The 72,089-nt window shown below is 42.8% G+C and overlaps 1 protein-coding gene across 1 annotated transcript; it reads right to left on the bottom strand.

Moving 5' to 3' along the window:
• Nucleotides 1-12,861: 12,861 nt before the first annotated feature.
• On the bottom strand, nt 12,862-71,435 carry mamdc2a (MAM domain containing 2a). The gene is made up of 14 exons (XM_083913096.1): nt 71,301-71,435; nt 71,027-71,152; nt 44,761-45,011; nt 37,511-37,595; nt 37,251-37,382; nt 34,461-34,717; nt 29,373-29,466; nt 27,288-27,434; nt 23,627-23,892; nt 23,435-23,531; nt 20,422-20,568; nt 19,411-19,670; nt 17,776-17,860; nt 12,862-15,719 (listed from the first exon to the last, which is right to left on the bottom strand). Exons 1-14 carry the CDS (start codon nt 71,326-71,328, stop codon nt 15,658-15,660), a joined length of 2,037 nt encoding a protein of 678 aa, XP_083769222.1. The 5' UTR covers nt 71,329-71,435; the 3' UTR covers nt 12,862-15,657.
• Between the last annotated feature and the right edge of the window lie 654 nt (nt 71,436-72,089).

The following is a 72,089-nucleotide window of genomic DNA, read 5'->3' as shown; positions in this document are numbered from 1 at the left end:
GAGCAGCCAACATTCAAATAAGTTTAAAAGTGCTTGTGAGCAGTGGCAGCCAGTCGCGCCAGCGTTCACTCATCCAGCTCTCAGCGCCATGACCGGATGAGATATTGGATCACACCGTGTTGGTGGAACCTAACAGCACCTATTCTTGTCTTGCTATAGATGCCTTCATCCGGCCAGACGACTCCTCGTTTAACATTACCAGCCGTGACAGCAATGCTGGTATTGTTTTCAGTGTGTGTGTGTGTGTGTGTGTGTGTGTGTGTGTGTGTGTGTGTGTGTGTGTGGTCCAGTGGCGGCTGCTGGTCTTTCAAGGAGGGGGAGCTAATTTTTCCGGCCTACATCATAGATGTGTTTGTTTATTTATATGTTAATTCTACCCCTCGTTCCTTTTCAAGAAAATGATCTGTGACCTTGTCGTACCAACTAGGCGTCTTTTCCAGGGACTTGACCAGTGTCCTCTCAATGGCCAGCAGAGCTAGGTTGCTTAAACAGCCTTGGCCCAGCTGGAGCTGCTGCGCCAGGCTACTGTGAAGTGTGACCACCTGTGAGTGTGAGTGACGGGGGGAGAAGCTCCGCAGCTGCCGCTGCGCGTTGGGGAAAGAAACCGCAGAGTGACAGAACAGAGTCACCAAACACAACACTAGTCGTTTTTAACAAAGACAAAGTCTCTGGGGATACGCAGCTGCCGCTGCGCGTTGGGGAAAGAAACCGCATAGTGACAGAACAGAGTCACCAAACACAACACAAGTCGTTTTTAACAAAGACAAAGTCTCTGGGGATCGGTAAAGTCTCCGGATCAGTTCAGAACAACGGAATTCAAAACTTGGAAAATGCTCAGCTGGATGTTTATTCTCCAAGATCGCTGGTTGGCTCATTTAGCTGTCAATCAAAAAAGGATTCCGCCTCAAACAGCTCATCCAATCATCATGCAGAAGACGAGCGTCCGGGCCAGCCCACTGTCCCATAGACCCCCAGAGACGCTGAGGGTCCGATGGGCGGGACAAAGCCCAGCATTTATCCAATGAGCATCTAGTTTGGCTGCAGTGGAACAACCCGCTCTACGCTTCCCCATTGAAGTGAGTAGAAGCTCAGCGTCCGACTGTGTAAAGCTCTGTGGAGCTGTGGGGATGAATGAGAGGGAAGTTGCTCCGGTTACCTGTGATAAGTAACTGATTCTGAACAAAAGATGAAGGCATTCTAGCGAGCGCGTATTTAGTCAATGAAATGTACACACAGCAGTACATATTTCACCACTTTTTTTTGTTACATTTTAGGGGAAGCGGAGCTTCCCTTGCAGTCTTAGAGCAATCACCACTGATGAAAGAAGTTAGTTATAAATTAATGGCTGAATCCCATGATATCTTGTCATATAGATGGGTTGTTGTGGTGTTTCCATTTGCTATGAATGCCTGAATTTGTACTTTAAAATGATGTGGTTATATTATATATAATAATGGATTAATGATACATATAAATTTAGTCCAAGTGATGTTCCTTAGTTTATATATAACAGCTGTTAGCCACCTGCAAAGCTTAGAACCAGACATTTTGAAAAACAAGTGTTTTTAAAATTTGCCATTTCCCCCCCTAATAATTCAAACCATTCCAAAAACATATAGTTTATTATTTCCACAGAAATTTTGAATGAAAATACACATTGAACCCGATGATATGGTGTATCTGCCCACACTGAAAAAAAATAACTTGCCTTTAAGCGTAACATTTGTGAAGAAATCAAGTAAATGTTACTTAACTCTTATAAGTTATATTTATCTAAATGAATTAAGTTAAGTTTTCATAGAAAGGATATTGTTGTTAATAAGTAGATTTCAGTATTTTCATTTAAATGACTTAATAGTATGAATGCTAACTAACACACTCCTGTCTTTTTCTCCCGTATCTCAGTAACAGAAGATCGTAGAGAGATGGAAGTTGATTTCTTGAACATGTTTTCACGTATGGGCTTTCCAACGGTGCCACCCCTGAGTGTCTTCGACCTTCTGTTCCAGAGATGCGTCACAGTTATCACAAATATGAGAAGAAAGGTTACATTTACTACAAATTACTCTATGATCAAAAGATTTTCAGAGTCAAATTGAATTAGTATTTCAAAGTTAATGTGCAGTGACTATAAATCATTTCAATTGTATTTGTAGATATATAATAAAATGTACTCTTCCTATTCAGGGAATTTATTACATGAATAAAATGTGTAAATATTAAAACATTTTCTTAAGATACACGGTGGTGTAGTGGTTAGCACTGTCGCCTCACAGCAAGAAGGTTCCAGGTTCGCATCCCGGCCTGGGCCTTTCTGTGTGGAGTTTGCATGTTCTCCCTGTGTATGCGTGGGTTTTCTCCGGGTTCTCCGGTTTCCTCCCACATTCCAAAGACATGCACGTGTTAGGTTAATTGGTGTCTCTAAAAAAGGTAGGTGTGAATGGTTGTCTGTCTCTGTCCGTCTCTATGTGCCCTGCGATAGACTGGCGTCCTGTCCAGGGTGTACCCCGCCTCACGCCCGATGTCCGCTGGGATTGGCTCCAGCCCCCCCGCGACCCCGACCCCGGGATAAGCGGTTGAAGATGAATTTCTTAAGATATTCTAGTTCCCACTGAATTTTAATTTTACTGACTATCTCTCTTATTATCAATTACTTATAATAGCATTATGGACTACATAGAAATACTATCATACAGTCTGTTGTGTATTGTATTGTTTAAATCGTCCCCATCATTTGCAGACGGCTTGTTGCTCACCTGAACCCCCTCCTCATCCTCATCCTCATCCTCCAAGGCCCTCCATGGTGCTAATCTCTTCATAAAGTTGGGAGCTATATTGGTGATTTGAGTAGTGGCAGCACTTGAGACAAATTCTCAGCAAGTTCCAGATGAAGAGTTATTGAGCGACCCGGTACGCCTTGAGCCATGGAGAGGTTGACCCCTCCATCCTGTCAATGATTAACCTCAAGGGATTGTAGACCAGATCGCCGGGTGCAATCAATCGTTTCACGCATCTGTCACACACTGACCACTTCCACTAATGATGACTAGCTAATTAGTTGCTTCTCACTGCAAGGGCATCAACTCTTCAATAATGTATTTAGCCTTTTTTTATTCTGAGAAGTATAATGACTGTGTCCTGTGGTTCATGTCTACCCTTCACCCTGCTGTTGTTTCCACTCCGCTCTCTTTATTCCAGCAATCAGGACAACTGAATCTGAGGGGGAGAAATGTTTTCGATTTCAGCCAGCATTACTGTCTTAAAAGGCTGCAGAGGGCTCTGTTTTAAAACTAGAGTGGAGATACATGGGGTTACTTTTGCTTCTTTATTTTGATATCTATCAGGATAAGTTTGAAAGATAAATTCAATTCAATTCAATTCAATTCAATTTTATTTATAGTGTCAAATCATAACAAAAGTTATCTCAGGACACTTTACAGAGTAGGTAAAGACCACACTCAATGACTTATTTATGATTTACATAGACCCAACAATTCCTCTGTAGAGTACAGTGGCAACGAAAACCTTCCCTATAACAGGCAGGAACGTCAGACAGACCCAGCTCTGTGGAGGACGGCCATCTGTCTTGACCGGTTGGGGAGGAAGAAAAGGAGAGAGAAAGAGAGAAAAGACACACAGATGGACAGGGAGAGACAGACAGACACACTTCCAGAGATGCAAGCAAAGCCTAACAGTAACTATAATATTTATAGTAATGTGAATATGACGTATATGTTAAGGCAGTTAATACAACAGAATAGTAGAAACAAGCACAGCTAAAGTGACAGAATATGAAAATGATAATAATTATGGTGGCAAACATGATCAATGATGAGTAGTGGCAATAGCAGCTACAATACAGCTACAAATTTTATAGTTTATTAAACTAGTGATAGTATATATGAGTAACAGTGACAATAGCAGCAGGAAGCGTCATGTAGGACCACGGCAGCAAGCACCACCACGATCAGCAGAGACCTGCGAGACGACAAAGCACAAACAGCTCCGGGGAAGAAGCTGAATCAGTAACATGCATTGATGGGACATGAATGATTCAGACAGAGAGGAGAGAAGCTCAGAGTATCAGGAAAAGTATTATCCCCCGGCAGACTAGGCCTATAGCAGCATCATTAAGCAGAATAAAGTCTCATCGTAAGCCCTAGCTGTAAGCTTTATCAAAAAGGAAAGTTTTAAGTTTACTCTTAAATAAGGGGACAGTGTCTGCCTCCCGAATAACATTTGGGAGTTGGTTCCACAGGAGAGGAGCTTGGTAGCTGAAGGCTCTGCCTCCCATTCTACTTTTGGAGACTCTAGGAACGACGAGTAGCCCTGCATTCTCAGAGCGCAGTGATCTAGTCGGGTAATACGGTACTATGAGCTCTTTAAGATACGACGGAGCCTGACCAATAAGAGCTTTGTACGTAAGGAGAAGGATTTTAAATTCTATTCTAGATTTTACAGGTAGCCAGTGCAGAGAAGCTAATACAGGAGAAATATGTTCTCTTCTATTTGTTTTAGTTAGTACACGAGCTGCAGCATTTTGGACTAACTGGAGACTCTTAACAGACTTATTGGAGCAGCCTGATAATAAGGAATTGCAATAGTCCAGCCTAGAAGTAACAAATGCATGAACAAGTTTCTCTGCATCTTTCTGAGACACAATGTTCCTAATTTTTGCAATATTACGCAGGTGAAAATATGCAGTCCTTGTCGTTAGTTTTATGTGAGAATTGAAGGACATATCCTGATCAAAAATAACACCCAGATTCCTTACTGTGGTGCTGGAGGACAACACAACATCATCCAGAGTAACAATGTCTTTAGCTATTGAGTTTCGGAGGCCTTTGGGGCCAAGTACAATAATTTCAGTTTTGTCTGAGTTTAACATCAGGAAATTGCAGGTCATCCAGCTTTTTATTTCCTTAATGCACATTTGAAGTTTATCTAACTGATGGGTTTCTTCTGGTTTGATCGACAAATATAATTGTGTATCATCAGCATAACAATGAAAGTGTATGGAGTGCTTCCTTATAATAATTCCTAAGGGAAGCATATATAAGGTGAAAAGAATCGGTCCAAGGACAGAACCCTGTGGGACTCCGTGACTAACTTTAGTGTGCATGGAGGATTTGTCATTAACATGTACAAACTGAGATCTATCTGATAGATATGACTTAAACCAGCTCAGTGCGGTTCCTTTAATGCCGATCAGATGCTCTAGTCTGTGTAGCAGGATGTGATGGTCAATAGTGTCGAAGGCAGCACTAAGATCTAGTAAGACAAGTACAGAGACAAGTCCTTTGTCTGAAGCTATTAGAAGGTCGTTAGTAATTTTCACCAGTGCTGTCTCAGTGCTATGATTTGCTCTAAATCCTGACTGGAAATCCTCAAATAACTCATTATTATGTAAAAAGTCGCACAACTGATTGGCAACTAATTTCTCGAGGATCTTAGAGAGAAAAGGAAGGTTAGATATAGGTCTATAGTTGGCTAGTACCTCAGGATCAAGACTGGGCTTTTTAAGAAGAGGTTTAATTACAGCTACTTTAAAAGACTGTGGTACATAACCTGCTGACAAAGACATGTTAATCATATCTAATACAGGAGTGCTAATTAAAGGTAACACTTCTTTAAGTAACCTAGTTGGAATAGAGTCTAGAAGACAAGTAGAAGGTTTTGATGCTGAAATAGTAGATGTTAATTTGTTAAGGTCGACTGTAGAAAAGCAGTTCAAGAATATTTCAGGTCGTACAGTTTGTAAGGTTCCTGGGTTTGATGAACAAATAGTGCCAAGCGAGTTGATTTTGTCTCTAATAGTTATAATTTTGTCATTAAAGAAGGTCATGAAGTCGTTACTACTGAGGGTTATAGGAATACATGGCTCAATAGAGCTGTGGCTCTCTGTCAGCCTGGCTACAGTGCTAAAAAGAAATCTAGGATTGTTCTTATTCTCCTCTATTAAAGATGAGTAATAGGCTGCTCTGGCATTACGGAGGTCCTTCCTATAGGTTTTAAGACTTTCTTGCCAAACTAAGTGAGATTCCTCCAGTTTAGTGGAGCGCCATTTACTTTCCAACTTTCGCGATATTTGTTTTAATTCACGGGTTTGTGAGTTATACCACGGAGCTAACTTCCTCTGTTTTATTATCTTCTTTTTTAAAGGAGCAACAGAGTCAAGTGTTGTTCTTAGAGAGCCTGCAACACTTTCAACAAGGTGATCAATTTCAGAGAAACTAACGTTAGTGCAGGAATCTTGAATATTAGGATAAGGCATTAAAGTAAATGCAGATGGAATCGCTTCCTTAAATTTAGTTATAGCACTATCAGATAAACATCTGGTGTAGACACTTTTACCCAGTGGTGAGTAGTCCTGTAATATGAATTCAAAAGTTATTAAATAATGGTCTGATAAAATAGGATTCTGTGGAAAGACTATTAAGTCATCAATTTCCACACCATAAACCAAAACAAGGTCGAGGGTGTGATTAAAACAGTGAGTAGGTTTATGTACACTCTGACTAAAACCAATCGAATCTAATAGAGAGATAAACGCGATACTGAGACTATTATTATCGCTGTCCACATGAATATTAAAATCACCTACAATTATTACTTTGTCGGATTTAAGGACTAAATTTGACAGAAACTCTGAGAATTCGGACAGAAATTCAGAGTAGGGACCGGGAGCACGGTACACTATAACAAATATAATTGACTGCACAGTTTTCCAGGTTGAATGTGAAAGACTAAGAACAAGACTTTCAAATGAATTATAATTTAGTTTAGGTTTAGGGTTTATTAATAGGCCTGAATTATAAATAGCTGCAACGCCTCCTCCTCGACCACTGCCTCGAGAAATATGAGTATTAATATGACTGGGAGGAGTGGATTCATTTAGGCTAACATATTCTTCGGGACGCAGCCAGGTTTCGGTCAGACAGAGTAAATCAATATGGTTGTCTGATATCAGATCGTTTACTAATACAGCTTTAGATGAGAGAGATCTAATGTTTAAAAGTCCACATTTTATTTTCTGATATTGTTGCATTGTCGCAGATTTTGCGTTGATTTGTATCAAGTTTTTCTTTATAGCTCCTCTTCTGTTCATTTTTGATCTGTTTAATTTAAATAATCGTGGGGCAGACAGTGTTTGTATACTAAACTGAGCTGGAAAATGCTCCACAGGGAGCGCAGAGAGGTGTGTAAGACTGCCACTCTGCTTCCTGGGTACCTGCGATAAGGGCAGCGCAGAGAGGTGTATTAAACTGCGACTCTGCTTCCTGATCCCAACACTGGGTTGTCATGGTTTTAGACCGCTAACAACTGCGTCCAGGTTCTTAGATATGAGAGCGGCACCCTCCAAAGTAGGATGAATACCATCTCTCCTAATAAGACCAGGTTTTCCCCAGAAAGACTGCCAATTATCTACGAAGCCCACATTATTTACCGGGCACCATCCAGACAGCCAGCGACGGAATGATGACATGCGGCTATACATGTCATCGCAAGTCAAGTTGGGCAGGGGACCAGAGAAAATTACGGAGTCCGACATAGTTTTTGCATAAGAACACACCGACTGCACATTAATTTTAGTGACCTCCGATTGACGTAATCGGGTGTCATTACCGCCGACGTGAATAACAATCCTACCATATTTACGTCTATCCCTAGCCAGAAGTTTCAAATAGGATTCAATGTCGCCCGCTCTGGCCCCTGGGATGCATTTTACTTTTGTCCCTGGTGTCACTAAGTTCACGTTTCTCAAAATGGAGCTGCCAATAACCAGTGTTGTTTCCTCAGCAGGCGTGTCACTGAGTGGAGAAAACTTGTTTGAAACGTGAACGTGCGGATGGTTAACCATGGGCTTCGATTTAGAACTATGCTTTCCTCTCACAGTCACCCAGGAGGACCCTGGCTGCTCAGGGATTGCCGGGGGAGGGCTAGCAGGAGCTAACGCTACACTATGTGGCTTCGCACCGGCTAAAGTTGTAGGTGGCTGGCTAGCTACTGTAGCGTAAGACTGAGCTTCCATGGTGCGGAGCCGTGCCTCTAACTCACTGAGCCTCGCCTCCAGCGCTACAAATACACTACACTTATTACATTTACCATTATCACTAAAGGAGGCAGAAGAGTAGCTAAACATACGACACTCCGAGCAAGAGAGAGCAGGAGAGAGAGCGGGGGAAGCCATCACCAGCCGTGAAGCTAACTGCTAAGCTAAAGTGGCTAACAGCGTGTAACGATTAATTAGCCAGAAAGCGGCTGAAAGAATGAGAGCTGTGAGTGCTTGAGTAGAACTAGTGGATGTTTAAATGTTAAGCGGTAGTTAGCCGCTGTGGTGAATAAATCATCAACATTGTAATCTAAAAAGTGTTGTTGCAAGTTAAATACATTTATGATTAAAAATGTATCAATGTGAATCCAATAGTTCTGTTCACAAATCCTAAAGTTTTACTTTTGAATCCAAAATTTGAAGTTCAAATGTAGGTTGAGTTGGAAAGCTATCGCTCTGAGCAAGACTGGCCAATAAAGAGGTCATACTTTTTTCAGTGCAGGTCGCACCCACAGGATTCAACTTAACAGCGAGAAAAACTTTTGGATTGAAATGATTACATTTTTAATCACAAATCTATTTAACTTGCAATAAAACATTTTTTGATTGCAATGTTGCTCTCAAATCTATTCCATTTGACTGCATAATAAAAAAATAACCCCAAAAAGACATTGGTAGAATTTAAAACTAGATAATCGAAGGAATCCATCGGTAGCAACCATGCCATGCTAGCTTGGAAGTGTGGTAAACAACCCTCCGAAGTTAGGCTAAATGTTGGCGAGGGAAAAACTGGCACGTCTATTTTCAAAGGGGTCCTTGACCTCTGACCTCAGGATATGTGTATGAAAACGGGTTCTGTGTGTATCCACTGTTCTCCTCTTCAAAGAGATGTCCACTTTATGATAAACCAGACAGTTTGGAGATAAAACCATGCAGTTTTTCTACTGAATTAGAAATGTGTTATTTTGGCCTATTCTAAATTCTATATGTATTGTAATATTTTTGCATACTGGGGTCCATAAACAGCCTTGAATGTCATAAACTTTGAAGACTGGAATGACTCCAAATTACAGCATTGATTGTTCAGTGTTGTTGCTCAAGGTCTGGGTGTCTTGTGGTATTTTTTAGGACTGTAATGCCCATGCATGAGCACACTTGAAATGTATATTTTGTTACACCTGACTTATACCTTATCAATTTCACTTGTAATTGAAGGGGAAAATATAACAACAACAACAACAATAATAATAATAATAATAATAATAACAATAACAATAAATACGATGAACTCAAGTTCATAAATATTGCAGAAATGAGTGACTGATTGTGATTGTGGTCTTTGACTGCCCTCCAGTGGCTCTGTGTTATTTAACCTACAGGCCATCAACGACATTATGCATGAACAAAAGAAGGGTGAAATGATGAGGGAATATTTATTATGCTGACACGTACACGTAGCTATAACCTGCATAAATTGCTGCTGCCCCTCTCTCTGTGAAATATGTACAGGTTTTTCCACATCACAATATTACCTGGCCCCAGATTTGTGTTGAAATGTGATCATTCGGTTATTACTGATATATTAATAATTATGCTGCATTATGTGTTATGTGTAGTTTAGGCCAGTGGTTCCCAACCTTCTTGGTCTGAGGTACCCCCACAGCCATGTCAGATGAACTCTCCTACCCCTTTATTGATTCCAAATGTATGTTCCAAATATATAAAAGTGGGCATTGTTAATTTTCTCATACAACTGAACTTTCAATATAAGGTTGGTTTGGTCAGCACTAACACGACTACTCTACAGGGGAATTGTGTCTATGTAAATCATAAATAAGTCATAGAGTGTGGTTTTTACCTACTCTGTAAAGTGTCCTGAGATAACTTTTGTTATGATTTGGCACTATAAATAAAATTGAATTGAATTGAATTAAATTGAATCAGGCTCCATGAATGTTTCAGCCATTTATCCATTACTGTTGCTTTTATTTAACTAAGTCAACCATTTAGATAGCTATTTTAACTGATAAACTAGTACTTTTAGTGAACTGTTTTAATGGTTTATCTGTTACTTTTAGCTATTTTTAACTGTTTCAGTACTATAAACTATTTTAAAAGATAAATCACTACTTTTAGCTGAGTAGTCTATTAGCCAATCATTTGAACTGTCATTAATTTTGGTTATGTATATTACCATTTATTCATTACTATTAGCTACCTGTTCTGTGCTTGCTTGGTAACTATTTTCACACACTCAGGTGTCACAGTTGACTTTATATTAATAATAATTAATTGTAGATATATTCTTTTGATCAAATCATATTTTTCATTTTTGAGCTACTCTACAATCTTACCTCCAGGGGTCCGTTTCACAAAGCAGCTTTAGTGCAAACTCTGAGTCTGTTAACCCTGAAATGAGGGAAACTCTGAGTTTTCCGTTTCACAAAGGGAGGTAACTCAAACCAGAGACAGAGGGGTAACTCTAGCCTGTTTCACAAAGAGAGGTAACTTAACCTCTCGGTCAGTTTCTCTCTGTCTCCGCCCTCTTTCAGCCACACACGGTATTTGATTACCTCATTCATTCAGTCAGCAGGCGAGTTTTGCCGTAGTATAGTTCTGTCGTCTGTTTTTTCAGAAAATTATTGCAAAAATCAGTCATTATAAGTTATATTAGGTGGCGACTATTTCCACTACCATGGCAGACACACAGATGGACAGAGAGAGACAGACAGACACACTTCCAGAGATGCAAGCAAAGCCTAACAGTAAGTATAATAATATTTATAGTAATGTGAATATAACGCATATGTTAAGACAGTTAATACAACAGAATAGTAGAAACAAGCACAGCTAAGGTGACAGAATATGAAAATGATAATAATTATGGTGGCAAACATGATCAATGATGAGTAGTGGCAATAGCAGCTACGATACAGCTACAAATTTTATAGTTTATTAAACTAGTGATAGTATATATGAGTAACAGTGATAATAGCAGCAGAAAGCGTCATGTAGGACCACGGCAGCAGGCACCACCACAATCAGCAGAGACCTGCGAGACGACAATACATATACATATACACATACACAACCTCATCCGTCCTTACATTACCAACATTAACAACCAAAGTCATGCTCTCATATCCCAGCAGATATTGTGTGTTGCGCTGCGTTTTTTTGCAAAAGGGAGTTTTTTTATACCACGTATAAAACAGCCACTTAGGGTAATATTTACTTTACAATGTAAAACATGCTCAAAATGAGGCGTCACCATGAGATTGTGCTGAGGTTTTACCTGTTTAAACATTTTTTTGTTTCATCTTAAGCTGCTGCCGAGTGCGCTTCCCCCCCGTGGGAATGCACCTAAATTAAATAAATTAATAGGCTACCACTTAAGCAGTTTCCCCTGTGATATTATTGTGATTGCAACAGGACTATATTTAAACTTACGCACAGACCCGAGCAGCAATGTTCTCCCGCACCGTCTCCCTCTCTTTAGCTGCTGCAGCGGTGTTACACTTTCGGCGAAAAACATGCTCAAACTCTCCGTATGAGCGCATTAATATTTCCAATTCCAGTGGTAGCGTAGCCCTTCTCTTCCCCGTTACCATGGTGACTCATCGAATCAGGGCTCCATTAATGCTGTCTTTTTATACTTGTGGTGCATGTGCTTAACTCCAGGTCAAACTACTCTGAGTTGATAAAACTAACTAAAATCTGCTCTTCTGGAACTGAAAACTCAGAGTTTCCTATCTCAGAGTAGATCAACTCAGAGTTCAGGGTTAGACTCAGAGTTTGTTGAACCTGCTTCGTGAAACAGACCTCTGGTAACTACAGACGTACCCCCTGGAGTATAGTGGGCTACCCCTGTTTGGGAATCACTGTTTTAAGCAGTTAGTCTTTGGTCTGGTCCGCCATATGTTCCCCTCCGGCTTAAAGAGAAATCACACATCAAATAAGCCCTCGGGACAATCATTTTCGTCCATGACCTATTATCGGAGATAGTCGCTAACAGCCAGACGTCTGTTTTAACCACTAACACTGCTCAAAACAACACCAAACCTCTGCAGCAGCATGAGAAGAGTCCCTACACAGAAAACAAAGCACCAACAACGTAGTTAGTGAACCCAGAGTTTAGTAAAATATTGTTTTAAAGACTTACCTACTGGCCCCTGTACCAGCTCCTCTCATAGTAAAGTCCATTGCAGTGGATTACCAAAGTCAATCCCAAAGGAAGGAGCCCATTGGTGCTTTGTTTTCTGTGTAGGGACTCTTCTCATGCTACTGCAGAGGTTTGCCGTTATTTTGAGCAGTGTTAGTGGTTAAAAAAGACGGTTTAATGCCTTCACCGTACTGCCCCGAGCTAATCACTGTTAGCCACATTCAGCTGTTAGTGATTTCTCCGTAAATCGTTCATACATCCAAATAAACTGTCTCAATGGCTTATTTGATGTATGTAAGTGTCAAAAAAGACCATGAAATGATTTTATGCCGTAATTACACTTTAAGCTTGTTAGGTCACTTTAGTCTGCTCAGTTGGCCTTTTTTCATGGGCACAGAACATTGTTGCTAAGTTAGTGTGACTGTGACTCCTCATGCCTGCCAGCCAGTGTGAGCAATATATAGGGCCTACATTATAAATGCTGACATGACAGATCAGTCCCAGTTAACATTTTCAAATTCAAAGGATTTTCTATTTGTTCCTTAAATAGTGATTTTTTCGGTGAAATATGAGTCATAGACATGTATTCCTAAATCTTTATTGAATATCAAACATAATTTCAATACTACTGCAGTAGCTTGTGGAAAATGACTCATTTTTCTTTACATACGGTATATCCTGTAGGTAACCAACAGATCATGATGAAAAATGACAAGAATTTAAGATAACTGAAAATAAAGGGCTTTAAAACATGATGTGTCTGACTGCAGTAACAACAGTAACAAGTATCATGTATTACACACATGATAGTGTAGTCCAGAGGATGGATTCAACCAAATATAGAAGGCACATACAGAAGGTTAGTTGCTAGCACTGGCAGTCAAAGTTTAGGTTAATAAACTGAATGCACATTATTTGTGGGAGACCTTCTCAGAAATACAGGGTCTAGAGGTCAGGACAATAACAGCTCAACAGTGGAGTACAGAAGGACATCTACGTAAATGCACAGCAGAACACTCAGAGGTTTGTAGCACGTATGGTTGAAAAGTCTGGAGGAGCTGTATGATGCTAATGAGTCAGCATGGGTCAAACCTCTAGGGAAGGTTTCCAGCACCTTACCCAAGCCATACCTTGATACTGATGTACAGATGACACAGGTTTTACCAAAAATTTGACCAATATCTGTAAGTGCCTAGATTGTTGAATGAAGCTGGACTTTGATCCTTTGTCACAGTGGAACTAACATAAAAATAATTGTGTGAAGTCTCATGAAAAATACCGAGACCATAGTTATATTCTTCCATGAGATATGTGAGAAATATCAGCACTATTGGTATTCAAACTCTAAACTCATCCGCAGCGCAGTGCCTAAGTCTTCCTGACAAAAGGCACGTTTCCTGAATTCCCCTTCTCTTGGACCTCAATCTATTTGAAATTTCTTTTTTTTCATTTTAATCAACATATACTGTATATACAGAACAGAAGTACATAAGCAAACATCGGTGCATTAGTGGAAGGCCACATAAAAGGATTATTGACTATTCTTCATGATTTCATGGTGTGTTATGTGGATGTGTGCTTTGTTTCCACATGGCAGCAGTCGAGGCCAGTGCCACTATGCACCAAGTGTTCAGTTCAGTGTTCAGCCGGGTTAGGCTGAGCCATGACCCCCCTGAACAGAAAACTTGATTATCGGATTCTAGAGTAAGGGGAGGGAGGCGATACGGCTGTATCATAGCTGCATTATGGGCATTCTGTGGTTTGGTCTGGTTTTATCCGTCACTCACAAGTAGGGGTTTCATGATTTCTATTATGAATCTATTATAAATCGAAATTTCGATAATCAAAATAGCTTATTTTAAGCTTAATTTAAAGTTTTAAGTTTACTGAAACTAAACTTGTAACTTTCCTCTTTGATAAAGCTTATAGTTAGGGCTTACTAACCCTTAGCTATGTTGTTATTAGCATTCAATTTCTCTTAGAGCCTGCATGTGCGGGGCCTAAGCTGATTGTGTTCTGCTTAATTCTGCAGCTATAGTCCCAGTCTGCCAGGGGGATAATCCTGTTCCTGATCCTCTGAGCTTCTCTCCTCTCTGTCTGTATCATTCATGTCTCATCAATGCGTGTTACTAATTCAACTTCTTCCCCAGAGTTTTTTGTGCTTTGTCGTCTCTCAGGTCTCTGCTGATCGTGGTGATGCCTGCTGCCGTGGTCCTGCATGACGCTTCCTGCTGCTATTATCACTGTGACTCGTATAAACTATCATTAGTTTTTGTGTATCACAGCTGTTATTATCGCTACTCATCATTGAGCATATTTACCACCATAATTATTATCATTGTCATATTCTATCACCTTAGCTCTGCTTGTTTCTACTATTCTACTGTATTAACTGCCATAACATATAAGTCATAGTCACATTGCTATAGATATTATTATAGTTACTGTTACTTTTGTGGTTGCTTGCATCTCTCTGTCTGTCTTTGTCTCTCTCTGTCTGTCTTCGTGTCTGTCTTTGTCTCTCTCTGTCCATCTGTCTGTCTTTTCTCTCTTTCTCTCTCCTTTTCTTCCTCCCCAACCGGTGCAGACAGATGTCCGTCCTCCATAGAGCTGGGTCTGTCCCACGTTCCTGCCTGTTAAAGGGAAGGTTTTCATTGCCACTGTGGGCACAAGATTGCTGCTGCTGCTCATGGGGGAATTGTTGGGTCTCTGTAAATCATAAATAAGTCATAGAGTGTGGTCTTTACCTGCTCCATATGTAAAGCGTCCTGAGATAACCTTTGTTATGAATTGAATTGAATTAAATTGAATTGAATTAAATTATTAGTTTCAACTGAAAAGCAACTGGGCATACACTTAATTTATGTGTTGGTTTATATCTATAGAGCCAGATCACACCTGCATCAAAAAAGTCATGATTCCTGAACAACAAATTGTCGGTGTGCATTGTTTAATATGTGCACTATATAGCTCTGAATGAAAATGGCAGATAAGTAGTGCTTTGTAAGTGAAATAGTTATATTTTCATTGGCATATTTGGCAAATATCTGAATGGTTTCTGTGCATAGTGTCAACAGGCCTCGACACTGGATTGTAGTTGTGTGTTAGAGTGTCATGACAACAAAGTGTGACTGTTATGTCATTAGATAAGGTTGTCACAAGGAGAAATCCCGACCATTTCCCAGTGTGTGAGCCAATTCCATTATCTTGAACTGTAATCAGAGAAACATTGAGAATTAAAGCATAGACATTGAAATGACTGTAATGGGACATGAAGGAAGTCAGCTGTACAGTGTGATGAAGGTACTGGCTGCCACATAAGCATTGCTCTACAACTCTGTAAATTGTCTCGCTGGATTGTTCACATTCACACTTCTGAAAAGCCACCCAGCCAAACTCTAAAAACTATCAAGCATTTATACAGAAAGACTTCCCACCCGTCTCAGTTCTCAATCTCATTGAAATACTCTGAGAAGCCTGAGTATGGAGTGATATCGCCAGGATCTGAAGAGGAGGACAAGACAACACAGATATTATAGTTCCACTCATTAAACAATGTATATACAGTAGTTTTGCATAAAGCTGCAATGTGTAAACTATGGCCACATGCACCAACAAACTAGGGGGCAGCGTTTCACCTTGCAAGAATTGTGATTTCAGTGACACTGTTCTAGATTGTGTACAGTTAGACACTTGCAATGTCCTTAAAGAAGGCCACTCGTTAACTCTGCATTTTAAGAGACTGTCACAATGGATGGGTCCCTAACTCCATCCCCGCCTTGATTACTCGATTACCACCAAACACAGCAAAGATAGCCGATGAAAATGATGACCTTGCTGCACGAAAATATCCCCAACTTCGCTTTGGAGGCCGCATCGCCCATGTAGTTAGATTCTCCGGCAACCATTGCGACAGCCTCTTAAACACAGAATCTCAGTTCAGGTGTACTCTAGGTCATAGTTTTAGTTGTGAAGCTGCTAACTGCTGTACACACGCATCTATCAAGTGAACTGGATACAACACTGGAGCCATCTATTCTTATGAAAGTTGCTTAGTGGTGCATGAAGCCAAAAAAGTTCAAGTGCCACATATAAAATTGGATCATTGGTTCAACTTCTGCACTGTTTGGCCCACATAGGAAGTGCACTAGAGAGTTCCACCAGCCGAGCAAGCTCCTTTCAGTTAAACATGAATGGGGATTAAATGATTCAATTGTGTGGCTCTTCTATGTATCTATATTAATGTTTACAGAGTGTCTATTTACACTTTACAAAATAGCCTTTGCCCCGTGATCTGACTATTTACACCTGAGCCCTCATCCACCGCCTCAAAGAGTGACAAAGTGTGCTACAACAGTAGTTAGCTGTGGTGCTTGGGTTAAAGTGAAATTCCGGCATTAAATCATCCCATGGTCTTTTTCGACACTTTCGGAGCAGTACGGTGAAGGCATTAAAACGTCTTTTTTAACCACTAATACTGCTGAAAATAACAGCAAACCTCTGCAGCAGCACGAGAAGAGTCCCTACACAGAAAATAAAGCACCAATGGGCTCCTTCCTTTTGGATTGACTTTGGTAATCCACTTGAATGGACTTTACGATGAGAGGAGCTGGTACAGGGGCCAGTAGGTAAGTCTTTAAATCACTCTTTTAATAAACTCCGGGTTCACTAACTACGTTGTTGGTGCTTTGTTTTCTGTGTAAGGACTTTTAACATGTTGCTGCAGAGGTTTGGTGTTATTTTGAGCAGTATTAGTGGTTAAATAAGAAGTTTTATTGCCCTCACTGTACAGCCCTGAAATTATCAGTGTTAGCTACGTCCGGCTGTTATCGACTCTAGAGGATTTCTCTGTTAATAGTCTATACACAGAAAAAAATGTCTTGATGGCTTTTTTGATGTGTGCAAGTGTCGAAAAAGACCAAGGGATGATTTTATGCCAGAATTACAATTTAAGCATTGGACTTTCACCCAGGAGACCATGGTTCCAATAGAGCTTGGGATATGACTTTGATATTTTTGCAGTTTGGTTAGGTTTATTCAACCACACTACTTGGTTAGGGTGAGGCAAAAAAGATGGGCAAAAATAGTATTACGGACACTACGGTACAAATAGAATACATTGATATTTGTACCAGTGTGAACAGAGCGAGAGAGTGAGAACTGCCTTTGCCTCATGTTTATCCACTAAATTACAGGCGTCTCTTTTGTAAGTCAATGGGGTAAAAGCCTTTTTGGGCCCCATGACATCACATGATGGACACAGAAGCTGTAATTCCACCCTTTGGCCTCTATGTCAAATTGACTTCAGTGTATCTGCTTCTGTGAGCTCTAGTTCATCATCCTCTCATGTTGGCAGATTGGATGCTACAGTGACTCACAGGCCGGGGCAGCACAATACATAGACATATTTGACATAACATCATAGCTTACATCTTCACACTCTGTTGATGTTAGTTCATTTTTTAACATTTTTAAAATGAAAAATCTGGCCATATTTTACACATTGCACCTATAAACAGTGTGAAAAAGGTAGGGTTTTTAGACTGTGTATTATACTAACCTTCACATGGTCCCCTTTTAAAATCTATGTCATCAATAGCCATATCACTTCGTAGTGATGGACCTCGGATGGCTTCAAATATAATCTGCAGGAAACACAAACTGTGAAACAGTGTGATGTCTACTGGCCATAGAACAGTGTGATGGGCTGATTTATTTAGACTTTAATTTGTATTTAAATTCTGACACATTATTATCAATATTAAATAATTAATCTAATGGCATTCATAGAAGCGTGGCTTCATTTGGAACAGATACAGTTGAATTTGGTGTTGTTCCACCGAGCAGTATAAAGCAATGAAATGAACCATGTCAGAGGGACTAGGTTATGTTGGCACACTTTGGTCTCAGTAAACACAATACCGATCAAAACCAAGCTAAATAGTTCCATATCTTACAACATGACAGTGCATTGTTTGTTCATGTCAATCCACACCGGATTATCCCACAGATTAAATTAGATAAAAGCTGTAACTATGTGACTCAAATTCATTCACATTTAATTATTTTGATTTTCTACTTTTGCAAGAGGTCTAAAATGGTTCTTAAAGGTGCTACATACAGCATCCATGCATCCATTAATGCATTATCATTTCTTACTTAAAAGTTGAATATGGAGAATGAGTAGAACACCGCCAGAAAGTGCCTCAAGATCGTAGTCGCAACTACAAAAAATAATTCCAGCATTGGGGTTGCCAGGTTTGTGTGTCAATTGAGGAGACAGGCGACCAGAGTCTGTTTGAGTCTGTTCGAACCCATCCCCTCCAGCAAATCACACCATAAAAACAAGTATTGCAGAGGAGTTTGACTGACAGTTAGCGTTAGCCGTTAGCCTTAGCCGTCACAGCTTAGTAAAGATGAAAGTGATGTTAGCGATCAAGGAGAAACATAGCCATGTGGGCGTGCGTTTTAATGGCGTTTCTCTCCTTTCTCTCAGTCCATGGAGTGAATGCTTGGCCTATATTGACTCTGGTTGTTGCCCATCTCCGCTCACTCAGCTGCTGTGACAAATAACGCCCCCTTCACTGAGGCTCCGAAGCAGCTGCAGGATTGGCAAACTCCATTTCACCCAGTGCCAGCCTACAGTAGCTGCACCCAACAACAGACAACCCTGGCAACCAGCAACGCCCAACGCTATTGGCTGCTACCATGGAAACACAACGGGACAGAAAGTCATTGTCAAACCCAAACAATACTTTCATTTTGTACCCCTCAAAAAGCCCCGTGGGTGTATTTTTATTATATATAGCATTTCTTTTAAATATTTTTTTCGGCAGTTTTTCAAGCCTTTACTAGATAGGACAGACGGGAAATGGGGTGAGAGGGGGGGGGCATGAAGCAAAGGGCATCAGGTCAGAGTCAAACCCGCTGCCTCGAGAACCTTCAGCCTCATAACACGAGGGGACTGCTCTAATCACTCAGCCACCGGCCACCTTGAAAAATTTAGCTTTTAATAAAGATTTTACATATTCAACCATTAATTACTTTATGCAAAATATTTTGCAATAGCTTGTTGTACCATGCAGTCTTCATTGGGTAGATTAATTCAATGATGAGCAGAGACGATGGAAGCTTGTCTCCATTTGGTATTTATAGGTGTTTTCTCACTCCCTTTGTATAATGCACATAGCCGTACCTGGTGTCGCACATCACAGTGGTAGTCCAACCTCGCCCTCATCCAGCTGACACTCTGTTCACCCCGGCGCCTCCACAGCAGTGTGTCCCTCTCTCTGTTGCTGTGGCGCAGAAGCACGCTTAGTATGCCGGTGCCAGATCCATACATGTGGTAGTAGAAGATCAAACACTGAGGGGACGAGGAGCCCCGCAGATCCGAGGTCAGCAGTCTAGCTTTGTGACCTGGACGCATGAGTGACGCCTCGATGTACATGAAGTAACCTGGAGGAAACACATGATAACACACTTAAAGGACAGGACTTGTGGGACTTTATTGATATCCATACATACAATACCCAAAGAAGAACAGAGCACAAAGCACGTATTAACATCAGACAGCCAACTACTCGTTCTTTAAGTGTAATTCCAGCGTAAAATCATCCCGTGATCTTTTTCAACACTGGCACGGAGAAATCTCGGAGAGTGGCTAACAGCTGGACGTGGCTAACACTGATTAGCTCGGGCAGTCCGGTGAAGGCATTAAAATGTACTTTTTAACCACTAATACTGCTCAAAATAACACCAAACCTCTGCAGCAGCATGAGAAGAGTCCCCTCACAGAAAACAAAGCATCAACAATGTAGTTAACGTAGAGGTTTGGTGTTATTTTGAGCAGTATTAGTGGTTAAAAAAATCTGTTTAAATGCCTTCACCGTACTAACCCAAGCTAATCAGTGTTAGCCACGTCCGGTTGTTAGTGACTGTTAGCGACTATATCTCATTTAATAGTTGTTAATAGTGTCCACGTGTCAAAAAAGACCATGGGATGAATTTACGCTGGAATTTCACTTTAAGCAAAATTATATGAATAGAATTTTGTCAAAGTCTGATTTCCAGAGATTCAAATCTTAAACAGTGGGATGATAAAAGAATCATTTTCGTGTTACATCACACACAAGGTTCCATCCAGCCATCATCTGGGAGTAAGACCTCTAAATGAATGAATAAAGCAATGAATGAGGGAGTGACTCACCCACCCCAGTAGTGTGGTCTCCTCTGGGTCCTGTGTAGGAGGTGGGGGTGTGTCCTCTGACTCGCAGCCAGTCGGCTTTGTCTTCTTTCTTGTCCTGGATGAAGCCACAGACTCCACTTTCAAAGTTACACTGGCCTGGGAGGGAGCCTGTGGAGCGAACACAGTGAAGGAGGTGATCAAAGACATCAGAGGGTAGAGTTACTAAGAAAAGGACTCAGCTCAGTGTGAGCTGCAGTTTTCATGAAAACGCCCGGATCATTCTGTGAGTGAAGGAGAGCCCAGAAGGCACAGGTCAGTGATAGGGTCAGCTGACTAACAGATGTACAGTGCTTGGATAAAGCCTGACATCCAGCATATCTCTGTTAGTGATAGACCGATATATCGGTCGGCCAATATTTGCGTTTTTTAAGTGTATCGGTATCAGCCGTTGCGGGCTACTGCATTCACTGATTTTTTTCCCAGCATTATTTACAGACAGGTATCCACAGGCAGCTCCGTGTTGCTGGAGACGCCTTTTTAAGTTCAATAAATATTCCTTTTTTTAAACTTTGACTCGTAACATTTGTTATCATCATTGTGTCATTTTTATGATGTAAATTGAGGGAGCAAAAGAAGTATCTGCTCCAAATATCGGCTCAAGAAAATCGGCAGCCCGTATTAGTCATCGGCTAAGGCTGATGAAAGAAAAAACGGCATCGGCATTGGCCCTAAAAAATTCATGTAGGTCGTTCCCTAATCTATGTCCGGCCCCTTATTTTAAGCACCTTCGCTGCCCCCGGGGCATTGTGCTGCCAGCCAACCCAGAGAGTTTTTTCCTCTATCCCAGAATGACGAACCGGTGAAGCCACTGTGGAGAAAGGTGGGGCTATGAAAGACTAGTGGCAGGATCACCATACTCGGAGAAGACACTATAACGTAGTGATCTTGATTCTAAAACATAGGCCCAGTCCATACAAAAATAGTTATTTTCTCCTTTCTCCGTTCTCCAAAAAAAAAACATTCCGGAAACAAAATCTCAGTCCAAATAAAACACAAAAACACAGCTGTAGAGAGCATGCCAAACCAACAGGCGGCCGACATGGCATTAGGGTTATATTGGGGTAAAACTGAAAGACAGTAGACGGATTTCGAGGAGAAAATACTGGTATACCATTGGAGTTGAGATTTATTATCTATTTATTTACTGTAGGATTATTTCAATTTGTTATTATACTTACGTATGTTGTTTCTCATAAGCTGTTTGTCAAAACAAACAGTTGAGTGTTTGGCACAAGGCCGTAATCATCTATCAAATAATTTGCGGTGGTTAAAGTGAAATTCCGGTGTTAAATCATACCAGGCTCTTTTTATGCAAAAACACTTATCAAAGAAGCCATCGAGACAACTTTTTTCGTGCACGGACAACTAATGAAGAATTCCGGGACAGACGCTAACAGCCAAATGCGGCTAACACAGATTAGCTCAGGGCGGCGAGTTCTTCCTTGGTTTGGCAAATAAGAACTTAAGCTGTGGTTCACTCCGAGAGAGACCTGAGAAAACATCCTGAACCAACACTTTGAGTCATACGTGTTACATGAGCATGAATGGTTGAGTGTCTCTTTAGCACCGTTCACACTGCAGGTCTTAAAGCAAAATTCTGATTTATTGCTCAAATCAGATTTATTGTTTGTCTGTTCACATTACGTCTTTAAATGTCGCCTGTCTATGGATTGCTTTGTGAACAGCTCACGCTCCTGAAGTGACCCGCATGTGCAGCTGATCATTGATGACATCACGCCACAACAGTGTTTACGGAAGAGAACATGGCAACGACAACTGGTATTGTAACGTCAGGACTTTATGGCTTAATGATATAAACAGTGTGGGGCTTCAAACCCTCCCTCTCCCTCCACCGGCCGCCTGCTTCACTGCTGTCCTCCATGTTTTTTTTAAATCTGTTCCTGGCTCCTGTGGCACAGGTTTTTTTTCAATCAACTTTATTTGTTTTTCATTTACAAAACAGTTCAGCGCGGGTCAGAATGACGTCAAAGTCACATTAAATGTGACCTGGCTGTTCAGGTTAAAAAATCTGATACGTATCTGATTCAGTAGCACATTTAAAAGTGGCCTAATTCTGATTGGAAAATGTCAGATTTAATGTGACTTATTTGTGCTTTGTCGTCTCTCAGGTCTCTGCTGATCGTGGTGGTGCCTGCTGCTGTGGTCCTGCATGATGCTTCCTGCGGCTATTATTACTATTACTCATGTATACTATCACTAGTCTTATAAATTGTAAAATTCACAGACATAAAAACACCATCAGTGGTATGTCTCGCTGTATCTCCGCTGTTATTACCACTACTCATCATTGATCATATTTACCACCATAATTATAATCATTGTCATATTCTATCACCTTAGCTATGCTTGTTTCTATTATTTTACTATATTAAACTGTCATAACATATAAGTCATATTCACATTACTACAGATATTATTATAGTTACTGTTACTTTTGTGGTTGGTTGCATCTCTGGGACTGTCTCTCTGTCTGTCTGTGTGTCTATAAACTGTGTGCATCTATGATCATAAGCTCAATATCCGACTCTGTGATTCACTCTTTGATCATATTGACTGTAAAACTCTGAAAGTCATGGACACCATTGCACCTGAAGTGGTGGAAACCGGTGGGAACCTAACATATGGCTGTGCCGTGTATGACTAAGTGTGGTAAATCATAGCCAAATGATTACACAGATAGTCAGTGGTAGTGTCTTTTAATGTGAAGCAGCATCAGCAAATGGTTAACATATGCAGTTTCTTAATACAAGGTGTATTAAGATACTACTTATTCTAACCAAACATGTCCTATTGCTGCTGCTGCTTCACATTAAAAGACCTCAACTGACGGGCAGGATCCTCCCATTGGTTCTGCCTCATTAAGAGAATTGGCAGATCTGGCAATATATTTTCTTGTTTTGCATTGTCGGTCATCAACGATAGTTTTCAGTGTATGTCTTGGTGAGTCTTTTACCTGCTGTCATTTGACAGTCCCCCAGGCTGACAGTGATGTCATCGATGGCTGCCAGGCCACATTCCCAGAAGTTCTTACATATGCTGACAAACACTACCTGGGGAACAGAGGAAAGGACTGAAAGCTGCTATCTAACCATTTATCAACGTATCATCCATCCTCCACATAGATCAGCCATCTAATGCTTCATACCTTGGAAAGCATGGGCTTCATGTAGGTGATCTCCACCTCAGTCCATACAGCCCTGGAAGTGTCAGCCAGGCTCCACACCTTCTCCTGGGCGACATTGTTCTCGTCATAAATATATAGAACCAGAGCATTGCCTATTTTCCTAAATCCATGAAGCAGGTAGTAGAACCTCAGGCAGTATTTGTGGTTCCCAGGTAAAAAGGGACCATGAAGCCGACCCACATAGCCGGGCCTCGAAGTGAAACGAGTGTTTGCCATGAGGAAACAGCCTACGAAAGATCAGACAAAGAACATAATTACGAACAAAGTTTAACCACAATGTGTTTAACTATTTTCACCAAATTCACTGTTTTGTCACATATAGTATAGCGAATGGATGGAGACATTTTTAGTCTGCAACCAGTGTTTATCGATGTGTAAAGATTATAAGTTGATGAGGCATTTTAAGACAAATCATGCTAACTTCAACAGCTTTTTTCCACTGTACTGTAAAAAATACGCAAATTTTTGTCAGTCCAGGTCTGATGAATAAACTAATGTTTCATATGTAATTGTCAGCTTGGTAAAGTAACTAGTTACTGAAGTAATCAGATAAATGTAGTGCAGTAAAAAGAAGAATATTTCCACTGATTTGTAGTGGAGCAGAAGTATAAAGTAGCATGTAAATAAAATACTCAAGTAAAGGAGAAGAACCTCACACTTTACTTTAGTCCAATAATTGAGTGAAAACCTCTGGTTCACGGGATTGTTTTTGACAAGCTTGTTGCACTTGGAGTTGGCCTATTGCTACTATTTACATTTATAAAATAAAGACAATATATGCACCCCTATGACGCTGCATTGTTTTTACAATATCCATTAATGTGATGCTCATATTTTTCCGGCCCCTCATCCCCAGGTTCTATGTTCCCCAGGTTCTATGTTCCCTGGGTTCTATGTTCCCCGGGTCCTATGTACCCCGCTTTGTATGTGACCGGGGAATATTGGATATTTAAGAAAAGGGTCCTATGTTCCCTGCTTTTCACAGAAAGGGTCCTATGTTTCCCAGTCTATTATTTTTTACACTATCAGTGCCAAATTCCCTGGCAAATAGGCCTATGTAGACCCTAACACTACCCCAATAACCCTATCCGTAACTTCTAACCCTAACAAAATGCTGAATGAAATCAGCGAAGGCGCAGGCTAATGCGACTGGGGAACATAGGGATGACCCTCTACCAAATACCCCATAAAAATTACAAAGTCCAGCCTGCTTTGTATTTAATGGTGTATATTTAAATGTTCTCATTTTTGAAACACAGTACAGAAAGAACCTCTTACTGGAGGCTCACAAGGTTATAGGGGGCTAAGGTTACAGCTTGTTAAGGTCCTGCCTAACAATCATCTGCTTTTATGTTACAGAGTGATCCCACACTGGAGCCGCTGAGGTGTGTGTTCAGCACAAACAATGCAATCCCAGGTCCATGGTAAACCGAATATCAAACACAGCAGGGATGTATATATAACTGTGTACCTTAATAAAGTTTACTGTATCGTTGCTATTTTTTTATTTTTTTGGCGCAGATGTGAAGCAAAATAAATCAGAATCAGAACTACTTTAACAATCCCAGAGGGAAATTATTTTTGCTACGAAACTCACTTATACATTAATACGAACAACAAATATGATACAGCCGAAAACATATATTATATAAAACTTTTAGGAAATATATACAAGATAAAAAATACCAGACTAATGTGCAATAGAACAGATTTAAACCACAGAGAGGAGATGACAGACTCTCCTAGGGATGCATTGCAAAGTTTAATGAACACATGCAGGAAAGATTTCCTGTGGCGCTCTGTGGTGCATCTGGTTGCGAGGAGTCTTCTGCTGAAGGTGCTCCTCTGCTGGGTCAGTGTGTCGTAGAGAGGGTGGGAGACATTGTCCAGGATAGACCGGAGTCTGGACAGCATCCTCCTCTCTGCCACGGTCGTCAGGGTGTCCAGCTCCTCCCCCATGACATCACAGGCCCTCCTGACCAGTTTGTTCAGTGTGTTGGTGTCTGCGACCTTCAGACCACTGCCCCAGCATGTGACAGCCAAGAAGATCGCACTGGCCACCACATACTCATAAAACATCCTCAGCATCGTCCGGCAGATGTAAAAGGACCTCAGCCTCCTCAGGAAGAAGAGTCCACTTTCGCCCATTTTGTAGACAGCCTCTGTGTTTCTAGTCCAGTTCAACTTATTATTGAAGTACACCCCCAGGTACTTATACTCCTCTACAGTGTCCACGGGGACCCCCTGGATGGAGACAGGGGTCACCGGTGTTCTCACCTTCCTCAGATCCACTACGAGCTCCTTTGTTTAGTCAAGTTGAGCTCCAGATGATTCAGCTCACTCAAAGTATTGCAGAGTCATCAGAAAACTTCTGAAGGATGCAGGACTCAATGCAATAGTTGAAGTCTGAGGTGAAGAGGGTGAAGGGAAAGGGAGAGAGGACAGTCCCCTGTGGGGCTCCAGTGTTGCAGACACACAGTTCTGTAGGCGTACATACTGTAGTCTGCCCATCAGGTAATCCACAATCCAGGACACAATGGGGGCCTCCACCTACATGGCACCCATCTTCTAACCCAGTAGAGCCAGACGGATGGTGTTGAATGCACTGGAGAAGTCAAAGAACATGACTCTCACAGTGCTCGCAGGCTTGTCCAGATGACTGTAGTCTCTGTTCAGCAGGTAGGTGATGCAGTCCTCAACTCCCAGGCAAGGCTGGTAGGCGAACTGTAGTGGATCAGTGAAGGGCCTGACAATAGGCCTTAGCTGCTCAAAGACGAGTCTCTTCATAGTCTTCATGATGTGGAACGTCAGGGCCACCGGTCTATAGTCCTGAGGGCCACTGGGACGTGGTGTCTTTGGCACAGGCACGAGGCAGGACGTCTTCCACAGCACAGGGACTCTCTGGAGGTGCAGGCTCAGGCTGAAGACTTGACTGTAGAGGTGTCCATTGGGGGAGGGCTGAGGTCGTCAGGTTGTGGAGGACATGATGTAGAGCGGGGGGGAGGGGTAGAATAGGCAGGTGAAACACATGAGACTGCACTCAAGGTACTCTAGCTGGCTCCGCATTAGCGCTGTCAGTTTATCCATTTTGTTGTACCGAGACCGTACATTACCCATAACAACAGAGGGGAGACACAGCTTACATCTTCTCCTCTCCATAAGCCCGTCCTGTTTTGACCCTCCTCTATTGCCCCAACGTTGTTTCCCACCTCTGCGTCCACTGTGTGTTTTTATCCAGAGTTCAGGTGCAATATCAGCTGTTCTCCGGAGTAAACAAAGGAAGCGTGTCCCGGGGGAAACGGCATTGATAACAACAACACGAAGGGAACAGGAGAAATAGCAAAAATAACCTCATTGTAGAGGGCAGAACCTTACATAAGTTAGGGGGAAGAAACAGAATGAACAAAAGGAGAATAGAAGTTAAGAAAGTTGAAAAAAAGCGAACTCAAAGACCGGAGCAGCAACAGGCAGTGTGCATGCGCAAAACATAGATATATAAATATATATATATATACATATACATATATACGTATACATACATAGATATGTACATATATATGGACTCTAGATTGTGACAAAGTTTGGATTGTTCATCATGCATGTGTTGTGAAGCGTGACCCACCTGCTCCTGTGGTATGGTCTCCTATCCTGTAGGCATTAGGCTTGACTGAAACTCTGCTCCACACCTTACTCTCTGATGTCTCTTGATAGTACAGACACAGGCCATCCTCAAAGTCACAGTTGGCTATTGAAGGGTCAACTGTCGGCTCTGGAACACAAACACATCCAATATGAACCTGTCTTGATAACAGTTAGAGTGTCTGTTATAACACCATGGAAAAAGACCAAATTACATTGTACAGTACTTTCATAATAGTGGCTTTGCTTGAGAACAGCACTGAATACAGTATACAATACCTACCAAAAGAACTCATTTTCATTCATATTTGCTTACATGCTGTTGTAGAGTTTTACAGACTGATCCGACATGAGGAGAATCTCCTGAACAGCTTTAAACCGGCTCATTCACAGTGTTTTGCAGCTGACTGGAGTTTTATCTGTGTGTAATGAACCTTGTTTTGTTGCAGTTGTTAATGTGAAAACATTCAATCACATGGGGGCAGCAGTAGCTCAGTCAGTGGGGACTCTTAGGAACCGGAGGGTGGCCGGTTCAAGTTCAGCATGAGCCACGTGGACAGGTAGCTTGAGAGGTGCCAGTTCACTTACTGGGCTCTGCTGAGGTGCCATTAAGCAAGGCATGGAACCTAACGTAACCTGACTACTCTGACATCTCTCCAACTGCATGTCTCTGGGTCCTATGTGTGCATTTTTTTTGCCATTACATTGAATTGCCTGCCTGAGGGAATATTAACATTCACAATGTTTTTAGATATATGCATTACATTGCATTGCATATATGCATTAACGCTATGGTTTTTATTACATGAACTATCTGAATTTGATTGTTTTATCTATTTATTTTGAGCACTTTTAGTATAGCACTTAATTTATCGCCTTTTTAACCTTTTATGATGGCAGTGTATATGTGATTTTTATATCACACTGGCAATCAATTCATTATGCACATTATAAGATCCTTTTTAATATTTTTAATATATGTATATTTTTAATATTCTAAATGTTAGTAAAGTAGAATTATATAATTTATGTATTATTTATTACGTACGATTATACAAAATGAAAGGTCATGATAACGCACAGCAGGATTTTTATTTTCACCCAGGGGAGATGGGAGGAACTAACTACTATTAAATGAATACACTCCTGCTGAACACCCTGTCCAGTGTCTCCTTTAATCTCTCTTTAGAATGCTGTCAAAATGCTGAAAAATGTTTTACCACACTTGTCCCCCTTGAGCCCATGCCCCTTGTGGCGCCCATCCAGGGCGCTACGTTTTAACCCAACTCCCTAAACAGTTAACCCTGACTCTGGTGCCTGACCCTAACCCCCCACTGTCTCATTCTCTGTTATAGCTTCTTATTTTTTTCCTCTCAACTTTTCTCCCCCCTGTTCCTTTCTCCCCTGCTTTTTTTGCCCTTTTCGCTCTTCTCCGTCCTTCATTTTCCTTCATTACACTTCTCTTCATTAACCCCTTTGGGATGACTCCCGCAAGGAAACTAGATTTCTAGCAGCTTTCATACCTTATTACAAAATAATAAGGTATGAAACAAAAATACATTATAAGAAGAACAATAAACAACTCTTAGCTAAATAAACAAGCAAAGTAAAAGCTGATTTTGTAGAGATAAGAATACAAATAAAATAAAATTCACGGAAAATGAAATCAACAAGTTACGTGTAGAGAACTGTATAGTGGATGAATATAGATAAATATAGATCAAATATATAGGACTGTATATAGCGTTGTGTTTTATACAGTTGATGATATTACTGACATTTGCGGAATTTAGCGGTTAAATTCAATTATTATTATTATTATCATTAAGTTGTTACACGAAAAAGAAAAAGAGTGTCCAGGTATGTATGAGTAGTGGGTGGAGTCGTTGAAAAGCTTTGAGACTCAACTTTCTAACTCTAATATTAATAGCAAACTTGTTAGTATACTCCTCCACTTGTGGCCACAAGTAAAATTTTATACTTTGAGTCAGAATATTTACCAGCCAGCCTTACTGAACCAGGATTGAGATACAGAACAGTCTGTGATTGTCTAACCCCCTAGAATCACCTGTGTCAGTGTGGCAGAATTCAGGAGAAAATGAGATGTCATCTATGGCCACATATCCACCTCGGGCACTGTTGAAAGCCACCTCGAACACCACCTGGTAACATACACAGACATAAACAGCAACCACTAACAAATGGGTCACAAGCAATGTATGACTTAGACCCTAAGGCGCACATTGCTCTTGACCTGTTTACCCGTCTCAGTCTTAGACCTATCCATTAAGACATGTTGTGAAAGTATGACATATATAGACGATAGATAACAGCTGTAGAAGCCAGACAGTGACATCAGTTTAGGGTATATTGAGGAACATGGGTTAGTCAGCGGAGTTCTGCTTGATGGAAAAGATCTGTAAACTCTTGGCTGGACTGAACAGAGGAACTGACCCAGTTAGTAAAGTTACGCAAGGTTCTTTCCACAGCGACAGCAGCAGGCTGTGGGAGGTGTTCTGGCTGAATGCATAAGGAAACCGTGGAGTCATAGAGAAGAATACACATTAAGATGTGCAGAGGAAAGCCAGAGGAGAGTTTATGTGAGTGTGTCCACTCAGCTACACATAACGAAAGAATGAGACAGTGAAGTATTGTGTTATTTTCTTCTTTCATGATACTAGGAAAATTGTGATCTTTCTGTAGAGTAAGGAGAAAAAGAAAGAAAGGTTCACAGCAACATCTGCCTGTACAGCAGTGAACAGCTGAAAAATGCACTGGAGTAATAACAGAAACGTTTTTGAAACAGGTTGATTAGAAAGAAATGTAGGTAGCAGAAATCATCTCTCACCAACCCACTAAGCAAAAACATACCTCTAAAAGCTGAGAATAAAAACTAGCTCATTCACAGTTGCAGTTTAAAGCTGCTGATATGAAAGAGTGTTGCCAGCAAAAGGGTAAACCTATAGCTATGGTCGAATAATGAATTAATTTGATATATATATTTTATTCATATTGAAATTGCAATTTGACAAAGTGAAAATCTTTTCTTTTTTTAAAGATTTTTTTGGGCAGTTTTTCAAGCCTTTATTATGTAGGACAGACAGGAAATGGGGTGAGAGAGAGAGGGGGAGACATGCTGTAAAGGGCCACAGGTCGGAGTCGAACCCCCGGCCGCTGCCTCGAGAACTTTCGGCCTCTTTATATTGGGCGACTGCTCTAACCAATCAGCCCCAAATATCTTTCTTTAAAGGGTCTTAAGCGTGAGGGGTGAAAGTATTAGCTAATAACAGAAAAAATCATAGATTTCTAAGTTATAATAGCTGCCAACATAACTTGCCCGGGGTTAAGGTGCTAACCACAACTGCTAACCCTCACCACCTCATCCAGGATAAAAAAATTGATCCTAAAACTGCATTTCAAAGACCCATATTAGCCGGAATTTACAGGCACATTTGAAGAATAATCCGGTCTTTAAGACTGACAAAACACCCTTTCAAAATACTATTTACCGTCGAACCCTCCGTCGAACAAAACAAACAACAGTGGACAAACCTGTAAACATTTCACAGTCGCTTCTTTCTGTCTTTCTTCTTTCCGTTTTCATCCATGCTAAAGTGGTAAAATGAAATTCCATTGTTATTTTTTACTCAAATCTATTAAAACAACAGGGAGCACAGCACTGCAGCGCTGTAGAAATACGAGGCTTAGACTGGCTTGTTCCAAGGATGAACAATTAGTTGCATGTGTGATAATACCACAATATAATAAAATGCAATTTTAACTGTGCCATTACATGGGTCACGTGATACGCAAGCGAGTGAAGCATTGGGTTTCAACAACAAGCATCAGTTACACTGCACTTAACCTAACCAATGACCTCAAGCAGAACAGTCGGAAACTGATACAGCGGAGACTTTAGTCTTGCAGAGGAACAGCACGTCGGTTGTATGGATCTACTCTGGTTTTCAAAAGGATGGTGCGCAGTGTTGGGCGGGGCTGTTATGGAGGGCTATTATGCAGAACATGCTGTGCTACCATTGCTACTTCGCGGGACAACACTACAAACCTGTATCAGGCAAGACAAATCCCCCCAGACAAGGATCATTGACGGAAATGTTTGAAAGTGTCATACCATATGAAGGCAATTCAAAACAGACAGGGGCGGGTGTGTGAGTATGTATATGTTTGAGAGAGAGAGAGAGAGAGAGAGAGGGGAACGTGTGTGTGTGTGTGTGGATCAGTAAGATTGGCCTAAATTTGGTTTGTTTGGAAGTTTAAGCTTCCATTTAATCCTGGTTTAAGCTTTGATATTCTGCTATGTGGATATTAATGTAAGTCTGTTCTAGTATCATTACAATTCTTTGATTGCATGCATAGAAAATAAACTGTACATTTTTAAGTTCTGTATAAACTTATATACATATAAACTGACGTGGGGCAAGTCGCAAGGGTGAGATTTTACCGTATCAGCCAAACGAGCATTGGAGTAGTGACGTTAGGAGAGCCAGCCACTAAATGAGTCACATTTAACAACTTATGCTTCATCCACACACCACTGTGTAGTGTGTGTCACCATGCAAGTGACAACTTGCTTGCTTGCTTGTTTTTCGTGACTGGTGATTTTGGGGCATGGCGGAATTCGCAAGGTAACTAACCAACCAGCTGTTGGGTGCTGGCTTGCTGGTTCTGTCATGTTTTTATGCTGCATTGGCTACAGAAAATGACCTGAACTCACTGGAGGGAGCCCGAGCCTGGAGCACTGCAGTGGGACACTATGGGAGACGGTCTAGCACTGCCCAACGATCCCTCCTCCTCACTCACTACTACTCTGGAGAATGTCTCACGAACTGCATCAGCTCTCCTCCCAGCAGGTGGCGACACTTTATGGCCCCAATGCCGTGTGTTCACCATGACAACTAACAACAATCTCCATTTTGTTTAGCCAAATTACCAAGCAACTCAATTAACCTGACATGAACTTACAGATAAAAGGCACAATTTCAGGTGCCGGGTCCATATTCCACCAGAAGGATCCAAAAGAAAAAAGCGTTAGCGAGTGGCTAACAGAATTACAGCTACCGCTGTCTAAAAATGCGTCTAGATCAGGTCAGATTTACATGCGTTGCTTCTGCTTGTTTGGTAGACTAGAGGAGGAGTTCGCCGTTGGCGTCACACATAAACTTGCCTCAAAACCAACGCTGATTGGACGTTCGCTTAGCAAGCAAATTTTCTCCGTCAAACATTACCAGACTGATCTGTGAGTAAAATACAATGGAGCTTGCAAAGTCAAGATGGTCTCACAAGGCGACGGCTCAATGCCCTTTCAGTCCAATTTCAATTTCTTTGGTTGCCATTCATACCCCTCCCTCTCTCCTGTTTCCCCTCTGTCAAATAAAGGTGTAAATGCCACATAAAGAAGATGGACAATGGATCTTGTGTCCTGCAGATAAGCATTAGGGTTGAGTTCATTGTATGGTGGCAGGCAAAGCCAGGAACCTTGGCGTGCTGACCCCCAGCATCGCTGACTGGTTCTAGCGATGTGAAACTTCTCTCAGGTGGGGAGAGAACCAGAGCTAGATGGAGCGATCACCAGCGAGCGGTGAATGGGATCAGATGGCGTGGGAGGCCACCTGACAGACCAGGTAAACCCAAATGTGTAGTGAGGGTGAACTGGGAACATTTGGCTGTTGCCCCATGTCCACAAGTTCTTTAACTGCAACTGCAATCCGGAGGACGTTGGAGACATGGTAAGGCATGTTGAAAAAGCTTCCATTGCGGGAGCGGCTGCTAGTTGTGGTCAGAAGGTCATTGGTCCCTTTCATAAGCAACCTAAGAACCTGCTGGTGGACCCTGGAGGGGAAGGATTTAGTCAAGCTAAAGAAGTAGGCATTTTGGGCTATGTTGGCCCAGGGATTTCCAGAAGCAGCAGATAAATACCGGGAGGTCAGGAGGGTTGTGGCTTTGGTGTTCAAAAACCTGGGTGTGGGAGGGGTTCTGTGAGGCTTTGGAGAAGGACTTTCAGTTGGCCTCAAGAAGAGAAGCATTTTTTCATGGTGGAAAAACACTCTAGCAGAGTGTAGTGTCTGACCAACTTGCAGCACAAAAACCCTCAAACAGTACAGGTTTCATCCAACAGTACTGCATTACTTCTATAGTTATTGAATCAAAAAGTTGTCATGCTGAATCCATACAAGAGAAAAGCAGGATTCAAAACCATGTGAGGGTGGTGTAATTGGTTGAATGCTTCTTTAGATGTGGAATCATTAGCAATTCTTTATAGTGGAGTCTTTCATCTTCAGCAGTCAGATAAACTCCTCCACCGTCGAAAGGCCAACACAGACAGGCTGAGGATGAGTTTTTCTCCATAGCCCTGAAGGATAATGTATGGAGGCTGCCAAGGGTCAGGACAACGATCCCGGCTGAAGACAGCAAAATCAGTATTCTTGTCCGCCCCTCTCACGCTACCCACGTCCTTCAAACCCACTGGCTTCTACTGTTACAGTTTCTGTTATAAATGTGAGGTGTCTAAGCCCAAGGTGAGATCACCCTGATGACATTATCAGGGTTATTTTCAGATTCTACAAAGCTCCTCCAGAGCCACATAATCCATTAAACTGTAAATACATTGATTCAACTATTTCACAATAGACATTTTGACCTGTAAATTAAAAAAAATGCATAATGCAGTTTGTTTCTTGTCTAATTGTCAGCTTGCTCTTGTTTCTTGATACAGTGATGTCCCAGTGTTCCAGACCTATCCAGATATTATTATATTATATATAAATATTATTATAGTATCACAACCGACAGAGAAGATCTAATAAGCTAAGCGGTTCGAGTCCCTGTCCCTCCTGGGCACCAAACTCCCAACTGCTCAGGGTGCTGGTCACTGGCAGCCCCCTCGCTCTAACATCTCTACATTAATTGCATGTACTTTGGGCCAGTGTGTGTGTAACATGAATAATAATAATAGAGTGAAAAAATTTAATGTCCCCGTTGCGGGACTAATAAAGGAATTCTTCTTCTTGCAGACCCCATGCAGCCATTTTCCATAGCTGACCACACCTTTTTAAATTGACGTGTTTTCATTAATTTCCAGTCATCATAGGTAGCTGACCTACTCATTATACTTGGGAACTCTAGCTCCAGTACTGACCTCCATTGGGTGTGGGGCCTTGATATCAACGCTGACAAGAGTCCAGCCAGCAGTGGCATACACCTCTGGCCTCCAGATCTCCTCATAGTGGCCCAGCTGGTCTCTGGTGAAAACTGAAAAGATGTTCCCCCTCTCCTGGTCCCTGTGGTAGTAGAAGGTCAGACAGCCAGCTATGGGCACCGTGGTCATGGGTGAGGTGAGCTTGGCTACTTCCTGGAAGTGCTTGGCGTATACAGAGTCCACGTACATGTAGTGACCTGGAGCAATGGAGGATATAGATGAGCTGGTTTTACAACTAGCCAAGAAATAAAAAAAAGCATTGGATTGTTACGTTTACTCATGTTTAGTGATTTATACACACCTCCATAAGTGTTTGGAGATTAAACAGATAGTTTCATTACAGACAGCAATGAGCTTTGACTGTGTTGTTACTTCTAAACGTATAAAGCAGAGATGGAGTTCCAAACCTGCAGGCCTTTGTCCTAACCAAACAACAGAGCAGTTCATTTCATCGGCCAGTACACCTTCCTGATTATAGTTTCTGCCTCCAGAACCATCAATCCATGTAAACTGAGTGTCAAACTACAGAGCCTTCATATGCAGCTGGGGCCTGGTTGCTTCAGACTATGAGCTGTTAAAAAAAGGAATATTATATTTATTACCTAGATTGCGTTATGATTTGGAATCTCAATGGGGATTTTTCCTGATTCAAGTTTATTAAAATGCAGAACAAGATGGTTTACAGAGGAATGAAGTTAGAAAGGTAAGAACAGTAATACAATGCAGTGACACTTTGTTTGATAGAAAATTAAAATGAGGCATTGTCAAGGTCTACACAAATCAGATATTACAGGATAACTTGAAATAAGACACTTTTTTCTTGACCTAAATTTTGTCCATGGTGCAAAGCTGTCAAATGACCATTGGTTAGCGCCACCTTTTCATGTTTGTAAGATTTGATTGTCAGCACAACTGAAGAACCTCAAATTGCTGTATAATGCTACAGTTTTATTCACATGAATATTACCTAATAGTAAAAACAAATAACTTAAAGTCCGAACCTACTTAACACTGTAGCAATATTAGGGCATCGAATCAGAAAATCCTAATGTGTCAACACAGAGCCATACTTCGACAGAAATAAATATTTGACATGAAGTTAAAAGTCCTATGCAATTTGCTAAAACAAAGCGTCATGGAGATGGATGACTATATGATCGTACAGTCTGTTCTGTATCTGTATAAAGACCCTGTTCCTAACAACCACACTTCTAAATGGACTCTTTAGGTTGATGATGAAATATATTTTCTAGTGAATCAAAATTCAAGCCATGAAGGTGCATTGTTATGATGCAGCCATGAGCCTAAATTATGATGTTGCCTCACATCATGAGCAAAATGGACAGTATGGCTGCCAGGTCTGTCAGAAGCAGCAGTCTGCCCTCAGGACTATCCAGCATACTGCACAATAATAAGCAGTTGTGAGCTGCAGACATAAACTAGCTAACCACACTAGTGACAAAAGAAAGCTGTATATTTAGCCATATTTTGGCAGAAATATGTGTTTGGAGAGGTTAGAACATATTGTGGACTGTGCTGCAGTGGTGGTTTTCACATTTCTACGGGGAATAATTTTTGCAGTAAAATTGGACTTCTCTTGGAATCCATTTGAAGTTATGAATGTAGGATATTAATTTTACTATATGCATGTTGCTTGGTGCAATAACCCTTTACATGCAGAGTTCTGGAGAAGCATTTACATGAATATACGAAGAATACTGAATACACTGTTGGAGGTGGAGTCCTGTTCATTCCTATAAAAGTTGCTCAGTGGTGCATGAAGCCAAAAACTGCAGCGTCTGTAAATACCTGGATGATCGGCACTTCATCCTCGCTGTTGTGCTCATAGAGCAGGCGCAGTAGAGACTACTACCAGCTGAGCCAGCTCCTTCCGGTTTAGTGCTCCGGGTAACTTGCTAAGATATTTAATCATGTGGCCCTAGACTTTCAACATTTTATCGAAACCAATGGATCAAATTTTGACTGTGACATGAGTCATTTCATGGGGGTTGTGATGCAGGAAAAAAAATTGTCTGAATCTGAAATCACTGAATTACAGATGTCTCTTTCTTCATGTGGGTCAATAGGGAAAGGTGTTTTTGGGCCAGAGGCAATCATCCATCCATCACCTTCAACCGCTTGTCCCTATCGGGGTCGCGGGGGAATGGAGCCGATCCCAGCTGACATTGGGCGTGAGGCAGGGTACACCCTGGACAGGACGCCAGTCTATCACAGGGCACATAGAGACAGAGACAGACAACCATTCACACTCACATTCACACCTACGGACAATTTAGAGTCATCAATGAACCTAACACCTGCATGTCTTAAGACTGTGGGAGGAAGCTGGAGAACCCGGAGAAAACCAATGCAGACACAGGGAGAACATGCAAACTCCACACAGAATGGCCCCAGCCAGGATTCAAACCAGGAACCCTCTTGCTGTGAGGTGACAGTGCTAACCACCACCCCACCGCCTCGCCCCAGAGGGCATCATGTGATTTGTAATTCCATTGTTGCCACTATGTCAAATTGGCTTCTAAACCCTGGTGCACTTCCTGTGGGCCTGTGTGTGTGTGTGTGTGTGTGTGTGTGTGTGTGTGTGTGTGTGTGTGTGTGTGTGTGTGTGTGTGTGTGTGTGTGTGTGTGTGTGTGTGTGTGTCTGTGTGTGTGTGTGTGTGTGTGTGTGTGTGTGTGTGTGTGTGTGTGTGTGTGTGTGTGTGCATATACCTCTCTGGTTATTGTTGGTGTGGTTTACAAGCAGGTTAGACTCCGTTGCCACACTCCCCCCAACGTACCAGTTGACGTTTGGGTTCCAGCTGTTACTGTAGCCACACAGGTGATGCTCCTCAAAATTGCACTCTGGAATAGCAAAGATGACCATTATTCCTTACTCAGTCTTACACTTTTGTATGAATGAATGCAGTTTCATATCTGTATCTAGACTGTACAGCAAAGGAGAAACATGTCACTTGATAAAACACACTGACCTATACAGTAACCAGAGACTATGTGAATTTCAAAGATGGCCACGCTGTTCCCTGGGCCACGTTCAGGTCGACCTTCCAGCAAAACCTGTGGAAGAAAATGGAGACTTAATTGTCTTTCAAGTTCCTCTCTATCACAGAGAGAGTTAAAACAATGTTGACTGATCATGTGACCCACTAATGAAAGCCCTTGTTGTCTAGTATTCACATCTGTGTGTCTGTGGAGACATTCCCTCTCTAGATGGAAATAATCCTCCATGTTAGTGACTCTGCTGACAGCTGTTGGTCTGTCGGCCCAGGTCAGTAATGCTGCGTTCACTTGTAATCGGAAATCAGGAACCTCGACTTCTGAGTCAGGCTTGTAGTAAGGACAGAAGTATAATATGAACGTGTGTGTGTGTGTGTGTGTGTGTGTGTGTGTGTGTGTGTGTGTGTGTGTGTGTGTGTGTGTGTGTGTGTGTGTGTGTGTGTGTGTGTGTGTGTGTGTGTGTGTGTGTGTGTGTGTGTGTTGTAATGGATTTAAGAGGGAAACATATAGGGACTGAAGTAAGTGGAAGTAGAGAGGTGAATGTGTTTCAATAAAGTTTACAAAAGATTGGTTAAAACAGTATGAACAGCACAAATCACATGGAATCGGATCTTTTCACTTAAGATTTGGGCCACTGCCATACAGTATGTTGTCCTAAATCATACAGGTTGGATTTTTTGTAATGCCACCTCAGTCTGAAAAGTCATCAGAATTCATATTACTTTTACGTCACTCACTCACCGGCCCCCACTGCCAGCCAAAACAACACAACAGGTGTGTTTCGACTATGGTTGAACACCGAAACGGAACAGGTCTAACTCATAAAAACTAATTTGCATGAGTCACTCGAGCGGCCGTTTGTTTACCCTGTGGGAGAGCCGGTCCAAAAAACGGCCGCTCAAACTCCTGAGAGAAGCCTGATTGCTGATTGGATGTAGCTCTTAGCTGGATGTGACGTGTTTTAGTACAGATGCCACAATACCTTTACCTATGATGGTCGAGATGCTCAGGGTTTCTGCAATCTACTTTTTTTTTGTTTTGTCTCCTTAAGCTGCTACGGTGTGCGTGTGCGTGTGCGTGTGTGTGTGTGTGTGCGTGCATGCCTGCGTGCATGTCTGCATGTGTGTGTGTGTGTGTGTGTGTGTGTTGGTGTGTGAGCTTGTCATTTTAAATGTGTCTTTTAAAGGTCCAGCCTATTCTTTTTGATGCTTTTAATGTTAAATTATTTTATGCACTTTAAGGGATTGTACTGTAAATTTTGTTGTACTGGTACAATGACTTGACTTGCTTTTGTCCGTCACGACAAGCTGATTATACATCCATGCAGCAGCACCCAAAGACAGCAGGGAGATGTCTTACCCCAGCAGGTATGCGCTGGAGCTGAACACCATCTTAACTGATCGAATACTTATAATTATATGGACTGTACTGATTCACATGACCCTGATGTCAATTTCTTTAGCAGATTTAATAGAGTCTTATTCATATAACTACTATAATGAAGATGAATTTCATATGTTAACTGGAAACTTAACCAGAAATGTAAATGTCTTCTCTACAATTCACTTAAATATACGCAGCCTTCCTAAGAATAATGATCAATTTATGCATTTCTTGTCATCCCTAAAACATGAATTTTCAATCATTGCCTTGACAGAAACTGTAGCTGTACAATATACCTCAGTACACTTTAGTATTTTCAAATAGGAAGGAAAGAGCTGAGGAGTTGCTGTTTTGTTCATAACAAATATCAGATTAAAGTAAGAAAGGAATTGAATTTAATCTCAAATGAAACTGAGGTTGAATCTGTCTTTCTGGAATTATTGTCTTGCCCTGTTTTTAGTGGCAGAAATGTCATAATTGGTTGTATTTATCGCCCACCTCATGCTGAAATTAATTATTTTAATGACACACTCATAGCTTCACTTAATGTTATTAGTAAGGAAGGTAAACTTTGTTATTTGCTTGGAGATCTTAACATCAATCTTATCAATACTGAGAACCATTTTTCTACTGTAAATTTTCTAAATGCATTATATTCATCTTTTTTCCCCCCTCTTATTGACAAGCCAACCAGAGTGACCTGTAAAACAGCCACTCTTATTGATATCATTACTATCCTATAAAATCAGGAATATTATATTCTGACATTACTGATTACTTGCCTGTATTCCATATCACTACAAGTAATAGTTTCAAACACAAGGGACCCAATGTCAGAACAGGTTTCCGCAAATTTAATGAAAATAACATCAAACGCTTTGGAGAAATGCTTGAACTAGTAAATTGGAATGATGTTTATGATCAACAGGATGCCAACAAAGCCTATCAATCTTTTATTCATTTGTTCAAGATCGTATTTAATGAGTGCTTTCCACTTGTAGGCCTCAAAGTCAATAACAGAAATGGTTTTAATAAACTACTGGATTCTTAAAATCCTCAAAACAGATTATATAAAAGGTTTATCTCTAATCCAACTCCACAGAACTCTAACACATATAAAAAATATAGAAACAAGTTCACTTATTTATTTCGTATGGCAAAAAAGAAATACTATTCTGATAAATTCAAAGAATCTACTAACAACATAAAAAATACATGGAATATTATTAGTGAACTATTAAACAAGAAAAAGGCATCTGCAAAATTCCCATCCCAATTTGCTGATGGCAAGTCCACAGTCTCCAATCTCTCTGACATAGCAACTGAATTGAATCATTTCTTTGTAACTGTTGGTAGCACCTTTGCAAAGAAAATCTCTATTTACATGTTTCAAACATCTCAGTTTATGTCTAAATGTATTTATAACAAACAAGACATTCCAGGCACTTTCATAAGTTTTTTTTTTTTGTTATCATCAGATATTCATTCTTATTCAGTAAGAGATCTGAAGAATTTTCATTTAACTCTTTGTCGTACCTCCAGTAATAAATATTTTATCAAATTCCATGGCCCCCGACTCTGGAACTCTTTAGATAGGTCTCTTAAACTTATATCATCCTACAAAATGTTTAGGACTAGTCTGGTGAGGTATCTTCTATCCAGGCAAAATAATACTCATGTCTAGTATAACTGAAATGAATTTGCAATTTTATGGATATTTTTCACTCTCTGTTTATTCTGTTTATCTAGTAATATGTTCTGTTAGCCTAGCTCCCGGGCAGTGGAGCTAATGGGGCTAATTCTGTAAACGTCAGCCAGACGGACGTATCTCCCTCCCTTCAACGTCACATACATGCCCTTTTTTGGTAAAACGAAATGAGGATCCAAAGTCCATTAAAATGGCGATTCCCAGAGGCGAGTACGATTGGATCAAGTTGAGAGAATAGCCCCGATGGAGAGGCTACGTCTATTTTTGATACAGTATATGACACACACACACACACACACACTCAGAATTTTTAAGGTGGGGTGTTTTCTTTCATATTACTTGTACATAAGTTGACGTTCGAGGCAAAATCTCTGCCTCCATGATACGAATCATACGGGTCACCTTAAATCCAACTGCAACTATTCTGTATTTCTCTTGAGAAAGAACGGCACGCCGCTGTATCACTGACCTAAGGGTAGAATTTACTTATAAATAAACAAACATATTTATGATGTAGGCCGGAAAAATTAGCTTCCCCTCCATCAAAGACCAGCAGCCGCCACTGCTCCAGCGTCTCCTAAATCCCTCTTGGGCCTTTTTTTTTGTAATGGAAACACGGCGAGTGAACGTGCGCTTAAACTTTCCGAGCAGCCACATTTTAAACTAATGGAAACGCCAACTTCTACACATTTTCACAGGCAGAAAGGTCAACTGAAGTGAGTGTGTTTGCCACAGGAATCTTGTGGGGAGGAGCACATGAAGTTAAAAGGTGTCCTTACATCGACGTTTTGGATGAAACCTGATTCTGCGAAGCCACTCATGTCACAATCCCACCTCTCCTGGCATCGACAACCACCACCTCCACACCGTTCAAACTGAAATCTGATATGGGCTACATTTAAATAATAATGTGAACAGCAAAACAAAACAATCTGAACAATCATCAGAATTGAGTCTTAAGTCTTGCAATGTGTTCTAGAAGGATCATGAGGAGAACACGTCCTAGTCCAGTGAGTGATTTGTAGAGCAGTATCAATATTTTAACATCAATTTTCTGATGTACTGGTAGCTACTGCAGAATCTTTAGAGAGAGTCTGAGATGTCCATATTTACTCGGAACATGCATATGGGGGAACAAAATCCCATCATCAGGAAGACACCCCAGGCAAAATCATCATTTGGTCAGTATTGAGATTTTGGCCTCTATTAACATGTCTTCCTTCAGACTGATGGAAACAAAACATCCACAAAACACATTTAGGTGTTTATTTTGCTACACTTTGTCTATTCGACATATATATTTAAACATATCATTTCAGAAAACGTATAATACAAAAAAAGAATCGTAAGTAATCTAATGTAATGTAATTAATCACCTGTGGAAGTATCATGGTGATATTAGCTAACGTTTTCCTATTCGCCTGTAGTTTCTCCCTTTAAAATGCAAGTGCTAACTAAATCAGAATTGTTGGTCTGCCATTTCAAGTCTGGGGAAAAAACTTTGACTAACTTACCAACTGTAAAAGAGTTCATATCTGCTTACAGACAACCTTCTCAGTCCGTGCATTGGAGCACACAGGCCAGTAATACAAACCTAATCCTAGAGCTATAAACACTAGTCTGCAGCTATACTTCAGTCATTAAAGATAACAGTCACCCTTTTAATGTTTGCCATGCCATTACTTTAAGTACCAACATGATGTAGTTCTGTTTTCCCCTCATAACTCAGCACTGCATGTGGAACAACCTCACAGTCACCAGTACTTACACTTTTAAACAAATTCCATTGTATCCTTTATTCTTTCTCAGGGTCTGTATGTTCACCTTAAGAATTGTTCCCAAAGAGCACTGGATGGAGGGGGCTACAGCTCTGCTTCACAATAAGGAAGCTAGGATGCTTAGATGACATCAACTCTTCTTTTATAGTACTTATGGGCTTTGGCCTCAAACCTACTCTGTGTTTAAGGAAGGTGGGCTTTCATTATATTTAGATTAGCAAATAAAACTATATTTATATACAAGTCATTCTAAAGGCATCATAATCTGCTTTACAGAAGAGCAGAGGGCATTAAATGCATGTATACTACAGTACATACATACAGCAGCAATTAACTAACAATCAGAAACAATGCAACCACAAATATTAACACAACTCCCATGATGCTGCACCAGATCAGAATGTTATCACTCTATTGAATGACTCATAGATATGGATTAGAAGATGCCTGCTACAAATACCAGTAGGTTCAAAAAGACCATTACCGTCTATTCACATGGTATTAGTTGCCGTTAGAGACCTTGGATATAATAAAGCTGAGGTACAAAGTTGAGAGAGACTCAACTTTTGGAGAAACTCAACCTGACGTCACACTGCAGTGGCCAATAACCAAGAATTGTCACAGTCCTTTTGAGGTGCCGATTGCTCCTGCAACAAACTCCAGCACAGTCACTCCGTCTCTTTCTTTCTCTCTTTTTTCTGTGAAATGAAGCTGCCTTCAAGTGCGGTCGGAAATGTGGAGATCATAACAACAATTTGACAACAAGTAAAATCAGTCTACTGAAATGTTGTAGAATCTTTATTAAAAGCTATATTTGAAAAAAAAATAATACATCCACAGGGCGTTTTGAGGGGTACAGAATGAAAGTATTGCTTTTCCAGAAAAAAATATATTTAGTCTGAATAAGCATTTTAATTTTTTTTACTGGTTTAACGATGACTTTCTGTCCCGTTCTTTTTCCAATGTAGCAGCCAATAGTGTTGGGCGTTGCTGGTTGCCAGGGTTGTCTGTTGTTGGGTGCAGCTACTATAGGCTGGCACTGGGTGAAATGGAGTTTGCCAATCCTGCAGCTGCTTCGGAGCCTCAGTGAAGGGGGCGTTATTTGTCCCAGCAGCTGAGTGAGCGGAGACGGGCAAAAACCAGAGTCAATATAGGCCGAGCATTCACTCCATGGACTGAGAGAAAGGAGAGAAACGCCATTCAAATGCACGCCCAAATGGCTAAGGTTCCCCTTGATCGCTTACATCACTTTCATCTTTACTTAGCTGGAATGGCTAACGCTAACGGCTAACGCTAACTGTCAGTCAAACTCCTCTGCAATACTTGTTTTTATGGTGTGATTTTCTGGAGGGGATGGGTTCAAACAGGCTCAAGAAGAAGAAGAAGACGAAGAATTCCTTTATTAGTCCCGCAACGGGGAAATAAGATTTTTTTCACTCTATTATTAATATTCATGTTACACACACACAGGCCCGAAATACATGCAATTAATGGAGAGATGTTAGAGCGAAGGGGCTGCCAGTGACCAGCGCCCCGAACAGCACCTCAGCAGTGCCCAGGAGATGAACTGGCACCTCTCCAGCCACCAGTCCACGCTCCATTCATGGTCCACACAGGGACTCGAACCGGCGACACTCCAGTTCCCAGCCAAGTCGCCCTGCCGCCCTCAAACAGACTCCGGTCTCCTGAAGGCTACTGGGCAACAAACCTGGCAACCCAACTGCTGGATTTATTTTTTGTTGTTGCGACTAGGATCTCGAGACACTACATGGTGGTGTTCTGCTCATTCTCCATATTCAACCTATGTCTATGGGTCTATGTTTATGTCTATGTTTATCGTAAATAAGTCATAGAGTGTGGTCTTTACCTAGTTTGTAAAGAATCCTGAGATAACTGAGAAAACCCACACAGACACAGGGAGAACATGCAAACTCCACACAGAAGGGCCCCAGTCGGGATTCGAACCTTGAACCCTCTTGTTGTGAGGGGACAGTGCTAACCACCACCGTGCCATGCAGCATTCCATTAAAACTAAAACAGCTTCACGAACTGTTGATTTTTAACACCTGAAACAAGACACACCCCAAGTTAGCCACAAGCCACTTGGAGGAAGCCAGTGCAAGATTTTGATGCTGTTGTGAATCTTACGAGTTAACAATCGTCAGTGTCTTGAATTATCTGCAGCTGCAGCCTCCAGTCTTCTCTGGCAGAACAGCGCGGAAGGTCTCTAGTACTCTGACTGTAAAAGGAGACCTCTTCCTTTGGATATATAAGGGTTGAATAGCAAACACTGCTCTAGGATGTAAGAAGATTAGAAGACAAATATGTCAGACACAGAAAAACCTGCCATTCTTACCTGGTAGGGGATTGTGGTGTTTGGTAGGTCCACACTAGCGATGAGCCAGCTGTCAGAAGCTTTGTTGGCAGTCCAGAGTCGGTAGTCAAAGTTATCACCATCTGGTCGGAGGTGGAGCTGCAGGGAACCCAGTCCAGTGATCTGGTACACCAGCCTTACACAGCCCCAGTCCTGGTGGTCCAGGACTGGACTGACAAGAACCGCCTGCTCCTGGTCATTTAAGAAGGCTGAGTCCACTGTTATTAAATGCCCTATAACAACAACAACACAGATATGTCATACACATATACAGTTCACATGAATATTATACCTGAGGGGTGTACTACAAAGTGCACTGAACGTCCCCAGGGTTTCTTTGGATAACCAAAAGAATTTCAAATATGAAACTCTATATCAGAGTTAAACGGTACCACGAAGCTCACTTAAGAGTTAATTTGTCAAGTCAGGGTTTCTGCTTTAGTTTCAATGCACGTTCTCATAAAAAGGGCGTGTATGGCGTCATTTGACTCTGGGACGCAGACTTCAGTCAAGCGGAGCAGATCATTATAATCATTATTAAAAAAAAAATAGCAGATGGTGTAAATCTGTAAGTGAAAAGATTTTGCATATTGTCTAAAAGTAACAAATGCAGATTTGTTTGCCATTAATCCCAATAGAGTGATGATGATTTAAACATGCAAACACGTCCAACCTGCTTTATTTTACATTTCAGGGAATGCAAAGGTTTAATACAACACACTGGCCATAATTCCATAACCTTTAGTGAATAACTTTTCCATGTGACATAAGAGCAGGATTATTTTTAATTACACAAAGTCACATCGGATGGGAGACAAACCCTGCACACAGAATTACAAGACTGACGCGCTGCCTCCACTCTACAGAGCCAGCAGTTTTCTTTTATATATATATATATATATATATATATATGTATATATATATGTATATGTATTTTTGCATTACTCTGATTATTTATTTGGAAATGCAATTAGTGGAAAATAATTTCCTGGTAGCCTATTCACCTTATTATGACAGAACACTCTGACAGTCAAATACTACTGAGCCAGAAAATGCAGGTTAGGAGCAACAGGCTAATGTTAGCGCCTCTGTTAGCGCCAAACATGTTGCTATATCTGCTGTTGCGGAGCTGTGGCTCAGGTAATATATATATCAGCATGTCGGCTGATATTTGTAGGGTTAGTGGTTCAATCCCCGCCTTTCCATGTGTCAGGATCGTTGTGTCATTGGGCAAGACACTTCACCCACCTTACCTTGTCTGAATGTTTGAGGTGACTGGAGTGGCTAATAATGCTTATTGTTATTATGAAAGTAGTCTAAAATTACTCTCAATTGGATGTTGAAAAGACGTCCACAAACGATCACAATTAGCCTTTACGGAGGTCAAAATAGAACGTTTGGTAAACATAAAAAAAAGACGTCACCTGGCCTTACAAAGCCAAAATGGATGTCACATTGCGCAGTGGGATGGGTGATCATATTTATATCCATATTTTGTATATTAACTTATATTGAATGGACAAACAGTCTCAATTCTGTTGATCTAGATGCTAATACAAATCATGCATATTAAGATCATACAGCTTTGGATATATGTATTACTTGCTTGCCATATCATGAACTAAAGAGAGACTATGATATATTTTCTGAAGCAAATAAGTAATGACTGGAACAGTGTAATAGAATTTCCTTCTTCCCTTTGTGTCACAGCTGAGTCTTTTTACCCAGGTCTGAGAGAGCAGAGAGGATTTTAGTGGATACAAACAGTGTTTATGGAGGGGTGGGGGGGTGGGGTTACAGTTGTATCTGTGATCCCTTATTTGGTCAAATGAAGTTCAAGGAGAATCTTACTAGCAGGAGACGTCTTTGAGCAGTAATGTGTTCAAACAGTGGCCCATGGAAGAGCAGATAGGACAGCCCCACATGTCTGCAGAAAAGACAACACAAGGCTGCAGGATCTTAAAGAGACATACCACTAGTTTTGCAGGTTTAAGTCAATATACTGCAAATCTCATGAACTTTATATCACAGATAACCATTGTGCAAACCATTCAGCTATGTTGAATAGCTGCCTGTAGCTTGTGTAGCCTTTTGAAAGTTGCCTTTTGAAAGTTGCTTGAGTTATGTTATCCATCATAATACTTTCAAGTGTCATTTTTTTCATTGTTACGCGCTAATGCCGTACTGACCATTATAATCAGTATACACATGAACTGCTATATTATGCAACAGTCAACACTATAAATAGAAACTTAATGTCAACTGGATTTTAGGTTTAGAAAAAGTCTCTGGTCTGGTTTGATACAGAAAAGTCTGCAGTGACTTCAGATCCACATGCTCTCATCAACAGGTTCCTTAGATATCTTATGAAACATGACATTCTTAAATGCTATGAAATAGCGACCAGTATATGCCTGTATGGTTCAGTTTAGGCACTAAAATGACTTGATAGAGTCATAGAGTTGAAGATTTGATAAAAGCTAGTGGTTTGGCTTAGAACTTCCAGGACATGAACACCGATCCCCAGGGTAAAAGGCCTTTTCTTTGGGACTCATCCACCACACCAACCCTCCTCGCATATTTTAGCACCTGCAACACCTGCTTTCTTTGGACATTTATTAATTGTGTCTATTTTTGCATATAAAATATGCACAATACACTTTTTATACATGTCTAGTTCTAACATGCTAATCACACAATGCACTTAATGTCCACTGTGGCATGACAGTGCTTGTATACAATAAAAAAAAGTATTTTATTCTTTTATTTAAATCTATGGTCTACCATTTGGAATATTGGTAATTATTATTAACATCGGTTATACGTTGATTGTGGTCCTGTAGTCCAATCTACACGATATATTTAGCAAAAAGAAACAATAAATCCATTCAGTCTATCAGCCGTAGGCCTGCATAGAAATTGACCAATGGGAGCCATCTGTCACAGAAGGCTCCCATTTGCTCGTACCTTCCATCCAATCCCCTCGACTCCCCTGCTCCTCGTCTCCTCCCACTACCCCTCCCTCTCTGTAAACTCTGAGAGGCTAGTGATTAGCTTAGCAGCTCAGCTACCGGAGCTTCTGTTACCATGGAGAAGGAAAAGACCGATACCAGCAAGTGGCCTCTGCTCACCCCAACAGAGAAGGTTAGAGAAAACGTAAGTGGAGCGAGGAAAAGGCAGAAACCAAGAGGAAATGTGATCGACGCAGGAACAAAAATAAAAAATAAAACTAACTACAAAATTGTGCATTACTTTTCGTTGGAATAGCCCATGTACGGACAATGAATGAAGGCAGCCTGTTCAGATACATCCTGTTTATAAACCAAAACCACATTCTTTCTCTGTCATTAACTTAAGTGCTTTTGTTGCTTGAACCTAGCCACAGACAGGATGTAGCACTTATTTCACTCAAAAAGGTCTCGGTTTGTCAACGTAAGTGAGGAAAAAATGTAGTGCTATATAGTTTCTAGGAGCCATGGTTGGAAGGGAAACCAATGGGCACTAGCAACCAAAATTCTAAAAGATAGACTACAGTTGAATATTGTCAGTAAAAATAGAAACTCTACATTATTTGTAGTTAAGGACCTACACTTTCATTCTCAACAAATCTCATAAAAAGAACCCAAGCCAACATCGTGCCTGTCTGTCATTCAGTATTTTCTGACTACCTTAGACTTAGACTTCTCTTTATTGATCCTTTGGGATGAACTCCTGCAAGGAAATTGAGTTTCCAGCAGCTTACAAAAACACGAGGGATGTATAAAAAATACAGTATAGGATAACCAATAAACTCTTAGCTAAATAAATACAGATTGTATAGATACAGTAAGCAATAAACCCTTAGCTCAATAAATACAGAAAGTATAAAATAAAAAACATAAAAAACTATAAACAGTAAGCTATAAACTCTTAGCTTAATATATACAGAAAGTATAAAAAAAATAAACAGTAACCAATAAACTCTTAGCTAAATAAATACAGAAAGTATAAAAAACAACAAACAGTAAGCAATAAACTCTTAGTCAAATATATATGAGGTAGACGTAAGAATGCAGGTCAAATAAAATTCACAGAAAGTTAAATGAGATAAGTTAAATGTAAAGGAAATGTATAAGATCAAATATGTGTGACTGTATATGACAGAAATGAGCAGTAAGATTAAATTATTGCACTTCAGTGGTGGATAAAGTTATTGCACAAAGAAAAGAAGATAACTGTCCAGGTATGTAAGAGTAGATTATTAATTGCACAGTGAGTGGCTCCCACTCCTTCCCTTCTGTCCTCTTTATTTCCTCCTCTGCCCAATGAGGAGTTGTAGAGGATGATGGTCTGAGGGACAAAGGAGTTCTTGAGTCTTTTGGTCATACCCATCCTATCTGTGGCTCTGAGCTCATTACTGAGGATGTAAATCTTTAAAAACACTTCACAACTATATAGTTTAATATTTTAAACAATGCTTGTCACCCTAGCTTTTAGCAAACAGGAGAAAATAGATCATATGTCGGGGACTATTAATCCACATTTGGTGCTCTGGTGAGTATTTGTGGCAGCAGGACAGTGTGTGGGGGATTGAGTCACAATAAACTGCATTGTGTGTGTTCATGTTAATGACATAACATAACATGACATAATGTGTCACCCAATGCAACAGTGAGGGTCCTTGATGTGTTTTTGGACAACAATGGAGCTCTATGGCCCAGAACAAGAGGGTGGATCAGGCTTTAACACACATGCTTGTTAGTCGCAACACTTGGGGCCACATGAATAAACGATGTGTATGAACAAAAGACATTTGTACACCTTTCCCCACACATAAACTGGATTCAATTAGACCAGCTAAAGTCAGTTTTATCTGGGACCCCTGCTGGTGATGTGATGAGGAGGAGACATTGTTTTCACATTGTTTGACAATCTCACTGATTGTATTAGTATTTTTATTAATCAAAGGTGCATTTAAGAAACTTCTTTTTAAGGTGATGAATTTCATCATTATTTTCATTTAAATTTGACCATCATTTCATTAACAATGAATGTGGCCCCTGGTCTTTTCCTGGAACTTGTTGATTTAAATACACAGAATATCACCACATCCTTTAATAGTGTCAAAATAATATTTACTTTGGCAATGCATTTGTAGCTACAATATGATAAGGCAAAGAACAAATCTGCTGACATCAGCTTATTCAGCAAACAAGGCCGGGTCACATTTCAGTATATAATAATGTTTGTGTTCACAATAAAATATTTTAAATAAGATTAAATAAAAGTTTAATACATTTTATAGGATATTAAATGTGTCCATCCGTTTCACAGGAGCTTTGACCACTCACTCTATGGCTTCTAAATGGCAACAGCTGTCATTGTGACCTAAGAACAGGAACATCTGTATTAATATCTTACATATTTGTAGTTCAGGTACATTTTATAAAACATCTAATTTCATCATCTCATCTTCAACCGCTTATCCGGGGTCAGGTCGCGGGTTTATAAAACATAAAATACTAAAATACAAAGAGGGTCAAAACACACAGAGCTACTATTGAGCCATAGGCCTGAAAAGCCACACCACTGAAGACACACCATTACAACCAGCATTTGCGACTTGGAGACAAAAATCCATGGTTTGATTTTTATTCCTTTTTCATTTATAGAGCTAAGCAGAGGGCCTGACATTTAGCCATGAGCCAGACACCTGGCCATGCCGCCGCGCATTCCTGCACCTGTTGGACAAAGCATGGAGCATGTGGCGCCACAGATCAACTATTGCAAATTCAGCACAACTTCTGCTGTGTGGCACTAGAGAACGAGCACTAAACATGACCTATGTTGCTCTTCATCAAGTGTACATCACACTGTAAATTTCATGTAAATTGGTTGATGTAGATTGTAGATTGGACAATGTATGCTGAAGTTTATTGAAGTTATAGCAACTTCATGTTTCATGACTAAAAAAATCAGTATTCGCGGTAAGGTCTGATGGAATGGTATTGTGAAGGGACTGCCTGCTCCAAGCTCGTTGGGCTGCTTGGCTACTTAATATTCACAATCACTGCAGTGTATGCTCATGTAGCCCACATGAATATTAATTAGCCATGTGGACCCAGATGAGTTGTCAAGAATTTCTTACTTAGATAAAGATTGAAATATGTGTGTATGTAAGGTAGTGGCTTGTTACTCATGAAGGTTTTTGTGCTGCCTGAATTTACATTGATACATCCACTTTGTAACTTGTTAGCCTAACTTGTTAGCCTAGCTTGTTACCCTTCGCTAGCGTGGTATTTTCAAGCCTGACTTTATTTGGCCCGCCTTGGCTCCACCTCTCTCGATTCTACTCCTGCACCATTAAGAGTGTCCTGGCGGGGAACATCAATGCCTGGTACAGAAACAGCACCGAACGTGCCTGTAAGGCCCTGCAAAGAATGGTTTGTGTGGCTGAACATACATTATGCTGTGCCCTACCCTGCGTAAAGGATATTCACACTAGGCACTGTAAGAATAAGGCTAAAAGAATCATTAATGATCCAAATCACGTGGGTAACAGCCTTTTCTTCTGGTTGAGCTTGGAAAGAACTGGCTATACCAGGCCAGCACTGAGTGGCTCAGGAAGAGCTTCTACCCTCAGGACGTGAGGATCCTAAATGAGGACACTGCCTAACACTGTCCCTTTGTTCATCATCAACACTGTGCTAAGTGAACACACTGAATGGCAGTAGATGAGACAGTCCCAGAGTCTGGTTCATGAGTTGTTTAGCCATCTGTACTAACATTCATCGGCCAACTGATAATGTCAACAACATCAACATATCCTTCACTGCTAACTGGGCCCCAGCCCCACTGTCAGTATACTTTATGGATCATTGTTCTTAAAAATGAAACAGCTGCTACTGTCATCAGAGGAGAGGAGTCAGTAACTGGCAGAAACTCTACAGGGAGGGAGCGATGAGCAGTATTGATGCTGGTGGTCCGTGAGACAGCAGTGAGGCCCTGACAGCTCCCACCTCACTCCATCCATCCCTGTCTATCGGTTTATCTTGTAGCAGCACAGCCTGAAGTCTTTGTCTCTAATGTCTCTGTTTAGTGAATATAATCACCTAGGATATCCATCCTGGTTTTAACCACAAACTCTGCCTTGGGTTCTTTTTTTGGTGCAGCCTCGTCAGCCCAAGCCCACATTTCCATGACAACCAAACAGAAAACACCACCGTGGTCCTGTCTTTTTTTATGAGTCTATTTATTGCCACAGCGGGTGTAGTCTGTCACCCTCTCCAAGGCCGGGCCGGTGGCTGGAGCTCATTCCAGCTCAGTCTGGTAAGTGGTTTCGTGCACACCACGCTCTCTGGCTCTCTGCTGAAGCTTCTGTTTGGGGCAGAGCTCTGTTTCCAGAGTCACAGGGAACATGCAGCGTATAGCTTCAGTGAGAATATAATGAGAGCTAAAGGCTTGGCTGGAAAAAAAGATGGCACACACAATTTACAGTGCTGCCACTTATCCTAACAGTGGGAACATAAACTGCTCTGACAGATTATCATAAACAGACGGAGCTGCCTTTGGGACGCTCTGCGGCTTGAAGCACACAACGAAGCAGCCTCTGGGAAACAAGACAAAAAGGGGAATGTTTGGTCTGGCACATGTTGTGACACACTTCTATCACGCAGGAGATCAAAATACAGCATTTTTCACTCTCTCAACTCTTTTTTTCCCCCAATAAGTCAGTCTAATTACCTATGTTAGAAGGTTTAAAGTCAGGTCTATATTAATAACCTACAGTATATCACATTTCAGAACTATAATATGATAAAAATCCATTTCTCTAACCTGAAAGAAAATAAAAACAAAACACTATGGAGGCCACTGTGAGTGAAAAAAATAATCTGAAATCAAAGTATTACTCCGTAAGATTTCAGATACATTGTGTCTAGCTTTTTTGCTCTTTTGTAAACTTAAAAAACTAAAAAACATTCACCTCTCTACTTCCAGTCCGTCCCCTATATGTTCCCCTTTTGAATCCACACACACACATGTTCCTATTACACTTCTGCTCTTACTACAAGTCCGACTCAGAAGTTCTCGATTTTCGATTAAAAGTGAATGCAGCATAATCATTGGTGACGAACTGCGCAGACAGACCAAATGCTGTCAGCAGCGTCATTAACATGGAGACTTATTTTCCGTGTAGAGAGGGAATGTCTCCACAGACACACAGATGTGGATACTCAGCAAAGAGGCAACAAGTGCTTTCATTAGTGGGCCATATGATCAATCACCATTGTTTTAACTCTTTCTGTGATAAATATTTACTTAGAAGACGATTAAATAGATGAAAATCTTGCAAAAATAGTATGAGAATAAAGTTGTAACTTAAAAAGTCGCAACAACAAGCGGATGCTTGTCTTTCAAGGAGAGGAAGTTCATTTTTCCGGCCTACATCATAGATGTGTTTGTTTATTTATATGTAAATTCTACCCTTCGTTCCTTTTCAAGAAAATGATCTGTGACCTTGACGTACCAACTAGGCGTCTTTTCCAGGGACTTGACCAGTATCCTCTCAATGGCCAGCAGAGCTAGGTTGCTTAAACAGCCTTGGCCCAGCTGGAGCTGCTGCGCCAGGCTACTGTGAAGTGTGACCGCCTGTGAGTGTGAGTGACGGGGGGAGAAGCTCCACAGCAGCTGCTGCTCGTTGGGAGTCACAGAACAGAATCGCCAAACACAACGCTAGTCGTTTTTAACAAAGACAAAGTCTCTGGGGATCGGTAAAGTGTCCGGATCAGTTCAGAACAACGGAATGAAAAACTTGGAAAATCCTCTATTGGATGTTTGTTCTTCAAGATCGCTGATTTGCTGATTTAGTTGTCAATCAAAAAAGGATTCCGCCTCAGACAGCTCATCCAATAATCATGCAGAAGCCGAGCGCCCAGGCCAGCCCACTGTCCCATGGACCCCTAGAGACGCTGAGCATCTGATGGGCTGGACAAAGCCCAGCATTTATCCAATGAGCATCTAGTTTGGCTGCAGTAGAACAACCCGCTCTACACTTCCCCATTGAAGTCAGTAGAAGCTGAGCCTCCTACTGTGTAAAGCACTGTGGAGCTGAATGAGAAGGAAGTTGCACTGGTTACCTGTGATAAGTAGCTGATTCTGAACAAAAGATGAAGGCTTTCTAGCAGAGTCCAGATCTAAACCCAATAGAGAATCTCTGGAAAATCCTCTGCAACAAAGTAATATCCAAGAAAACCACTGCAGATACAGAACTGTGGAAGAGACTGAAGAAGAATGGACCAAGATCAAACCAGAGCAATGTGAGAAACTAGTGATGTCCTGTGAGCACAGATGTGCTTAGACTTAGACTTCTCTTTTTTGATCCTTTGGGATGACTCCCACAAGGAAATTGAGTTTCCAGCAGCTTACAAAAACACAAGACTGTAACGGGTTTGGTTGGGACCCAATAGCAGCACAAATACAGGCAGGTATTGTTGGTAACAAACTTTATTGGCTTGATGCAGGGAATAATCAGAGTCACGTCGCTGCAGGTAGCCACAGAGGAGACTTGAGTTACACTCACTCTGAAGAGCTGAACCAGGTAACCGCCAGCTAGCCACAGGAGCCGACAGGCAGAATCCAGAAGGGGACAGGCGAGGATCGTGGTCAGGGACGGAAGGCTGAGGTGGTTTCCAGGAGATCGGTCAGGCAGGATAGTCAGAGGCAGGCTGGGTCGAAACCGGGAGATCAGGCAGAGTAACGCTGGAGAGTCTGGTGCAAGCATCGAGAACAATCTGGGAGTGAGTGAGTGTGGAGTTGGGGTTTAAATGCAGCCAGAGCAGAGAGCACAGGTGAGTGGAGTTGGCTTGATGAGGGGTGTGTCTGATTGACAGATTGAAGCAGGTGCAGAGTGTGAGGCAGAGAGGAACTGTGACAGAACCCCTCCCTTAAGGGGCGACTCCTGGCGACCCAAACAAACCAATGCAGAGCCGGGTGGGTGGAGGGGGTCCGGAGGAGGGTTGATATTCGTCAGAGACGTCCACGTCCATCCCCTCATCCCTGACTGTAGGGAATGCGTCATCTGCATCCGAGGGTGGGTTATCGGACTCATCATCCAATTGTTCAGATTGATGGAGTGGCCGGGAAGGTGGAGTCCGTGGTCTGGGGATGTAACTGGTTCTGGCGGGTTGATCGGGGTGACGCTGATGAAAGTCCCTGACAAGGTGGCGATCCAATATGTGTCTGGCAGGAACCCAGGATCTCTCCTCGGGGCCGTATCCCTCCCAATCCACCAGGTATTGGAGGCCCCTCCCACGTGGGACTGCAGGAGACGACGGACTGTGTAGGTGAGGCCTCCGTCAATGAAACGAGGAGGTGGGATGGCAGGGGACCAGGGCACTCTCTCGGACCGGTTTGATTCTGGAGACGTGGAAGGTGGGATGAACACGCATAGATCTGGGGAGTTTGAGTCTCACCGCTGCGGGATTGATGATCTTGATCACCTCGAAGGGACCAATGAAGCGAGGAGCCAGCTTCTTTGACTCCACCCTCAGGGGAAGGTCACGGGTGGAGAGCCAAACCCTTTGACCAAGCTGATATTCTGGAGCCTGGGAGCGGTGGCGGTTAGAGGCAGAGGCATAGCGTCCAGCGGCTTTGAGGAGGGCAGCTCGAGCTCGGATCCAGGTCCTGCGGCAGCGGTGGATGAAGGCCTGGACGGCCGGACAAGAAGTCTCTCTCTCCAGGGTCGGGAACAGAGGTGGTTGGTAGCCATAGACGCACTGGAAGGGAGAGAGGCCTGTGGCGGAACTGGTCAGGGTGTTGTGCGAGTATTCCACCCACAGGAGCTGTTCGGGCCAAGATGAGGGGGATTGGGATGACATGCATCGGAGTGCCGTCTCCATCTCCTGATTTTTGCGTTCCGTCTGACCGTTAGACTGGGGATGGTATCCTGATGAGAGACTGGCAGTGGCCCCCAGGAGTGAGCAGAATTCTCTCCAGAAAACAGAGGCGAACTGGGGGCCCGATCAGAAACCACGTCTACTGGGATGCCATGGAGGCGGACAACATGTTTAAGCAACAGTCTTGCAGTCCCTTTGGCAGAAGGGAGTTTGGGCAGGGGCACAAAGTGGGCCATCTTGCTGAACCGGTCCACCACCGTCAAAATGGTGGTGTTGCCGTTGGACGGTGGTAGACCGGTGACGAAGTCCACGGAGATGTGTGACCATGGACGATGAGGTATCGGTAGTGGGTGCAGAAGACCAGCAGGAGCTTGGAGTGTGGGTTTATGTTGGTTGCAGGTGGGGCAGGCTTTGACGAAGCTCCGTGTATCTTCAGCCAGAGTGGACCACCAGAAGCGACGCTGCACCACTTCCTTCGTCCGCTGGATCCCAGGGTGACAGCTGAGGTTGGAGCTGTGAGCCCACTGGAGGACCTCGGACCGGAGGTCAGGTGGAACATACAGACGTTCTGGTGGACAGGAACTGGGTCCAGGCTGGTCCTGGATGGCAGCTCTGACCCTCTCTTCCACCTCCCAGGTAAGTGTGGCGAGGCGTGAAGCTGGGAGAATGGTTTCAGGCTCTCGAGCCTCCTTCTCCTCCTCCTGAAACTGCCGAGACAAGGCATCAGGTTTGACATTGCGGGACCCCGGCCGATATGAGAGGGAGAAGTTGAATCTGGTGAGGAAGAGAGACCACCGGGCCTGGCGGGAGTTCAGTCTCTTGGCTGACTGGATGTACTCCAGGTTCTTGTGGTCCGTCCACACCAGGAACGGCAGTTTGGTCCCCTCTAACCAGTGACGCCACTCCTCCAGAGCCAACTTCACTGCTAGTAGCTCCCTGTTACCAATATCATAGTTTCTTTCGGCCGGGGTCAACCGCCTGGAGAAGAAGGCACGGGGGTGAAGCTTCTGGTCGATGGCAGCCCTCTGAGACAGGACAGCCCCTACTCCCACGTCGGAGGCGTCCACCTCAACCACGAATTGTCGTTCGGTGTCAGGCATTACGAGGATGGGGGCTGTTGTAAAACGTGTCTTCAGGGACTGGAAAGCCTCATTGGCGGCCGAAGACCACTGGAAGGGCACCTTGGAGGAGGTGAGGGCTGTGAGAGGGGCTGCCACCGTGCTGTACCCTCTGATGAACCTCCGGTAAAAGTTGGCAAAGCCCAGAAATCGTTGAAGCTGCTTACGGGAGTCTGGAGTGGGCCAGGAGGTGACAGCAGAGACCTTGGCAGAGTCCATCTGGATGGTCCCCTTCCCTATGACGTACCCCAGGAAGGAGACGGACGTAGCGTGGAATTCACACTTTTCAGCCTTTACAAAGAGAGAATTCTCCAGAAGGCGTTGGAGAACCCTCTGGACATGGTGGATGTGTTCGTCTATGGAACGGGAGAAGATCAGGATGTCGTAGAGGTAGACGAAGACAAACTTATTGAGCATGTCCCTGAGTACGTCATTCACCAGGGCCTGGAAGACAGCAGGAGCATTTGTGAGGCCAAAAGGCATCACCAGGTACTCGTAGTGGCCGGTAGGGGTGTTGAATGCCGTCTTTCATTCGTCTCCCTCTCGGACCCGGACCAGGTGGTAGGCATTGCGTAGGTCGAGCTTAGTGAAGATGGTGGCTCCCTCCAGGAGCTCGAACGTTGAGGCGATGAGGGGCAGGGGATAACGGTTCTTCACCGTAATGTCATTTAGTCCTCGATAATCAATACAGGGGCGGAGCGTCTTGTCCTTCTTAGCCACAAAGAAGAAACCCGCCCCTGCTGGAGATGAGGGTCGGATGATGCCTGCGGCCAAGGAGTCATTGATGTAAGTGTCCATGGCTTCTCTCTCAGAGGCGGATATAGGGTACAGGCGACCCCTGGGTGGAACAGAACCAGGCTGGAGGTCGATGCCGCAGTCGTAGGGTCTATGCGGGGGAAGAGAGGTTGCCTTTGCTTTGCTGAAGACCTCTCGGAAGTCTAGGTATTCAGCGGGCACCCCCGACATATCTGGAGCAGGGTTGGAGCAGGTAAATGACTGAGGAGCGGTGGCTTGTTTAAGGCAGACTTGATGACACGTAGAGCTCCAACCTAGGATCGCCCCCGTGGTCCAGTCAATGTGTGGATTATGACGCCGGAGCCAAGGAAATCCCAGGAGGAGTGGATGACGAGGAGAGGGCAGGATATGGAACTGGGTAGTCTCATGGTGGTTGCCAGACAGGAGCATGTGGATGGGCACTGTCTGGTGGGTGACAGTTCCCAGGAGGTGACCGTCCAGAGCATTGGCAGGAGCAGGAACTGGCAGGCGAATTCGACCAACGCCTAGCTGAAGTGCTAGGTTGTTATGGATTATGTTAGCATCTGAACCAGAGTCTATGAGTGTGGCAAGAGTCTGAGAGCCTTGGGGTAGCAGTAGTTGAACCTGGCACAGGGGACGTGAAGCGAAGGAGTGTTTAGAGGTGTGACTCACCAGGACCTCCTTCCTCACTGGTGAGCCTGACCTTTTACTGGACAGGGTTCAGAATCCCTCCTCAGTGTGCTGGGGAGCGGAGTTAGTGACCTGGCAGGAGTTGGAGAACGAGGAGTCGGAAGCCCCTCCCCTCGTCCCTGACGTCTCTCTCTGTGTCTGGCTTGAATCCGTCTGTCCACACGGGAAGCCAGCTCGATGATATTGTCGAGAGAGGCAGGAAGGTCGTAGGACACCAGCTCATCTTTGATGTAGTCGGCCAGTCCAAGCAGGAAAGCGTCCACCTGAGCCGCCTGGTTCCACTCGCTCCGCCGAGCCCGGATGCGGAAGTCAATGGCGTAGTCAGTCACCGAGCAGCCTCCCTGTCTGAGACCCAGAAGACCCCCAGAAGCGTCGGGACCTCTGGATGCTACACCAAACACCTTGCGGAGCTCGGTGGAGAAGGCGTTGAAGGATAGGCAAGCAGGTGTGTGGTGTTCCCACTCGGCTGTTCCCCACAGCCGAGCACGACCAGTCAGGTTATTTATCATGAACGCCACCCTTGCTTCCTCGGAGGTGAAGGTGTGAGGTTGCAGAGCAAAGAGGATTGAACAGTTTGTGATAAATGGATTGCAACCCTCTGGATCCCCGGCGTAGCGTTCTGGGACTCCCACTCGAGGCTCAAGGACGGGACCAGGATATACCGGAGCTGGTGGAGGAGGATGACTCGCGGGAGCTGGCAGAGGGATGGACTGGGCGAGTGTAATGGTGAGTTGTTGAACCTGGGCGGATAGCGTGGCTAGCGCTTGCTCTTGGTTAGCTGCTGCTACCTGAATGTTGCCGTGGTGGAGGCTAACATCACCTCTTGGTGCTGGAGCTGGGTCTCCACCCGGTCTAGGCGAGCCAGTGGATCCGGGTTGTGCGCTGGGTCCACACTCATGGCCAGATTGTACTGTAACGGGTTTGGTTGGGACCCAATAGCAGCACAAATACAGGCAGGTATTGTTGGTAACAAACTTTATTGGCTTGATGCACGGAATAATCAGAGTCACGCCGCTGCAGGTAGCCACAGAGGAGACTTGAGTTACACTCACTCTGAAGAGCTGAACCAGGTAACCGCCAGTTAGCCACAGGAGCCGACAGGCAGAATCCAGAAGGGGACAGGCGAGGATCGTGGTCAGGGACGGAAGGCTGAGGTGGTTTCCAGGAGATCGGTCAGGCAGGATAGTCAGAGGCAGGCTGGGTCGAAACCGGGAGATCAGGCAGAGTAACGCTGGAGAGTCTGGTGCAAGCATCGAGAACAATCTGGCAGTGAGTGAGTGTGGAGTTGGGGTTTAAATGCAGCCAGAGCAGAGAGCACAGGTGAGTGGAGTTGGCGTGATGAGAGGGGTGTGTCTGATTGACAGATTGAAGCAGGTGCAGAGTTGAGGCAGAGAGGAACTGTGACAAAGGGAGGTATAAAAAAACACAGTATAGGATAACCGATAAACTTTTAGCTAAATAAATACAGAAAGTATAAAAAAAACAATAAACAGTAAGCAATAAACTCTACACCTTACTGTACTTTACTGTAACTTATTTCTGTCAGAAATGCTGCTACATTTTTAACACTGTTATCATTTGTCGCTTCTCATCCCTTATTTAGTTTGTACTTATCTTATATCAATATGCTGCTAAACTGCACGTTGCGTATTGTTGTATAATGTACATACCTACGTTTAACCACAATGTCCGTTGCACTCTGTCACACTTTGTTATTGTCTGATTTATTTTACGTTAGCTTTATTTTGATTGATTGTTAGCTTATTGTTACTCTGACCCTTTCCCTCCTTTGTATTGAAACTGTTGCACAATAATTTCCCTTGGGATAAATAAAGCTTCTTGAATCTTGAATCTTAAAACATCATCTAACTCAAATATATATGAGGTAGACGTAAGAATCTAGGTCAAAGAAAATGCACAGAAAGTTAAATCAGATAAGTTAAATGTAGAGGAAATGTATAAGATCAAATATGTATGAATGTATGTGACAGAAATGAGCAGTAACCAACTGGTGACCACAGACTGGTAAAACATCCACAGCAGTTTGCTGCAGGTGTTGAAGTACAACCTGCTTAGTGTCTTCCTTCCAGGTGGCTGGTGTGTGTTGTCCAGTCCAGTTTATTGTCCAGCCACAGCCCAAGGTATTTGTATCAGCCTCCACCTCAGCTCCCCCTAGCAGGACTGTGTCTCAAAATCAATGACCAGCTCCTTCATCTTGGAGGTGTTGAGCTGTAGGTGGTTAGTGTGGCACCAGAGAGCAAAGTCTCCCACCAGACTCTGATACTCCTCCTCCCTTTCACCCCTGATACATCCCAAGATGGCTGTGTCATCAGCGTATTTCTGTATGTGACACAGCTCCGAGTTGTAGCAGAAGTCTGAGGTGTACAGGGTGCAGAGAAGAGGGGCCAGCACTGTGCCCTGAGGGGCTCCAGTGCTCCAGGGCTGCTGACCACAGTATCAGAAATGTCGTCCTTCAGCCTGACGTACTGTGGCCTGTCAGTGAGGTAGTCTCTGACCCAGTCCACCAGATAGGGGTCCAGTCCCATCTTGTTCAGTTTGTCCAGAAGTATAAGGTGCTGGATGGTATTAAAGGCAGTGGAGAAGTCCAAGAAGAGAATTATCGCTATGCCCTTCCCTTATCCAGTTGGGAGTGGACTCGGTGCAGCATATAGAGGATGGCATCCTCCTCACCAACATCTGGCTGGTAAGCAAACTGCAGACGGTCCTGGGCATGTTGTAGGGTCTGAGGAGGCTAAGGAAGAGCCGCTCCAACGTCTTCATCAGTTGTGAAGCCTGTGAATGTTCTCATTCGTCCAGGTCATCGTTATCCTCAAAGAAATTTCAGTCAAAAGCAACTGGACTGGTTATTTGTCTAGGAAGACGTTTCACCTCTCATCCAAGAGGCTTCATCAGTTCATGTACGCATCTGACCAGGCTGGGACTGGTCCAACTAACTGGTGTGAGATCCAGGTATTTAACCTCTCATAAGGCCGATGATGTCACTGAGGGCGCACTCACACTGTCCTTCCACACCGCGCCCCGGGCTTTAGGATACTAAAGCCTCTCCCCCGCGCCCCAGGCCAGCTTGTACTCACACTGCCTGGGCCTCGCGCAAAGGCTTCTTGCTGTCCATACGTCATCACGCCGTAACACGTCACATGCATTGATTGACGTCATCGCGATGCGTCGTTTTGTTTACAAACCATCTGTCCTCTCTGTCCAAGATTTGGACATTGTTGTCATCAAAGGAGTGGGCTTTCTCCTTGAGGTGTTAGTGGACAGCAGAGTCCAGGCCTGAGGAGTTAGCTCTCCTGTGTTGGGCCATGCGTTTATGCAGTGGTTGTTTTGTTTCTCCAATGTAAAGATCTTTGCATTCCTCGTTGCATTGGACAGCATAAACCAGATTGCTTTTGTGGGTGTGTGGTGTTCTGTCCTTGGGATGTACTAGTCTCTGTCTGAGTGTGTTACCGGGTTTGAAATACACATACACATACACATCAGTTGTGAAGTGAGTGCCACCAGTCAGAAGTCATTCAGCTCGCTGAGCCTGTTCTTCTTGGGAACCGGAATGATGCAGGACGTCTTCCAGAGGGTAGGCACTCTCCCTAGCTTCAGGCTAAGGTTGAAGATTCGTTGTAGTGGTTCTCCCAGTTCTGCAGCGCAGGTCCTCAGTAGTCTCGGACACACTTTATCTGAGCCTACTGATTTCTTTGACCAGAGGTTCCTCAGCTGTCCTCTGACCTGGTCTGTGGTGATGTGAGGCGGGGATTGTGTTGAGGTGGAGGAGGAGGGGGGTGTTGTTGTGGTTTCGGGGGGAGGTGTGATGAGCGAAGAAGGAGAGATGGCTCCAGTGAGTGTGTGTGTGGGGGGGGGGGGGCAAGAGCTGGTTAAACCTGTTTAAGAAGTCAGTCAGCTTGTTCGCCCTCTCCATTGTCCCCCCTGTATCTCTGCTCTTTGTGTTGGGACCTATGATGGTCCTCACACGTTCCCAGACCTCCTTCATGTTGTTCTCCCTCAGTTTCTGCTCCACCCTTCTCCTGTAGCTGTCCTTACCTTCCCTCACACTGTGTTTCACCTCCTGCTGTGCTGCCTTCATGGCCTCCCTGTCCCTGCTCCTGAAGGCAGCCTTCTTCTTGTTGAGGACAGCCTTAACTTCCCGCGTTACCCATGGCTTGTTATCAGGGTAACAGCGGACAGTTTTGAAAGAGGAGACCATGCCTGCACAGAAGTTCAGGTACTTCGTCAGACAATGTGTCATCCCCTCTATGTCCTCACTGTGCGGGTTGATCAGCACATCCCAGACTGTGGTGTTGTAACAGTCTCTCAGGGCACTTTCCATCTCAGGGGACCACCTTGTGATGGTACGAGTTGTCACCAGCTGATTTCGGACCAGGAGGTTATACAGTGGCTGTCGGTGAACCAAGTTGTGATCAGACTTCCCCAGTGTATGCATCCCTTAAATTAGCATACAGGAGATCAATTGTCCTGTTGTTTCTGGTGGGACAGTCTACAACCTAGTGAAATACAGCCAAAGTAAAATCCTAAGTTGCATGATTAAAGTCCCCAGAGATGATCATAAATGCCTCAGGGTGCTGTGTCTGCAGCCTTGCAGTGACTGAGTGGATCTTGTCACAGGCAATGGCTGCATCCGCTCGGGGAGGGATGGAAACACAGACAGTGATCAGGTGACTGAACTTCCCCGGCAGATAATATGGCCGCAGGCTAACAGCTAGCAGCTCGAGGTCCCGGCAACATGAGACTTTCTTCACGGAGATATGTCCTTGGTTACACCAGCGGTTGTTCACATACATGATGAGTCCCCCACCTTTGATTTTTCCACGTTAGCATCCGGTACGAGGTGGTTTAGCCATGTCTCCGTAAAGATGAATAAGCTGCTCTCACAGTAGCTCCACTGGTTGTTCAGCGCGGAAAGCTTGTCGATCTTGTTTGGCAGCGAGTTCACATTCCCCATGATTACGGAGGGAATCGATGGCTTGTAGCGCCTCAGATTCTCCGCTCACTTTGCCTTTAGCTATTAGTCTATTAATTTTCACATGCCTTTTGCACACCAATTTGGGTCAGCAACTCTTAAAATGGTGTGGGAAAGATAAAGGTTGGCTCGGAAAATTGCAGATTACAGAAACCATCCACAAGCAGCTCGCCATCACTCCCGACTTGGAACCTCCACTTCCCCCGAACCACCGATTATCCCTTTCCTCACCCATAACCACAGCAGACCTCTCCAAAATACTCTCCACCATGAAATCCTCCATCTCCCCCCTGGACCCCCTGCCCTTTGACCTCGTCAAAGTCTGCTTCACCTCTCTCGCCCCACTCATCATGAACACTATCAACTCCTCCCTTACCTCTGGCACCTTCCCCCCACCTCTTACGCTTGCTGCCATCACCCCCCTCCTCAAAAAGCCTGGCCTTGTTTCTCACGACCCCAACAACTTCAGACCCATCTCCAGCCTCCCATTCCTCTCCAAACGACTGGAAAGAGCCGTCTCAACACAACTCAAGCAATACCTCCTCTCCAATAACCTGTACGAAACATTCCAATCTGGCTTCACCGGAACAGCTCTACTCAAAGTCGTCAACGGCCTCTTAGGGCGTACTCACACTGTCCTTCTGGCCGGGGCCAAAACCGTTTTTTCAGCTAAAGCCTAGTACCTGTGAGTGCACCCGTTCCGCGCATAACTGCGGCAAGCGGGCCGTCCACGGCCCGCTTGAAAGAGGTGGGCTTTAGCGGAGCCGTTTGAATATGTACGAGCACGAGCGTGCGCACGTGTACGAGCACGAGCACGAGCCCTACAGCAGTAGCGTTATGTCCACCTGTTCGGACATGTAAATAGAAGGACGGACTATGCGCGGACATTTAACAACAACAAACAGTCGACAAGACGCACAAAAACTCCGAGGTCTGTGGAAAGATTTGTAAACAAAGCCACACACACGCGATCAATGCGTGTGACGTGTTACGGCGTGATGGCGTATGGACAGCAAGAAGCATTGGCCGGCCCTGGCAGTGTGAGTACAAACGGGGCTGGGGCGCGGGGGGAGAGGGAGGGGGGACAAGTACCCTAAAGCCCGGGTCGCGGTGCGGAAGGACAGTGTGAGTACGCTCTTACTCTCCTCTGACTCCGGCCCCTTCACCATTCTCCACCTCCACAACCTCAGTGCTGCCTTTGACACCGTCAATCACTCCATCCTCCTCAGCCGTCTGCAGTCCATTGGCATCATTGACTCTGCCATCTACTGGTTCACCTCCTACCTGTCTGAAAGATTCCACTACATCAACAACCAGAAATCCCACATCCTCCCTGTCTCGGGCGGAGTCCCTCAAGGCTCAGTGCTTGGTCCAGTCCTCTTCATTCTGTACATGCTCCCACTAGGTCACATTATCTGCCGCCATGGTCTTCACTTTCACTGTTATGCCGACCATACCCAGCTATACACCACCACCAAAGCCATTACTCCAGCCATTCTCTCTACCCTCACTGACTTCCTCACCGACATCAAAACCTGGATGAACCACATCTACCTGAAACTCAACAGCACTAAAACAGCTTCTCCCTCTGCATCGATGGTCACTCTGTCACTCCCTCCCCCCTGGTGAGAAACCTAGGCATCATAATGGACCCCACACTCTCCTTCAAGTCACACATCAACCACGTCACCAAAACTTCTTTCTTCCACCTCCCCAACATTGCTCGCCCTCGCCCCACTCTCTTCTCCTCAGCCGCCGAAACACTCATCTTTATCACCTCCAGACTCGACTGCAACAGCATCCTCTATGGCCTCCCCTCCACTGCACTTCAGAAACTGCAATATGTACAAAACAAGACCGCCCGACTGCTCACTCACTCCCCCTACAGAGCACTACACACGCTGTGTGACTGCTATGGAGGATTCCCCATCCCTCATCAATGCACCGTACTGGATACTTTTTTTACCATGTCCCCAGAATAAATTGGAAGAGGCGACCGATTCCTAAATAAATCACCAATGGGCTCCTTCCTTTTGGATTGACTTTGGTAATCAACTTGAATTTACTTTACTATGAGAGGAGCTGGTACAGGGGCCAGTAGGTAAGTCTTTAAAACACTCTTTTAATAAACTCTGGGTTCATTAACTACATTGTTGTTGCTTCGTTTTATGTGTAGGGACTCTCATGCTACTGCAGAGGTTTGGTGTTATTTTGAGCAGTATTAATGGTTAAAAAAGACGTTTTAATGCCTTCACCGTACTGCCCCAAGCTAATCAGTGTTAGCCACGGCCAGCTGTTAGCGACTCTCCGAGATTTCTCCAATAATAGTTGTTACACGGAAAAAACTGTCTCGATGGCTTATTTGATGTATGTATTCAATTCCATTCAATTTTATTTATAGTGCCAAATCATAACAAAAGTTATCTCAGGACACTTTACAGAGTAGGTAAAGACCACACTCTATGACTTATTTATGATTTACATAGACCCAACAATTCCCCCCATTGAGTACGGTTCAATCAATTCAATTCAATTCAAAAAAACTTTATTTGTCCCCGGGGGGCAATTCAAGGCACACAGAGCAGCAAATCACGACGGTGGCAACGAAAACCTTCCCTTTAACAGGCAGGAACGTGGAACAGACCCAGCTCTATGGAGGACGGACATCTGTCTGCACCGGTTGGGGAGGAAGAAAAGGAGAGAGAAAGAGAGAAAAGACGGACAGATGGAAAGAGAGAGACAAAGACAGACACAAAGACAGACAGAGAGACACTTCCAGAGATGCAAACAACCACAAAAGTAACAGTAACTATAATAATATCTATAGTAATGTGACTATGACTTATATGTTATGGCAGTTAATACAGCAGAATAGTAGAAACAAGCACAGCTAAGGTGATAGAATATGACAATGATAATAATTATGGTGGTAAATATGATCAATGATGAGTATTGGTAATAACAGCTGTGATACAGTGATATATATTAATGATGATGTTTTTATGGCTACAAATGTTATAATTTATAAAACTAATGATAGTTTATATGAGTAATAGTGATAATAGCAGCAGGAAGCGTCATGCAGGACCACGGCAGCAGGCACCACCACGATCAGCAGAGACCTGAGAGATGACATAGCACAAACAACTCTGGGGAAGAAGTTGAATTAGTAACATGCATTGATGAGACATGAATGATACAGACAGAGAGGAGAGAACCTCAGAGGATCAAGCAAGTAGGATGATTTTACACTGGAATTACACTTTAAACTGCTGCTCTCCTGGAGGGTTGACACATTTCTACATTGGAAAGCAGGACAGTTAAGATTTATTACACTAAAACTGATCCTATGTCAGTGATCCTGACATAGGTCAACCCCAGTGACACGTGTCATGGTGTGTGAGCTTTCACTGACAGCACTCAATGCAGGTGTTAGGACACGCATCATACACCAGTGTGCTGCGATTTAGCTTTAGACACAGAGGGCTCTATCTTGCACCAAGTGCACATTGCAGCTGCTATAGCTAGCTTCAGACCGACGCAGTTGTCATTTCCCCACCCAGCGGCCATGTTGTGTAGGTAGCGGATGTACTTGTGCCCATCTGTGCATCCATAGGTGTATTGGTCTTAAAATGAGGTGTGGTCAGGTGCATTGTTGGCACATTGCTATCTTGAGGCAGCAGAAAACGAATGCAAACGCATTATTCAGATAGATTTGTGATGAAAGAACTGCAGTTATATCCACAGCCCTGCAATCAGGAAAATATTAATGACATTCTCTAGCAATAGAAACAGAGCAGAGCTGGAGAATTGCTGCTTCATTCAGTTCCTCACGCGTTGACCGGTCGCAATAAGCAATAAATCCATTAATCACATGATAAACTTTTAATGAGCTCAATAACTTCTCAAGCTGTGATCATTTCCATGTTTCCTGTGTTTCCCTGGTATCCCTATCAAAGAGTCTGGAAGAGTTTTCACTGCGGTGCATCTGTTTCTCTCTTCCTCAGCGTAATGAGGAGTTAACCCTCGTCTGGCGTTGTGTTAGTCACTTGTCGGCAGCACGGTCTTTGTGTGGGGAAGTGGACCCCTGGATTTACCCAGAGTGCAGCAGGAGAGCCCTGTGAGAAGCAGGTTAGAGGACACGCTAGTTGAGAGTAGTTGAGCCACAGCTGCTGTGGGAGCACCTCAGGTTCAAACCCAATGACCGCGGTGAACCACTTCACCTGAGTGGGCCGCTGTGTCGCATTTGCAATTTTTTTTATGTGTAAAGCGTCTTTGTGTACTGAGAAGAGTGCTATATAAAATTGATCTATTATTATTATTACTATTTCATTTATTGTTTTTGGTTGTTTTGTTTATTTACTTTGGATATTTAAAATGTCTTCCAGTACTAGTGTTCTTCTTATTCTTTAGTTTATTGATCTTTGAAAGGGTCTACTTTCCAATGTCATTATATCAGTTGAAAATGGTCTCAAAACGGCAATACTATCGCTTCTCGCAATAATTTCTGGGACAATTTATCACCCAGAAAGATTTGTTATCATGACAGGCCTACTCAGGCGGAACAGTTCTAGTTTTTCCGCTGGAATGTCCCAATGTATTTACTGCAGTGACAGTGACTTCATGGAACCATTAAAGAAAACACTCATACATCAATGCAATACTTGCACTATGCATTTTAGACCAGGTTTCTATATGAATGAGTTCTTTTATGAACCCCTGACAATCACATGATAGTTGAGTTAATCACACATGCACTAAACAACCAGAGATTTAGGTGTCGGCCCTTACTGATAGGAGTTCCCCAGTCTTGTTGTCTCTCCAGTGAGACATCTTCGTCACTGTCTTTGCGTAAATCACCCTTCTTCTTCAACATCGGAGGTTTGTTTTGCTCTGCTGTTGGCATGCACGTGGTATAAACGTCATCAAGACGGACCATTCAACTCCGTGGATACATCAGAGAATAATTAATTAGTTGTCTCTATTGATTGGAATTGAGATAAAGACAATATATGTTAATAGTTTATGAAGTCAAATTTTATTTCAGACTCGGTCTAGCCTCTCCTTATTTACCTCATTAAGCATCACACTCCAGTGAGGAATTTGAGATCAAGCAGCCAGTTACTGCTGGTTTGCCCCAGATCAGTGAAGCTGAAACTCTGGAGCATTTGAACTCACTTTTAAAGACCCACCTCTTGTCATTGGCCTTCAACTCACCCTGACCTGTTATTTCTATATTTTAATATAGCTTTGATTTGTTTTACCTTATCATGGTAATAGTTCTTACTGCCCTATCTTATTGTTAATGTTGATGATTCATGCTGGTTTTATCTATATTGCTAGAACTTTTCTCTATGTATGCCGTGCAGCACATTGGGCAATTAAGGTTGTTTTTTAAATGTGCTATATAAATACGTTTTGAGTTGAGTTGAGTAATGTTACAATCACACCAACTCGCCTCAGTCCAGTCCCAGCAGGGTTTTAGTGTTAAGTGGAAACTTTCAGCTATGCAGTATGCTTATGTATACTGTATACAGTACCCTGAGAGTAAAGATTTCAGTGAAGAAGGAGATCTTGTGTCCAGTAGTCAAACTTTTAAGATGAAACATATGTGTATACTCATACATTCTGCAGTTTTCATTGAGGGATGTGCAGTAGATGTGGTTTAAGGATTTAAACTAAGTAATTGTGGAAAAAACGATATCATGTCTGAAAACATGTCTGGAGGACATATTTGAGGCCTCTCTCTCTGGAGGTAAGAAGAATGTTCCAGCCACCATTTGACACTGTAATGCAACACACTTTTAGTACAAGTGTGCGATGACAGAACATGTAAGTGGGTTGAGAAAGGTGAAACTGAAGAAAAGAGCTGGTGTCACCAAGGACAATTAAGTTTTTACTACAAGAGAGTTTAGTGGGAGACGTTGCGCGATGACACGGTTTCTACATACAGGACATCCTCAAAGAGCTGTTTTATGACAGGGAAAACCCTGGTCATGTTTATTACCCATCTTAGTTAGTCTGACACACACACACACACACACACACACACACACACACACACACACACACACACACACACACACACACACACACACACACACACACACACACACACACACACACACACACACACACACACACACACACACACACACACACACACACACACACACACACACACACACACACACACACACACACACACACACACACACACACACACCTCTAGCCTCAAACCAAAGCCCTCACAAGTGGTGGCCAGATGACTACTGAGTTAAAGAATAAAGATCACTTGAAAGACAGATCTTTTCCCAGACTTACTTCTAATATTTGATTTTCTTGTGATGTACTGCATATTTTTGCTCTTATTGGTACCATGTGGAGTTTTAGACCAGAACAATGCCCCCCCATTTATTTATTTTCTCTGTGCTTATAGAGAAGCTAATACGAGCATGATTTGTTACATCACAACTACTCCAAACGTCAATCCTTACTTACTACCACTGTGTTGCAGAAAGTTCACACACACACTGAGAAATAGGAGACGTGTCTACCAGAAAAACTTTATGATTAAACAAAATGTACATATTCATAGGATCTGGAAAAAAATGTATGAGGCAGAAAGATGCTTTTTGAGGATTTTAATGAGGAACTAATACTTTATGGCGAAGAAGAAAAAAAATCAGACACACAATATTGTTCGAAGCTTATTAAATGTATGTGTCTTTATACATGTCTGGAAGGGATCTAACTAATAATTAACCAACTATTATGAACAATATTGTTATGTATAAATTAAAGGTTAAATGAGGAGAATGAGCAGAACAGCTCCATCTGGTGTCTCATGATCGTCGTTGCAACAACAAAAAATAAGTGAAGCAGTCCAGCAAATCACACCATAAAAACAAGTATTAGAGGAGTTTGACTGACAGTTAGCGTAAGTCGTTAGCATTAGCCGTTCCAGCTAAGAAAAGATGAAAGTGATGTTAGCGATCACTGAGAAACGTAGTTTCTCTCCTTTCTCTCAGTCCATGGAGTGAATGCTCGGCCTATAGTGACTCTGGTTTTTGCCCGTCTCCGCTCACTCAGCTGCTGCTGGGACAAATAACACCCCCTTCACTGAGGCTCTGAAGCAGCTGCAGGATTGGCAAAATCCATTTCACCCAGTGCCAGCCTACAGTAGCTGCACCCAACAACAGACAACCCTGGCAACCAGCCCAACGCCCAACGCTATTGGCTGCTACCATGGAAACACAACGGGACAAAAAGTCATTATCAAACCCGTCAAAATTTTTAAATATCAATTCAGACTTAATTTTTTTTTGTTTTTATGGAATCGACCCATGGGTGTATTATTATTTTTTAAATATAGCTTTTAATAAAGATTCTACATTTTCAACCTTTAAAGTTAGCTTTCTTGTAGTGGGGATCAGGCATTGACAAGCACGGAGAACAAAGACGTTGACCTAGTTAGATGTCTTGTATTGTGGTTTGTTGTTTCTTTTGGCTCCATTGCTTATTAAAAACACTTAATAGCATCAATTCAGTGTAGGCCTACAGTCAATTATTAATGTTAATGTGGCTCAGAGCAGCTCTGCCTGGACTTGCAGTGGCCACTGTCTGACCAGCCAAATCATTGAATGTTCTCTATCTTCCCACGTCTAACATTTTGACCTGTGAGTGGTTCCATCATATCTGCATGGTTCCACATGGACAGGCCTCACTTTTCCATCATTGACATGGCAGTATGAGTGACAGTTAAGTATTCCATGCATGTTTATTTCTGTCAGTAAGCAGCGCGCAAGCTGACACTGTACCTTCTTCATTCATGTTCCAGCTGCCATACTCTGGGTCGGAAGTGTAGCCACAGGTGCCCAGCTCAAAGTTGCAGGAGCCGGGCAGCAGCAGCTGCTGTGCCCCGAGGAATCCGCACAGTAGCAGCACTGCATGGGGAGAGAAAAGAAGCATCCACGCTGCTGAGATCATCTCTGCTTTCATACACGCCTGTTGCTGCTTCAACTAAACACTGCTAACAAGGGCAACGTTTGAAGCAACGCTGCTGCAACTTTCTGCCCCCCAGGTCCTATTTACCGTGAAGAGTGAAGCAGACGCGGCTCATCTTATCCGCGGGTTCGGGAGCTTCGTCTGTGAGTGTATCGATCGTCTCCCGGTAAATCCCCGAAGAACCACAGCGCCAACAGCTCGTCGAAACCCTCACGAACACTCTTTCACATGTTGTAACAATGTCAGCAGGAGAGATGGAGTGTTTACCCGGGTGGATGAATGGATGTCCCGGAGGCGGGGGAGGAGACGCAGCGGGACCACATTGGTCCAGGACGCGGTGCCTCCGCCTATTTCTGCTGCTCTGCCTGTCACACTGATGAGCCAGGGCCGGACACACACGGGGCAACTGCAGCAGCTGCAGTAGTAGCTACAAAGTGGGAAGAGTGCAAACGTAAAAAGTCTAAGATAATAATAAAATATAAACCGGTTTGTGAATGTGTAAATACATATGTGCACATGTTCTATCAACTGTGAGGTTACACAATCTTGTGTAAAAAACTGTAAGCACCGTAAAAAATATGAGTTACAAGAAAAATATTGCACTGCTGACTTTATCTCATTTAAATTCAAATCAACTTGTGCATACACATTAAATTGAATTAGAAATAAGATAAACGTATATACAATTATAAATTCAATTCAACAACTAAACTACATTGATTTACACATTCATAAACTTTTTTCACAGGTTTACAAAGGATGATGTACCATTTCAGACTTTGGATTTATTTCTGAACATTGTGTTACTGTACAAGCTCAGAATCATGACTCTAATTGGAGCACATACAAGTTTTACAATCTGTCCATGTAGAGATG

This window comes from Echiichthys vipera, assembly GCF_963691815.1.
Source record: "Echiichthys vipera genome assembly, chromosome: 4".
In the NCBI taxonomy this organism is placed as follows: domain Eukaryota; kingdom Metazoa; phylum Chordata; class Actinopteri; order Perciformes; family Trachinidae; genus Echiichthys; species Echiichthys vipera.
The sequence above is the reverse complement of the archived record's forward strand: the minus strand, read 5'-3'. Positions and strand labels throughout refer to the sequence as shown.

Excerpts from the sequence above, each read along its gene's own strand:
- mamdc2a (XM_083913096.1), bottom strand. The coding sequence starts at position 71,328 with ATGAGCCGCGTCTGCTTCACTCTTCACG. Across the intron at positions 37,596-44,760 it reads ACACCACAATCCCCTACCAG|GTTTTGCTGGAAGGTCGACC; the intron begins GTAAGAATGGCA and ends TTTCTTCCACAG. Across the intron at positions 34,718-37,250 it reads CACCAACAATAACCAGAGAG|GTCACTACATGTACGTGGAC; the intron begins GTATATGCACAC and ends CCATTGCTCCAG.